At 39.8% G+C, this 71,686-nt stretch overlaps 1 protein-coding gene across 3 annotated transcripts; it reads right to left on the reverse strand.

Moving 5' to 3' along the window:
• Window positions 1-22,391: 22,391 nt before the first annotated feature.
• On the reverse strand, window positions 22,392-58,724 carry bpgm (2,3-bisphosphoglycerate mutase). 3 transcript variants are annotated; one of them, XM_073066216.1, is made up of 3 exons: window positions 58,661-58,724; window positions 48,345-48,986; window positions 22,392-23,692 (listed from the first exon to the last, which is right to left on the reverse strand). In XM_073066216.1, the coding sequence occupies exons 2-3, from the start codon at window positions 48,940-48,942 to the stop codon at window positions 23,514-23,516; spliced, it is 777 nt and encodes a 258-aa protein (XP_072922317.1). In that variant the 5' UTR covers window positions 48,943-48,986; window positions 58,661-58,724; the 3' UTR covers window positions 22,392-23,513. The 3 variants fall into 3 exon arrangements, with proteins under 3 accessions (XP_072922317.1, XP_072922319.1, XP_072922318.1); XM_073066218.1 differs by having other exon boundaries at window positions 58,665-58,707; XM_073066217.1 differs by lacking the exon at window positions 58,661-58,724 and adding an exon at window positions 58,570-58,649.
• Between the last annotated feature and the right edge of the window lie 12,962 nt (window positions 58,725-71,686).

Genomic DNA, 71,686 nt, shown 5'->3' on the forward strand with positions numbered 1-71,686 from the left:
GAATATATTTTGACACCAGTTTGGATCAGATTTTCCTATAATTTCAACATTTGTTAGGAGAAATAACCACTCTAAATGAAATAGCATAGTCTGCTGGATATTTTCTTGGCTAATACAATCAGTAAGTGCCCCAGCTGCCAAGTCCTACTCAGTGCCTGAATGATTTCAATAAACCTCACAGAAATTCCTTTTTATGAATTGAAGCTGCAAATGTAATTTCCAAATAATTCTCATAATTTCACTTGTCCCAAAATGTTTTTAGCATGAGTTGCTTCCCAAGGCCACAACACATTAACCTGTCTATTTAAAGTGAAGCTTTTTCCCCCCCAGAATAACTGTTCTATTCTTTTTAGTCATTACATAAAAGGTGAAGAATAGCAAGTCCTTTCTTTTTCCATACGCGCGTTTTGTCTCAGCTTTATCCAAGACTGCTTGCAATACACTCAGGTTTTTTACCCTTCAATAGTTCAGTCATGAACTCTACAAGAAAAAGAGAATAGTTAAGTTTTGCCACAACCATCAGTCAGTTCATGAAGATGAGCAAAGCTTACAGCTAAAGTAAATTCCCTTCTCTGTATCTAGTTATTCCACAAGTTCACCTACTAATATCTCCTTAAAGTCATTCACTTATCTTCTAATTTCATTCTAAAAAACACTTCATGTGCTTTTCATTCTAAACAACCATTCAAAAGCCTGGTAATGAATTCAACTGCAAATCAATATATTCATCAGCTTTGACTTTGCATATCTTTATCTACTTTACCATTCCCAGTTCCATCATCCCCATTTTCAGATCTGTACTTCCTACTAAAAATACCTTCAGTCTTCTTCGTAAAATGTGATTGCTACCTTCCGGCAGTCTGCATTAGAAACGCTGATAATTTAGAAGTTTAGACCATAAGACATTGGAACAGAATTAGGCCATTTAGCCCACTGAGTCTGCTCTGCCATTTGATTATGTCTGATCCATTTCCCTTTCAACCCCATTCTCCTGCCTTTTCCCCGTAATCCTTCATGGCCTGTTTAATGATACCATAGTTTCTAAGTTCTCTGGGTTAAATTGCACAATAAAATTAATGTTACTAAATGTTTCAGCACCATGAAATACATAAAATACTTCAGAACAGGTTACAACATAGTTTTCTTGTAGAAAATGGCAAAAGAATGACTTTCAGTAGTCAATATTGGAAACAGTGATAATTTGTTAGTTTCATGATACAATTGGTTCTAACTTTTCAGGGTTAAACTGTATAGAAAAAAAACAATGTTAGCAAGCAATTCAACATCATAAAATACATAAAATGCTTTAAAATAAGTTACTATATAGTTTTCTTGTAGAAAGTGACAATGGAATTAACATTCGGTAGTCTATACTGGAAACAGTGATAGTTTGTTAGATTCGTGATACAATTGGCTCTAACTTCTCAAGGTTACAGTGTGCAGAAAAACTAATGTTAACAAGCAATTCAGTGCCTTGAAATGCATAAAATACTTTTAAACAAGCTACTACATTGCCTTGGAGAATGTGGCAATGGAATTACTTCATGCAGTCTTCATTGGAAACATGGATTAAGCCAATTTGGAAGTTACGCGACACCTTTGACTGTAAGGGTTAAGTTCTCAGGTTAAGTCAACCCAATCTCAGGATTAGGTTGAAAAATAAAATAAATGTCACCAAATGATTTATCGCAACAAAATACTTAAAATAAGGTAGATCAGATCATGTTACAACACACACACACAGTGGCCACTTAATTAGGTAGACCTCTACACCTGCTTGTTAATGTAAGTATCTAATCAGCCAATGGTGTAATAGCAATACATAAAAGAATGAAAACATACTCAAGGGGTTCAGCTGTTGTTCAGACCAAACATTAGAATGGGGAAGAAATGTGATCTAAGTGACTTTGCCCATGGAATGATTGTTGGTGCCAGATGGGGTGGTTTGTATATCTCAGAAACTGCTGATCTCCTGGGATTTTCACGCACAACGGTCTCCAGAGTTTACAGAGAATGGTATGAAAAACAAAACAAAAAAAATTTAGTGAGCAGCAGTTCTGAAGATAAACACTCTCCGTTAATGAGAGAGGTCAGAAGAGATCAGCCAGACCGGTTCAAGCTGACAGGAAGGTAACAGTAACTCAGATGGCCATGCATTACCACAGTGGTATGCAGCAGAGCATCTCTGAATGCACAAAACCTTGACCCCTGATGTGGATGGGCTACAGTAGCAGAAGACCATGAGCATAAACTCAGTGGCTGCCTTATTAAGTATAGGAGGTGTGTAAGGAACGTTAGGTACAGTAGGTGGCCACTGAATGTAGATTTATTATAGAAAATGGCAATGGAATGACTTTTGGCATTCTATATTGCAAACACTGACAATTTGGAACATCCATAATAAAATACACTCCAGCTTCTTTGGTTTATGTTGCACAATCAAACTCAACTCTCTGCAACTCTTCTAGATTATATATCCTCTCTGCTGCCATTCCAGCACCTTTGACCAATTATGGGCTTCCTTCTCCACTTCCTCAAACTCCTAATTTTTGTGAGCCATTTAGGCTCTGTCCACACTAGACCAGATAAATCCATAACCAAATCTCTTTCTCTTCGTTTTTACCCTCTGTCCACACTAAAACGGCGTTTTTGTCCCCCAAAAACGGAGATTTTCAGAAACGCTCTCCAGAGCGTGTAATTTTGAAAATACCACTTGAGCGGAGCAGTGTGGACAGGGTAACCGGAGAAATCTGAAAATGCTGTCATGACGTGCCGGAACAGATGGTGATGGCAGCGCGCCATTTCATTGTTTTATTGAACGCAACCTAACAATTTCAGAACAGACAGCAACGAGACTGACGCCAGAAGAGTTAGAAATGTACTCACCAAATACTTTGACGCATAACTTAATGAATAAATAAATATATTCACTTTGCCCTGTTTTCTGTCCTTGCTCGTATGAAGGTGGTTTACCTATTTATGCAAGTACTTCTCTGACAATAGATGTGTAACAGCCTAATGTAACATTATATGGAAATACAAGAGAACACTGATGCAGACATGTTTTATACATTTAACAAGGTGCTTTACTAATGCAACAGAGCTCGTCAGTTTTTCAAAGTTTGTCGTCAGCCGGGTCATACAGTCCATGAACTCCCCGTTGGTTGCCTCCATACGGTCCAGTATTTGTTTTTTTTTAAGTTTTAAGTCCTCCTGCTTGAGAGCCAAAAGTTTTTCTAGTCTGTAACTGGACAAACGCGCACCAAGTCTTTCACGGCAAGATTCAACAACAAACACGTCGCTTGTTTTCAGCAGATGTGCCCTGTGCACGCCCAATAGGAGGAGATTCGCTAAAATATCCGTTTTAATGTGGACAGAAGTATTTTCAAAAATGCTTAGTGTGGACGCCTATCGTTCTTACGTGAAACCGGCATTTTCAAAATTATCCGGTCTAGTGTGGACGCAGCCTTAGTGAGCTGCCTTCTGAAACCACCTCCTGAATATGGATGAGCCTAAACCATGCCTTTTACATTGAAAAGAATGCAAAATTTATTTATAGGCACTTCTGCTCATCACCTATAACTTCTTTCCTACTTCTGTTTGATAAACTAATCTCAATTAAAGCATCCATAACACAGACATGAGTCCGGAATTATTTCTGTTACAACAGGAAGGTTTTAACATGACTAATTCATAAATTGGTTATTATTATTGTCACATGTATCAAGGTGAAGTAAATAATTTGTCTTACCATATATACAGATCAGTTCACACAATAGTGCATTGAACTAGTATAAGGCAGAATAAAAACAGTGCAGGATAAAGTGTTACAGTTGCGGACTAAGTGCAGTGAAGGTAGACAATAAAGTGCAAGGTCATAATGAGGTAGATTGTGAGGTACATCATACTTGGACTACCAAATGTAGCTTGTATTTACATTATGACAAGAATATGCTGAGGAGATATGGAGAATTGAACAGTCAGGAAATGAAATTCTCAGTAATGCCATCAGGAAGGAGGTACGGAAACCTTTAATCCCACATGAACAGGTTAGGAAACTATTATTAGCCCTCAAAAAATGGGGCCCCTGAACCACTGCAGGTAACTTCACTCACCTCAACCAATTCTACAACCTACGTCCTCACTTGCTCACTTCCTCATGTTCTCATTGGTATTTATTTTCTGATCATTATTGTTATGTTTTTTGTTGTATTTGTAGTTTGTCTTCCCTTTCACATTGGCTGTTTATCTGTCTTTGTGTAGTTTTTCCACTGATTCTATTGTATTTCTTTGCTCTACTGCAAATGCCCACAAGAAAATGAATCTCGGAGTGGTGTGTGGTGACAATACATGAATTTACTTTGAGCTTTGAACTTCGAGTTATAATGTTGGGAGACCTTCTATGGACTTATTCAATGCAACTATTGAACTGAACTTACTAATCAGATACATCAGTCATGCTGAATAGCAAGAATGAAGATTGGACATAGCTGTTGCATAGTGTTAGCAGATAAAGTTCCTGAGATACCAGTACTCAGGAATTCACTATTATCAAGAAGCATATCTGAATGCTGGTATCAGGAGTGGAAGCAAACTGACCTTCGCCTTCAGTTTGCCTTTTTTCCAAGAAGTTAAAATGTTGAATCAGCTTTGATAATGCACACTTTGAAGAATGCAAAGGGAGCCGGGAGGAAGAGTGCTTGGCTGGTAATAACCAGATGTGAACTCATCAGACTACATTCCAGTCTCACTGACTTAAGGATAAGAATGCTTCCACAAAGGTGTTTTTGTTTTTAATTACACAACAGTTCTTTTCTAATCACTAAAATTTCTAAAAAAATAAACCATTCTTCACCTTGAAGGTTGTTTATTGAAACAACTCCATCACTTTTGTGTGACTGCAATTTAATGATAACTTACATGTGGCTTGTGATGTATATGACTTTTGGCATTGTCTTGCACCTTGGGTCTGTAATCATGTATGATTGAATGACACTTAAACTTGAATTTACTATAAGACTCTTGGATATGATTTTATTTCCTGTATACAGTAGATTCACTTCACTTCCTATAATTTTAGAGAGGCATTTTGCCATTGACATGCCTTCAACATCGAGTGAAAATATTTCAAACTGAATTTCCAGTGATCTTGGTGCTGGTCTGTTGTTAGAAAAGTTACCTTTGGGTGTTGAGCTTGTAGAGTCCAGTATACTAGTCAACATGGGGTCTCTGAGCACCATGAATGCAGACCTTTTTACTTAAGGTGACAACCGAGCCAGTAAGTATTGAAAAGTTGGCTTGATTCATGATGACGTGTGGTCCTGGAAGAGCAGATGCAAGTATGTCCATTGGGGAGCCAGGGTTTAACCAAACTTAAAATCAGTATCAGACTAAATGAAAAACAGCTGCCCAACAATCCACATCCAAAGTACTTAGGAGTCACACTATCAAACCCTCATACAAATCCACCTTCAAAATGTTGCAAAGAAACTAAAATCCAGAACGGCCATCATCAGGAAGATAGCAGGAAACAAATGGGGTGCTAACCAGTCAGCCCTACGAACTGTTTCTCAGTTGCTGAATATTGCACACCCACCTGGGAGAGAAGTGCTCACACAAATAACATCAGTACACAGCTCCATACTTCCATGAGAGTGATCTCAGCAGCCCTAAAATCCACACCTGTCCAATGAGCTGAATAGCACCTCTGGAGATCTAAGCAGATTCAGCAAAATTCTACAAGCTTATCCAAAATATGCCCAACAGTATTCCAGTCAGAAACTAATTGAAAATGCTCCGCCAACTTCCTGACTCAAATCCAGAACACTTTTTTATAAATTGAAAAAACCTCGACTCCCATAACGAACACTGTGAATGCCACCAAAACTGGCACGCCAACAAGCCCCCCAGCGGAGAACTGATCGACAACCCCAACTCACTCCTCCCAGGCTTTACTACAGCTCCCAGAGAAAAAAATGGATAGCCACAAATAGACTCAGAAGTCTACATGCAATGATGGGTGTACTCTGAAGCCAACTGTCCAAGGTCACATGTTGTGTCGGAGGGATAGGAAGGTAGGTAGAGGGGGTGGCATATCTCTGCTGGGAAAGAATGGCATCAAATCAATAGAAAGATGTGACATAGGATCGGAAGATGTTGAATCCTTGTGGGTTGAGTTAAGAAACTGCAAGGGTAAAAGGACCCAGATGGCCTTTATATACAGGCCTCCCAACAGTAGCTGGGATATGAACCACAGATTACAACAGGAAATAGAAAGACGCGTCAAAAGGACAATGTTAGGATAGTCATGGGAGATTTCAACATACAGCTCAATTAGGAAAATCAGATTGGTAATGGATCTCAAGAGAATTTGCTGAATGCCTGTGAGATGGCTTTTAGAGCAATTTGTTATTGAGCCTACTAGGGGATCAGCTATACTGGATTTGGTGTTATTCAATAAACCAGAGGCAATTAGGGAACTTAAGGTAAAAGAGCCCTTAGGAGCTAATGATCACAATATCTTTGAGTGAGTTCAACTTGAATTTGATAAAGAGAAAGTGAAGTCTGACATAGCAGAATTTCAGTGGAGTAAGGAAATTGTAGTGGCATGAGAGAGGAGTTGGCCAAAGCAAATTGGAAGGAGCTGCTAGCAGGGATGTCAGCAAAGCAGCAACGGCTTGAGTTTCTGTGAAAAATGAGGAAGGTGTAGGACAGATGTATTCCAAAAATGAAGAAACAGTACAACCTTGGCTGATAAGGGAAGTGAAAGCTAATGTAAAAACAAAAGAGGAAGCATACAACAAAAGCAAAAATTAGAAGGAAGACAGAGGATTGAGAAGCTTTTAAGAACTTACAGAGAGCAACTAGAAGTATCATTAGAAGGGAAGAGATGAAATATGAAAACAAGCCAGCAAACAATATCAAGGTGATAGCAAATGTAAAAAAAATGAGAGTGGATTTAGGACCACTAGAAAATGAGGCTGGAGAAATACTAATGGGGGGCAAGGAGATGGCAAATTAACTAAATGAGTATCTTGCATCAGTCTTCACTCAGGAAGACACAAGCACTGTGCCAGATGTTTTAGTTTGTGAATGAAGAAGAGAGTGCAGTTACTATTACAAAGGAGAATGTGCTCAAAAAACTGAAAGCCCTAACAGTACAAAAGTCACCCAGCGTAGATGAACTGCACCCTAGGGTTCTAAAAGAGGTAGCAGTAGAGATTGTGGAAGCATTAAACCAACTTTTAGTGTTTGTGCATGAATCCAAGAGGTTGGTTTGCAGGTGCAGCAGGCTATCAAGGCGGCAAATGGAATGTTAGCCTTCATTGCTAGAGAGATTGAATTTAAGTGCAGGGAGGTTATGCTGCAACTGTACAGGGAACTGGTGAGGCTGCACCCAGAGTATTGTGTGCAGTTCTGATCTCCTTACTTGAGGATGAATACATTGGCTTTAGAGGCAGTGCATAGGAATTCCACCAAGTTGATTCCAGAGATGAGAGGTTTAGACTATGAGGAGAGATTGAGTCGCCTAGGACTGTACTTGCTGGTATTCAGAAGAATGAGAAGAGATCTTATAGAAACATAAAATTATTAAAGGGATAGATAAGATCGAGGCAGGAAAGTTGGCGAGTCTAGAACTAGGGGACATAGCGTCAAAATTCAGGGGAGTAGATTTAGGACGGAGATGAGGAGGAACTGATTTTCCCTACCGTGTGGGTCAGTGTTGGGACCGCTCCTTTTAATGTTGTATATAAATGTAGATAATGAAATAGATTGCTTTGTTGCCAAGTTTGCAGATGATATGAAGATTGGTGGAGGAGCAGATAATTTTGAGGAAATTGGTAGGCAGCAAAAGGACAGACAGGTTAGGAGAATGGGCAAGAAAGTAGCAAATGAAATACAATGTTGGAAAATGCATAGTCGTGCACTTTGGTAGAAGAAATAACTATGCAGACTATTTTCTAAATGGAGAGAAAGTGCAAAAATCGGAAATGCAAAGTGACTCAGGAGTCTTTGTGCAGAATATCTAAAGGTTAATTTGCAGGTTGAGTTGATGGTGAGGAAGGCAAATATAACATTAGCATTCATTTCAAGAGGTCTAGAATACAAGAGCAGGGATGTGATGCTGAGGCTTTATAAGGCTCTGCTGAAGCCTCACCCGGAATATTGTGAACAGTTCCGGGATCCTCATCTGAAAGATGTGCTGGCATTGGAAAGGGTTCAGAGGAGGTTCACAAGGATGATTCCAGGAATGAAAAGGTTATCATACAAGGAACATTTGATACCTCTGGGTCTGTATTCACTGGAATTTAGAAGGACGAGGAGGGATCTCGTTGAAGCCTTTTGCGTGTTGAAAGGTCTAGACAGTAGATGTGAAAAGGATGTTTCCCATGGTGGGGAGTCTAGGATAAGAGGGTACAGCCTCAGGATAGAGGGGCATCCATTTAAGGCAGATGCAGAGAAATTTCTTTAGCCGGGGGTGGTGAATTGTGTAATTTATTACCACAGGCAGCTGTGGATGGCAGGTCGTTGGGTATATTTAAAGCAGAGCTTACTAGGTTCTTGATTGGACACAGCATCAAAGGTTACAAGGAAAAGGCCAAGGAGTGGGGCCTGAGGAGGGGGTTTTAAAAAAAAGGCTCAGCCATGACTGAATGGTGAATCAGACCAAATTGCCTAATTCTGCTCTCATGTCTTAGTCATATGCCAAAACAGCACAAACACCACCAATGGGGCACCTAACAAACCCCCAGATTCCCCCTGTGGTGCCCCAACCCACGACGTCCTCCAACTGGTCCAAACATGCCCTATCAGCAAGATCAAAGATGGCTTTGCCACGGTCCATCAATGCAGCTACAAGCTGGAGGGATGGCTTGACAAAAACAGAAGTGTAAAGAGAAAAACATCTGCCATATGAAACAACAACTTCTATAAGCACCTTTATTTACATTTGTTAGCAATATTTTTGTTGTGAATCTAATTTTCCCACTGGGTCTCATCAAAATTGGAGCGGGAAGCAATAATCCAGGAAGTTGCTCAGCCTATGCTTCCCACGTCTTCTTTGATAAAATTCTCTAATGTATCCACTCACCTGCTCATATGATACAGTCCTAGAAAGGCTGAGGTTTGTACCCAGTCCATTTCATAATTCAGAAATGCATGAATGAATCGGGGCTGTAGAGCTTGAATATAATCAGGTAAATTTACAGAATTAGATCTTTACACCAGTAGCACATCCCAACAAAGTGGAACCTCATTGAATATTCATTATTGGTATCTGTTACAAACACCTCAGAGTACAAACTCCAGACACCCAAAATTTACACAAAATAACATTAGCGTTGAGCGATGGCTTCATGAATACATGATTCAGAACTGAAGATTAAGTGGAAAAAAAACAGAACCATCCTGAACTGTGTCATAAATGACAGGGATACACTTTTAATAGGGTGGCAAGGTGGAGATACGTCTCTACCAAAGGAGGCGCAAGGCACTCCTTCACTCTGCTAGGCTACAGGTCACCCTTGGGTGGGGTGTAGCACCTGATCAGCACCCCCCTCCACCAATTAGCATCACATGAAGCCATGGGAGCAGGTGATGGATGGTGGCATGAGCAGCTGGTACATATCACAAGTCCTGGTTATATGATGACTGATGCCAGGCAGATAATTTCTGAAGAGTATTGATAATGCTGGGGTCTCCCATCTTGTAAAGATGCTGCCCAGAAGGCAGCAATGGCAAACCAGTTTTGTAGAAAAATTTGCCAAGAACAATCATATTCATGAGACCATGATCGCCCATGTATTACAACACAATGATGAAGATAATAACAACACCTGCAACAATGTGCTAATAGCAGGGACATTCATCTACTGTCTTCTCCTGTGAAGTTTCAATGGGACAGAATCAGAATGTCCCACACCCAATTATTGAACTCCTGTTACTCTGTGGCTAGTGAAACCAATTATGTACAGTGCAGACAAAATGCTGGTGGAACTCAGTAGGCCAGGCTGCATCTGTAGAAAAGAGTAAACAGTCAGGCTGAGACCTTTCATTAGGAAAGGAAGGGGAGAAGTCCTTTCCAGTCCTGATGAAGGGTCTTGGTCTGAAACATCCACTGTTTACTCTTTCTCATAGATGCTGCCTGGCCTGCTGAGTTCCTCCAGAAGTTTGTGTGTGTGTGAGTTGCTTTGGATTTTCAGCATCTGCAGATTTTCCCCTGCTTGTCAATTATGCACAAATTTTATTTCCTGAAGACTGGTTCTCATTTAAATTAATCCATAATTTCATTACCGCAGAATGATCCTTAAAGTCTTCCTGGAACAATGGAGGATAATTTGAGGATATAATGAAGTAGGGAAGTGAAAAAGCCCTTCACTTAGGACCCCCTTCCCAATTACTCGCTATTATGTTTGTACATCTATGCTATCATCCCTATCGTTCTCTTCTCAGATACATACTCTTAATGTTAAAAAATCTTTAAAATGCAGCTTTGTCGTTCATAGCACTTTGCTTATTGCCTCTTTCCCTGTTGGCCAACTGTTGTGTACATCACATCCAATCTTTGCCCATTCAACTTATGATAACAAACTATCAGACATAGCTGTCACAAAGAGGAGAAAATCTGCAGATGCTGGAAGTCCAAGCAACACACACAAAATCATGAAGGAACTCATCGAAAAGAATAAACAGTCGATGTTTTGGGCCAAGGTCCTTCACCAGGACTGGAAAAAAAAGATGAGGAGTCAGAGTAAGAAAGTGGAGGGAGGGGAAGAACCACCACAAGGTGATAGGTGAAACCTGGATGGGGGGGTGAGGGGGGGTGAAGTAGAGAGCTGGGAAGTTAATTGGTGAAAGATACAGGGCTGAAGAAGGGGGCATCTGATAGGAGAGGACAGAGCCCATGAGAAAAAAGAAAAGGGGGTGGGGGGTGGGAGGAGCACCGGAGGTTATGGGTATGTAAGGAGATGAGGTGTCAGAGGGAAATGGAAATGAGGAATAAAGAGGGGTCATTACCAGAAGTTCAAGAAATCTATGATCACACCATCAGGTTGGAGGCTACCAAAACGGAATACAACGTGTTGATTGAATATAAGGCATAGCTATCAGTGGTTATTCTATGGACAGGGGCGTTAGGCAAGGTAATGTCTTAGGTTCACAAGCAACAGTTTACATTCCATGCCATGACAGAAGACTCTCCGAATAATCTGACAAGCCTCTCAATCACTTAGACAAATCTACAGGAAGGTTTGAGGTGTCTTGTTTGAATGGCTACACAGACCTCACTTCAATTCAGGCAGGGGTGACTGCACTCAGATGCTTTGTGCAATTTCTTCTCTTTCCTGGCTCCCTCTGCCTCACTTTCAACATTGTAGAACTTGATGTCTCTACCATACCTTGGATCTCTTCCCACCTACTTTCCCCAATATCTTTCTACTCTGACCTATAGAACTGATCGTACACCTCCCAGAATCAGCCTTCATTAGTTACCTTTATACCTTAACACTTCATTCACAGCTTGCTGGCACACTCTGCTGTCTTCTGCATTCTCATTCCTATTCCTTTTCATTCACAGTTCTTCTCCAGTAGGGGCAGTCAGATATGAAGCGACAGATTGATGTTCATCACAAATTCTCTGTGGTGACATTGTTCCTGGATGGACTTGGTCGCTTGTTCTGACTATGAGTTGACGAGGTGAGTCGTACTATTTATCCTGGTTGCCTCACTGCTCTGTACATAGACAGAGGCTTCATTTGTCAGCAGATCTACCTTTGATCCTATCCACCCACAGCAAAGCCTGCCTTTTCAGGCAGCTCGCTTACCATGACTTGGTTGCTTGGCTGTGGGAGGACCATCTTCTCTCTCTCTCTGATCAATACATAGTTGCTGCTTTGCTCCATCCCACAATGTGTTAACTTTTGGTTACAGTGGTCTTTCACATCTCCATAGAATTTTACTAAATTGGCATTTGTTGATTCTTTCTTTATCCCTTACATACTGTTCATATTCTATACCTTCACAGTATAGTTCAGGTCAATTTTGACCCAGCCCAAGAATCCCCTCGTAAGAAGTGTCTATAGCAAATTTTGAACCACAGATCTATTTAGAATGTATAAATAGCTTATCTGACATTAATAAATGGGTGATTATGTTAATGCTTCAGAGATCTAAAATCCATTTCAATAGATACGGGTCAAATTTGACCCAGAACAGCCTCAATGTACAAGAATTTGTAGCACCTGTACAGAAGTATAAAATTTTAAAATATTTTAATTTTTGCACATTTTGGGTCACTTTAGGAATTAAATTTTGGCTTAAAAATGGCATTTAGGGTGTTTTTACTGCTGTCAAATGTCAAAATGGGTCAAATTGTATGTAAGGGTTATACTTTCAATTTCTGTTGTCTAATGTTTTTTTCTATTGCTCTTTGCCCTGTAATCTGCACCCTCATTCCTGTCCTGTTCCTTACTTACGCCGTTGTGGTATGTCTTCAATTGCTGCTGCCTCAGCAGGCAGCTGCACTACTTTAACACCTCTTGTCTGCATTAGCCCCTACCTTTGGGATCTCCGGATATGATTCAATACATTGTTCTGTCTCCTGTCCTTACTTGGGGCTACTGTCTGCTCTGTGGATCACACATGTTCATTGTCCTTATCTACTTATTTAGAGGTACAAAGCAGCAAGACCCTTCTAGCCCAATGAAACACACCACTCAACAACCCACCTAATTATCCCTAGCATAATCACAGTATAACTCACAATGACAATTTAATAACTAAGCAGTATGTCTTATGACTGTGGGAGGAAACCAGAGCACCAAGGAAACCCTGTACAGTCATAGAAAGAATGCCCAAACTGCAACGCTCCTAACTATAATCACATCACACTAACCACTACACTACCATGGCACCTAATAGAACTCGTGTGTACGTCCATGGGTGATGTGGTTGGAGGGTGGAGGCTGCTGCCAGATTACCCGACTTGGATGCTGTCCTCACCAGCTCGGTAATCTGGTCGGCAGTCAGAGTGGAAAGATGGGGGCACGGCTGTAATTTCTGCCTGTTTTGGAGGGCCACTCACACACTTCCCTTGCCTTCATAGGGCACTGCCTCCAACCAAAGTCCAAGAGGCCACAGCTATAATCTCACTTGCTTTATCTTTCTGTCTATTCCAGCACTCCCTTGCTAGGTGCCCTGGTTGCTGGCACACAGAACAAGCCCTCTGTGCCTTCACAGCAGCTAGATCTACTATAGACACCTTATGACCTCTCTTCCCCATCCTCTGATCTATCCCCCCCAGCCCGTGATATTATTGTCAGGTAGGTCAGTCCCACTGCTATCCCCAAGTCTAAAAAATCCTGGTGGCTGAGATCAGGCCTTTCTTCAGCATTTTCAAGAAGATTGGCTGGATTATCTAACACTGAGTATTCCTCATAGCTCGATATTTGCACTCTGCATAATCCATGGCAGACTCATCAGATCTCTGAACCACTGGCTTTATCCCCCCACCCCAGTTGCTGCCTCACTGCCCCCTCCCCAAAGCAGTGACAGCTCTCCTCGTTACTGGCATTCCCACAAGTAGCCCCTGTATCGCCCCACAGCCCCTGGTCCATACTGTCCTACATATTCCTGAGGCAAACGAGAAAATCGGCAGACACTGGCAATCCAAGCAACAAACACAAAATGTTGGAGGAACTCAGCAGACCAGGCAACATCTTTGGAGAAGAATATAGTTGATGCTTTGGGCCAAGACCCTTCAGCAGGACAGCAGTAAAAAAGATGGAGTAGAGTTAGGGGAGAGAGGAGGGAGAGAGAAACTGGGAGGGGAAGCTGTGAGTAAAGAGCTGGGAAGTTGATTGGTGAAAGAGATACAGGGCTGGAGAAGGGAGAGGCAGTCAGATCAGAGAGGACAGAAGGCTGTGGAAGAAAGAAAAGGGAGGAAGAGCACCAGAGGGAGGTGATAGGGAGGCAAGGAGATAAGGTGAGAGGGAGTAAAAGGTGCACTCCCAGGTGTTTCAAACACATGGGAGTGCACATCTTGTTCAACCTATCATGGTCTCAGAACATATTCTATAGTAGCAAGAATGCTGACCAACGCATTTACTTGACGTGGCTGGAGAGAGCTGGACTATGCACATTACTGCAGATGCACAGTAGAGAGATTCTAACATGCTGCATCACTGCATGGTATGGAAACTGTACAGCTGCGAATGGGAAGTCTCTGCAAGAGGTAGTCAAAACAGTTCAGTGCATTACTGGCACCACCCTATCCGCTATCTAGTACATATACAGAAGGGTGCCAGGAACATCAGGAAGGCTCCCACTCTGTGTGGGTGGCTGTCCAATCCCCATCAGGGAGGAGGCTATGTAGCATCCACCCCAGGACTACCAGACTCAGTCATCTTCCCCAAGAAGCAAGGCTAATCAACACCTCCACCCACCACCAATACTTTATCATTTCAAAGGTTCATTTTTGTCAAAGTATCATGTACGATACAACTCCAATCTTCATCTTCTGCAGATAGTCATGAAATACAAAAAAAACCACGTGAGTTGTTGAAAGAAAAATCAACTCCTCCTCCCCCCCCCCCAACAGGAAAAAATACCAATAAAACTCAGACCCAAAACCCTGCATTCCCAAAGTTCTTCCCTCGCACAAAAATCTAAGATTGCCCACATGGAACATCCCAAACCCCCAAACTCCAACCTCTTCCCTTCCCTCTCACAAACAGCAATGATATCAAAACCCCAACCCCCTCCCTTGCAGGGGAAAAAAAGCGACATTTCCTATCACAGGTACCTTACGTACAGATACTCCTATGCCTAGCATCACAAATGGCTCTGCACTCAATGTATACAAGCTATCTTATGTATTTATATTCATTGCAGATTTTTTAATTTACTGCTGTTTCCTCCCATAGTCCAAAGACATACCTGTTAATAGGTTAATCGGTCATGGCAAATTGACCATGATTACATAAGGGTTAATTGGCGGTTGCTAGGCAGTACAGCTCACAGGGCTGGAAGGGCCTATTCTGCGCTGTACCTCAATAAATAAACTTCAATTGCTTTAATCACATATTTTAACATTAGTTTATAGTCAGATTATATACAAAACTACATGTTTAACTTGGTGGCTCATACCAACTAGCAGAACTCCCTTGAATATTTTCTATTCGTGTCTGTTCCAAAAGCTTTTGAATACAAACTCCAGAAATACTGTATACCTGTTTTGTCAGTGACCAGGATTGGATCCATGACTATACAATTAGCCAGATTAAATGATAAAACAGATCCATCCTGAACTGACATAGATGCACCTCTAACAATGAGCTAATACCAAAAGAGCATCCACTGTCTTTCCCTTTGTCATTTCAATGAAATAGCTTCAGAATGTTCCACACCCAATAATTGGGTTCATTAGCGACAAAGTGTCAGCTGGAAGTCAGAAGTCCTGATGAACCGTCTCAGCCTGAAGTGTCAACTCTTAATTCAAAACAAATTATCAATATACATAGCGTATGCCACCATATACTAATCTGAGATTCATTTTCTTGCAATTGATACACTGAAACATCATATAGAATTGATATTAAAATACTCCACGGATGCTGCCTGAACCGAGTTTCTCCAACAATGGTGAGTTGTGAGTTAAATTATGTACAGGTTTTATTTCCTGAAGATTGGTTATATTAGTTAATCTATACTTATCTACCCATAACCTCATAACTCCATAGGGATTCCAACAGCTCTGACCCAATTGCATGAGAAACAAAGCAAAAATTCTTTCTTTAAATTTTTCAGCACCAAGGAGAACAACTCCAGCTATTTGTATACAGTATGTACAGCTACTATATATACACACCAGTGTATATATAGTGGCATATTCTATATAAGTAGATCTTACTTTTGCATTCCAAGGCCTTTACATATTTAGTTGAACTATTATTATGCATTAAAACTATACATTGTCTCAGCTGAGAATTAACCAGTGCTTTTATATTAAGGTTTTAGTACAAGATACCTTGCTTTGAATCCCAAGATAGATAAAAATTGTGGGAAGTGATCAGCATTTCATACACATCTCAAGAGGCAGATGATAACTAGAGAAAGAGTAGGTCCACTCAAGGATAAGCAAGGGAAGATGTGCTTGGAGTCCCAAGTTGCAGATGGGGTACTTTGCATCTGTAGGAGGCCATGAAGTAGTGAGGTCAGGGTGGAGTGTTCTAATATGTTAGGGCATCGAGATAAAGGAGGTAGTGTGGGGTCTCTTAAAGAACATTAAAGTAGATGAATCACCAGGGTCTGATGGGACATATCCCAGGTTACCGACAAGAGATTGCTGGGGAATTGACCAAGACACTTACATCTTCTGTAGCCAATGGTAAAGTCCTGAAGGACTGGTAAGTAGCTAATGTTGTTCTTTTATTGAAGCTAGGGGAAAATAGGGACAACCCTGGAAACTACAGACAGGCAAGTCTCATGTCTGTGGTAGGGAAGTTTACTGGAGAGGATTCTTAGGGATAAAAATTTATGAATATTTGGCAAACCATAGCCATGTTAGGGACAGTTGGCACAGCTTTGTGCAGAACAAGTCTCTTCTAACTAACTCAATTGAGAGCATATGACAAAGCAGATATTGACAACATAGACCTAACAAAGGCATTTGACAGGGTCCCTTGTGTAGGCTCAGCCAGAAAATTAAGTTTCATGGGATCTAATTAATTGGACTTTTGGATTCAGAATTGGTTTACCAAGGCGAAGGGTAGTGGTGGATGGGAATTATTCTGGCTGGGAGTCTGACTAGTGGTGTTTAACGGGCATCTATCCTGCACTTCTGCTGTTTATGATACATATAAATAGCCTGGATGGTAGTGTAGATGAGAGGGTTAGTGAGTTTGCAGACAGTACAAAGAGAGGGAGGTGTTGTGGATAGTGTAGAGCAGAGGCTCCCAACCTGGGATCCATGGACCCCTTTCTTAATAGTAATGGTCTATGGCATAAAAAAGTTGTGAACCCCTGGTGTAGAAGATTGCCAAAGAATCAGTTGTAGATGTGGGCAAAGCAATGTTAGATGGGAGTTTAATCGAGCCAAAATATGGAAAACTGCATTTTGGAAGATAAATAAAAGGGCCAGTATATAGTTAAAGGAATGAGCCATAAGTTTTAATGTACAGAAGGATCGTTGGGTCCAAGTCCAGAGCTCCCTGATGGTTGACAAGTTGATAAGGTGGTAAAGCAAGCTTATGGATTGAAAAAGGATCTAGTGCTTTCCTGGAATATATGATAAATAAACCCATCTCCATTACCGGCCAAGGACAAGTATTGATTTTAACCAATGTTTCAATGACAAACTGCCATCTTCATCAGGGATGATGTCTAGGCACATCTAGTCCTAGCTATCATCCCTGGCCAGACAGGGCACATGGTGGAAATCTGCATCAAGGAGCATAGGACGTGTATCCATTTGGGTTACCCAGAGAAATCAATGGCAACAGAAAATCGCATTTGAAATAGCCTTAGCATCGACTTCAACAGCACAAAGCTACTGTGCTGCACCAGTGGCTTTTGGGACTGCCTGGTGAAGGAAGCTATTGAAATAAAACTAGAGGAAAGAATCTTAACAAAGATGAAGGTCTCACCCTAAGAACTGGAATTCGTTTGTAAACAAGGTGGGACACCAGAAACCTGATTGGATGAGGACTAACCAATCTGGAGGGACGGCCAACTGGGGTATATATACACCACCGGACTAGACACACCTAGGCATCATCCCTGAAGCTGGTAGCCCAAGAAGAGTTTATTTGTTATTAAGCATATTGATTGATTACCTTTGTTATTTTAAGACATTGAGTTCAAGACAGAAGCTACATTGCAGCTTTATAAAATTCTAGTTAGGCACATCCGGTGTTTTGCATTCAATTCTGGTCCCCCTATTATAGGAAGGATGTATAGGCTCGAGAGACAGTAGAGAACTGCTTTACCAAAATGCTGCCTGGACTGGAGGGTATGCGCTGTAAAGAGAGCTTGGGCAAACCTGGAGTGGAGTGGATGATGGGAAGGCTGATAGACGATCTAAGATTATGGAAGGAACAGATAGAACCAACAGCCAGTATCTTTTCTCTCCCCACCCCCACCCCCCAGGGTCAAAATGTCTAATTTTAGAGGGCACTATGCAAGGTAAGAGGTGAAAAGTTCAAATACGCACAGGTAAAGCCTTTATATAAAAAGAATAGGTTCGTAGAATGTGCCAGAGGTGGTTTAAGAGACTTAGATAAGCAGATGATGGATCAGAGCACAGATCAACACCTGGAATTGTGATACTCTGGACATTGGTTGCAGGAGGGGCAGGGCTGGCAGCTCAATATTCTAGGGTTCAGTTGTTTTAGATGCAACAGAGTGGGAGGGATTAGAGGAGGGGTGGTGTTACTAGCCTGGGAAAATGGCAGTGAGGTATTATGGGTGAAACTGACAAATAAAAAGGTAGACTACATTAAAGAGGCTATGTTACAGACCACTTGACAGGCCAAGGGATTTAGAGGAACAAATTTGCAAGAAACAAGGTTGTTACAGTAGGTGATTTTAACTTTCCACAAATTGATTGGGAGTCCTATACTATAAAGAACTATATGGGATAGAGTTTTGTCAAATGTGTTCAGAAAAGTTTCCTTACTCAGTACATAAAGTCCCAGTGAGAGAGCGTGCAATATTTGATCTGCTATTAGAGATTAGAACAGGGTAGGTTACAGAAGTTTGTGTATGGGAACACTTTGCATTGGTTTTAGTAAATATGCTGAAAGATAGGTCTGGTCCACAGTTTGAAATTCTAAGTTGGAGTAAGGCCAACTTTAATGGTATCAGAAAGGGTCTGACAAGTGTAGATTGGGACAGACTGCTTTCTAGCAAAAGTGTATTTGGTAAGTGGGAGGCCTTCAAAAGTGAATTTTTAGAGTGTAAAGCTTGTATGTGCCTGCCAGAATAAAAGATAATGACAACAGGTCTAGGCAACCTTGGTTTGAGATACTGAGACCCTGATTAAGAAGAACTAGGGGCGTAGTACGTATAGGCAGATCAGAACAAATGAGGTGCTTATGGAGTATAAGGAATGCAAGAGAACACTTAAAGAAAACGAGAGCTAAAAGAAAGCATGAGGTTGCCATAGCAGACAAGGTGAAGGAGAATCCAAAAGACATTCTACAGATGTAAGTTAAGAGCAAAGGGCTATAAGAGACAAAGTTGGTCCTCTGGAAGGTCATAATGGTAATCCTTGTGTGGAGCCAGAAGAGATGGGGGAAGATTTTAAATAAATTTTTTTGCATCTGTGACTGGGGGCCTGTGACAAGTGGTGTGCTGCAGGGATCGGTACTGTGTCTGCTGTTCGTCATATCAATCTCAATGATAATGTGGTTAACTGCATCAGCAAATTTGCAGATGACACCAAGACTGGGTGTAGTGGACAGGAAGGAAAGCCATCATGGCTTGCAGTGGGATCTGGACCACCTGGAAAAATAGGCTGAAAAGTGGCAGATGGAATTTCATGCAGACAAGTGCGAGACGTTGCACTTCAGTAGGGCCAACCAGGGTGGGTCTTACACAGTGAACAGTAGGGCACTGAGGAGTCTGGTAGAACAAAGGGATCTGGGAATACAGATCCATAATTTGTTGAAAGTGGCAGCACAGGTACATAGGGTTGTAAAGAAGGTTCTTGGCACGTTGCCTTCATAAATGAAAATATTGAGTACAGGAGATGGGATGTTATGAAGTTATACAAGACATTGGAGGGGCCTAATTCAGAGTCTTGTGTGCAGTTTTTGTCACTTACCTACAGGAAATAAAGTTGAAATAGTAAAAGGGTGTTACCAGTCTGGATGACTGGAGTTATAAGGAAGGATTGAATAGGTTAAAACTTTATCAAATCTCCTCTCAATCTGCTATGTACAAAGAATAAAGGTATACAAAATGATAAGCAGTATAGATAGGGCATATGCAAGCAGGCTTTCTCCATGGAGGTAGGGTGGACAACATCCAGAAGTCATGGGTTAAGGATGAAAGGTGAAAAGTTGAAGGGAAACATGAGGGGAAACTTCACTCAAAAGGTTGAGAGAGTCTGGAATGACCTGCCAGCACTTGGTGCATGCAGGCTCAATTTCAACGTTTAAAAGAAGTTTGGATAAATACATGGAAGGTTGGGGTATGGAGGTCTATGGAGTCCAATACAAGTGGATGGGAGGAGGCAGTTTAAATAGTTCAGCATAGACTGGATGGGTCAAATAGCCTTTTTCTGTGCTGTACTTTTCTATGACTATGAACGTGAAGATAATGGAAGGATATGGACATTGTGTATGCAAGAGAGATTAGTTAGGCATTTAATTCTTAGGTTGATGTGGGACATCACAGGCCAAAGAGTCTGTTGCTGTGCTATACTGTTCTATGTTCTAAGATTTTCCAATGAAAACAGATAATTTATTCAAAAAGACAGCAGTCTTCCAATGCAAACTTTTAAAAAATTGAACCACATTCCTTCCCCCCCAGCTAATAATTGAAATTCATTTTTCATTATAAAACTGACAATTATAGTGTCTAAACCTAGTACATTTTACAGATTTTCCCCAGCATTCACTTCAGAGTTTAATTAGGTGGCTGCTGCTTCAATACTGCAAGAACCTTTCAAAGATGATATAGGGGGAATGTTCTCTCCTTCAATACAATGATAATTCACCTAATTTTTTTGGAAATTAATTAGACTGGTATTAATTTCTAATGAAGATTTGGTCTTAAACTATTCTTATTATACAGGTCTATGGCAGCTTTCTGATATGTTAAACTAACCTCAGATGAAACATTTAGGGGGACAGGAGTTCTCAAACCAGGGACTTTTAAATATCCCAGCATTCAACTTTAATTACTTCAATTATTGGTTCTAGGCAGTGTGTTCGTCACAAGATAATACACAAGCAGTAAGTGTAATCACTCATGATGTGGGTGGGCACTGGATGCTTAATGCAGTTTCACAACTGAATTATGTTCACTGCACTGAATATGCAGTAGATCACATGGCAGTCAATTCCCACAATTCATTACCAAAGATAAATTATGAAGACAATTCAAGCTAACCATTCCTTAGCAAGGGAGCAATTACTTACTAAGAACTAGAACTGTAAGATACAATTGGGGGAGAAAAATCTGGTACAACTGCATGCATGTCCAGGGAACAGCCTGCTGCCCAGAAATGAACCAGGCCAGGCTGGAAAAATACAGCTCAAATGTATCAACTTCCACACTCTCACCCTCCACAATATTTGAGACTTACCTCTTTATTGTGACTGAAGAAATACTTCAGTGTCTTGGCCCTAACTTCTGAGATTTCCCATCAAAACATTTAAGATAAAATGACAGCTTAAATGTTGCCAGTGAACAATATTATTTGATAAAATGTCAGATCACATTTTCTTGTACTATTTTACCCATATAATATTTACATGTGCAATACTTAATACATTCAAGCATTCCATACGATTAACATAAATACTGCTAACACTAATACTGAATAGTTATGGTATCACTGCACACATTTAGATGCTCTTCAACAAGTGAGACAGAATTGCCACTAATAACTCTTCATATTTTTATTAAAATGACAACTCTATTCAATCTCAGACTGTGGATAGGTGAAAGTCGACATTGGTCTCTCCACAGTCACCAAACAGTTATGACAAGTGTTCTATAATGTAGACGCCAGCTCTTTTTGCTGCATCAGTTTGATACAACCTATTAGACCTGTTCTGAAGAGGGGGACATATGGGCTAGTCCAAGAGACACACAAACAATACTAAGCAAAAGTCTTAGGCACTTGTAAAAAAAAAAATCTGTAAAGCAAAGATGCTTTCAGAAATAATGTAAAGTTTCTAAATATCAAAAAAAATACTATCAAGAACAATAAATAGTAAAAGACTAAATCAAATCAACATTTGGTGTGATCACACTTTGCCTTTAAAACTGCATCAATTCTCCAAGGTACATTGTTGTGCAGTTTCTTAAGGAATCAGCTGGTAGGTTGTTCCAAGCAACTTTGAGAACTTGCCACAGTTCTTCTGCAGACTTCAGTTGTCTCGTTTGCTTCTGTCTCTCCAGGTAATCCCAGACAGCCTTGATGATGAGATCAGGGCTCTGTGGCGACCATACCATTTGAAACATGAAATCTAGGGTGCCCAAGACCTTTGCACAGTACTGTATTTCTCTTAAAATATATTAAGAGAAGCATCTGCATTTTATTAATGATCTATGAACATTTCAATGGTCATTCCTGACATTAGAATACATTTTCTTAAATTCTAAATTCTCAAAAGGTCCAGGCAGCTTTGAACACTTATTCAATTCCAGATCACACAAGATAATTGCTCAGTGCTTCACTTTTATTCGTGGATCATTAGTTCAACAGAACAAGTTAAACAATGATGAGGGCAAAAATCAGGTTCATGACAATAATGAACCAACAGGACTCCAGCTATCCAAAACCACCAATTAATGAAGTACTCCAGAAAACAGCATGGTTGTTAACTTATTGTACTATCTTCATAATTTACCTCCGTGCACCGTGCACCCTTAAAGGAATTCTAATTCTGCATTTATCCCTAACAACTGAAAAGAATCAAGCATGGACTGCAGTACATATAGAAGTCATCCTTCAGTACTTCACCCTACCACTCTCTAACCTTGCATCAGTCTCAAATAAGTTTGCACAATCCTTACAGCGTGTTGATGATCCAAATATGATTTGGAGGGGTATCAGCTGAAAGGAAGGAACCCTGAACTAAAATTTCCTCTAGTCTGGACAGGTTTCTGCCAAGAGGGTACCCAGGTCAAATCAAACAACATATTAAACAAGATTGCCATTTGGTAACAAATTAGTGTAGCAAGTAATGCCAAATACACCTTTATTAATTCATTCTTCTCATTTACATTTAGAATGCACTGTTGAAATTACCCAAAGGATCTGGCAACTGTGCTACAGAGGACCAAAGAATAAATGCTCATATTGTTCCTTCCCCTCAACTGCAACCACCCGCCCCCACCCCTCAACTTCCCTACCAAAATCTATGACCATCAGCATGATTGCAGAGAGGGGGCCCCAGAAATCATCCAAAAGATGTTTTTTTAAAAAATTCTGATTTGGAAGACATTTGAAAAGGTACTTGATACTTCGATTTTGCCATGCAATTAGAAAGCTTTCAACACTGCAAATATACATGAAAACACTAATTTTACTTTCTCAAATAAATAACCTGACATTCCAGGTGCAAGGAAATAAATAAAGCCAATATAATCTATCCTCACTGTGCAGCTGAGAGCACCAAAAGAAAGTAGCTGTCACAAACAATGCAATCTCAATGTAACAAGGGAGCCAAGTGCAACATTTACAAGTGCTAATGTGAAACTAACATCTTCTCTTCGGGGACATAATACCCATGATTGCTGTGAATTTCAGTTTTTAAATTATATCTCTCCTCCAAAGGTTATTTTGTTGGAGCTTTTGCTTTGCCCTGATCCTCCACTTTTTTGATTGCTGCCTGAATAGCCTGCTGGTCACCCAGAAGTTCATGTTGTTTAATAGGATGAAGGGATTCATCAAGCTCCAAGAGGACTGGGATTCCAGTGGGCAAGGTCAAATTAATTATTTCATCATCCGGGATCCCTGGAATAAAAAGAAAAAAAAAACAGATTAGTGAGTGGAAGCTTGGAAACAGATGGATCATCCCATTTTAAACAAAAGGCAAGATTAGGAATTGTATAACAGTAAATCTTTGCAAAGGTTCTCTATGCGAAACAAGTACAGCACCATAAAAGGCTGTCAAGTGATATAACTGAGGCTATTTTTAGCTGCTTCTCAAACTTGGCATTGATATCCTCTTGGTCTTTGTGCAATACATATCTGCAATTAAGGCCAATTGCTCAAAAAAAAATCAGCTGCTTTCAAAAACCAAGCCCAAAATAAAAGGGAAAAAGCTTAAATGCACAAATGCTAATACTGAAATTCTGTAGTTTAATATTCACAATCAAAAACTAAACCCATTTAGTTACAGAAATATTTTATGTTGAAAGAAACAAAATGAAATGCAAAGATTTATATTTGCAACTAAGTTCATGCATGGCATCTTTAACATTCAAAATATACAGCAAGACATAACTAAAAACAAGTTAATTTTGTTCCCTCTACTGATAGTGCACATCCAGCAGTTTTTCTCCAGATTTCCAGAAACTGCAATTTTGATTTTCACCTTTTGATTTGACATACATCAAGCTATTAAAGTATAAATCAAAATCTGGATCAAAGAAAAAGCTTCTGATAAAGTGTATTCATTCTCAGGTGCCAGTTACTTTCCATATAAACTCCCTGAAACATTCTCAGAAGCATGCTTCTCACTTGCTCATCTGTTAATCTGTTATTCTGTACAGAAGCAGCCCAATTTAGATTATTTTTGTTTTGTGTTATATTGTCTTGATATCATGTCAAGATTTGCCAGACTAAAGGATTTGCAAAGTTTGCTGGATCTAATTGAGGGATTCTGGAGGTTTATATATTGAATAACAGATAGCCAGGAATGAGTTACAAGCTGGATTCCAATCAAGGGCTATACAGTTAGGAAACAAGTTTCAGAGAGAATTTAATCACAGAGTTTAGGAGGGTAAGAGACAGGGAAACATGGGAGTGACATAATGATTTATTCTCAACTTATTAGAAATAGGGACAGCAAGTTCAAGAACAAGTTTTAACCCAAACAACGGTCTTTGTTGTGAGTTATATCATTATACCATCTTATTTTGATTTGCATTTAAAAGCGTTTGACTCCATTCAGACTGAAGGCTGAAAGTTTTAAAGGATCTTCAGTTGGTTTGTCTCCAAAGGTAGTTGATGGCCACTCAAGCAATTGCCTTGTCAGTTTCCAAAACAAACATCTAATGTGACCCCCACCCCCAGCATCTATGAACCATTAGTGTTGATAGAGAAAAAACTATACTTTTGGGATGCATCTGCTTAACGTGGATTCGGTGAAAAACCCACAATACAAATGGTTTTCTAGGAATGTAATCCCTCTAATGTTGGAAGGTGGTGGCTCATCTTTAGAGGGCAGTGAATCACATTTCTCTTATTGTCATATGTACCTAGATATGGTGGAAAGCTTGCCTTGCATACTAATTATAGAGATCAAATCATTACACAGTGCATTGAGCTAGAAGGGAAAATTAGCAATGCAGAATAAAATGTAAAAGGTACCCAGAAACTACAGTGGAGGATAGTGATAAAGCGCAAGGTCATAGCAAGATAAATTGTGAGGCCAAGAGTACATCTTATTGTATAAAAGGTCTGTTCAAGAGTCTGCTAACACTGGGATAAAATCTGTCCTTGAGCCCAGTGGCAGGTGCTTTCAGGCATTTATTTTCTACTCAATGGAAGAGAGGAGGAGAGAGAATGGCTGGAGTGGGCAAGGTCTTTGTCTATACTTCTCACTGCCTCAGTAAAGCAGCCAACATAATCAGAGTCCATGGAAGGGAGACTGGTTTCTGGGAATGTTCACTATTTTGAAGTTTCTTGCATCATTTGCAGAGCAATTAGCATGCTAAAACAATATGCAGTAAAACTATGCTATTTTACCATATGAAAAGCTCACTAGGGTCAGAGGTTCTCACACATCTGCTCTGCTCAGCTGGTTCACTGAAAATTATTACACTGTAATACTGCATAGCATCTTAAAGTGAATTAGGATATTAATAGAAATAATATCCAAAAATCTGGGAAAGATGTTTCTGAAAAATAAAAACCCTAAGTATAGCAGATTATCAGATTTTAAACTGTATGCAGCGCCCTGATAAATGGATATACCCGAGAACACTCAAAAGAAATCATTAAACATAAAATAGCTGAACTATTCTATTAAGCCCCTATAGGTGCTCTATCATTAAGAATAACCTGAGTTTTTAACCTTAGTTTCACTTTCCTGCAGTAACCTCATTCTTACATCCCTTAATATCCAGAAATCTATAATATTGTGTAAAGATGACCAAATTTGTATAGCCCCATACAATGGGTGAGAAAATTCCTCATTTGTTATGAATAGCTAACTCCTGCCTCTGGACACTGGCTTAAGAAATCAATTCTGCCTCTACTAGCCAGAATAATACAGCTCCCATCAAAGTCTACATCAACCACTGAAGAACCCATTCATTTATTCTTATACCACACCAATTCATTTTATTCTTTGCACATTGAGAGTCCAGAATTCTTCCTAGATTTGACAATGACATTTCCTATTCCTCCAAACTCAAAGACTATAAACCCAATCTGCTGATCCTCTGTATACAGATCTGCCATCCCAAGGATTAATCTGTTGAACCTTCACTGTACTAGGCAAGTGTATCCCGTTTTTTGACAGGGAGAACAGATCTCTGCACAATATTCTATTTTGCAGTCTCACCAAGTCCCAATGAAATAGGAGCACAGTGTCTTTATTATTCAAATATTCTTGAAGGCCCATTTGCCTTCAAACTGCTTACTGACTAGCAACAAACCTTCCGCACACATTAACTTTCAATATCTCACCATACCAAAAATAAAAACTCCACCTTTGTATTTGTACTTCTGTTTTTACTGAACGCAGGATGTCCCATTTAAAGAAGTATAGATGCACCAGCCATTTGTGGAGCTGGAGGGGGTTATAGGGAAAGGATCAATGGCAACAATATTTTTAAGAATCAGGCATAAGAATCTTAAAATTCAAAGATTTCCAGGTTTAATGTGTGTCAGCAAGTCTATATGCAACTATGCCGCAGATGACAGTTTTAGCACAGGTCAGCTGAAACAGAAGCAGAGTTAAAGGAAAGTTACAGAAATGAAAAAGGGTAACCTGAATAATGGTACAGATTCTAATCCATCAGCAAAGATACAATGATTGGACACAACCTCGCTTCTGCCATGTGCTGACAGAAGAATGCACAGCAGCGGGTCCCTGACCAGTGCTCTAAAATTTGGAGAAGTATTGGAAATGTAGCTTACTTCTAACAATGATCCAGAACTAGAAATATTAGTTGACAACTGGTATGTTTAAACATTTGTTTCTAGCAGCTTGAAGCTGTAGAGTGTACACTGTGAAAGGAATAAAACTACACTGCAGATAGAGCTAGATTTGGGAGCTGATTTAGAATTTAACCAGGATTAAGGTTGTTTTGTTATTGAAACAAAGCTCCAAATGCACAATGTTCAAACAGTACAAGACAGTAAAGGAACTTCAATTACTTTCTTGAAGTTGAGTGCCAGAACAATTATAATATTTATATGTTGGACATTAATGTAATGTTGCAAATTACATATTAAATTGCTACACCATTATATACTACAAGAGCCTTTTCATAACTTCATGAGCACACAAGTTACAGAATATTGGAAGCTCCAGTCCAATATGTGCACTAAACTGTATCACATTCCAATTTGCAGCTTGTCATATCTATCCAAGACAAACAAGCTTGACTGAAATTCTCATTTCTTGTACTGAATATTTAAATTTTTAAATTAAAAAATGTTAGTCAACTTTCATGTTTTCCCCAATTTCACTTCCATATCCAAGCTGATAATTATAAATGCAAAAATGCTGCTTTCCAGTTAGACCATAGACCTCTTCAGGATGATTGGCCAATGTGATGAAGTGGTTTCATCACTTTTGTACCAGTAGCTACTTTATGGTGGCATGTGTATTGGCCCATTAAAGCTACTTAAGTGTCAAAATTAAAGCTTTCATTCAACTATGTGGACCAAATATGGCACAGTTAGCAGCAATATTCTGATTCCAACATTAATGTTTTACTCTAAGTGGGACACAAAAGATATCATGGGTCCTCAGATGGTAGAGCTGCTTGAGTACCAGAAACCAAGACATCATGTGATACCATAGCCATAGCATTTATCTGATTTAAATACAATCAAGTTAGACTTCTGGTTAATAATAAATCAGAGCATTGATGGCAAAGGACTCAAAGACAATGGGATTGAATGTCAGGATTATGCGGTTACAGACCGTTTTGAGATTGATGCTGGCTGGCATTTGAAATAGAAATATTACTTACCGATGTTAAAATATTGTTAACCTGTTTCCATGTTGAGATAGATAGTTATTTTGAGGATTTGCAAATGTAATTGAGCATTTCACAACCAGCAGCAACTGTCCCCTCTTCTGACGTAATGGTCATTAAAGGCAGGTCATTAAGCAGCTCATAAATCAGGTCTAAAATAATGCCCTGTGGAACACGAGCTGTGATTTCCCAGGGCAGAAAGAACTTTCCTCTTACAACAAGCACCTTTGTGTGAAGCACAGTTTCCTTGATGCTCTCAATTTCAGTTTTGCAAATTCTCATTGATATACTCAATTAAAGGCTACATTGGTGTCAAGGAGATCATCTCTTACTTCTGGAATTCAGCTCTTTGATCCATATTTGTGAACATGAATCTGAACAAAATTTCAATGAAACTCTTCTCTATCCCAATTGCTACAAAGACTTGTGAGAAAATCATCCCATTAAAATGGTATTAGCTTGGCAGGTTTTAGAATACAAAATAAACCTGCTTTTCTTCAAAAAATTAAAAGGTAATAGACTTTTGTTCTCACAAATCTGAAGAAACCACTGAAACGTAAGCAAGTGCTTTGGTCTTTAATAAAATTACATCATTGATTTCAACATTTTAAGGTTAGAAAATGATTTTTTTTTAAATCAATAAAGTATGTCTGTCTGTAACTGATGTGACATCACTTAGTTAGCCCTCATTTACACAAACCAGAAAAATTATATTGGGAGCAACACACACACACAAAACACTGGAAGAACTCAGGAGGACAGGCTGCATCTCTGTGAAAAAAAAGTAAACAGTCAATGCTTCAGGCTGAGACCCTTCATCAGAACCGGAGGATAAGGTACTGGACAGGCCTATTTGCAGGCAGGCGGAATCCCGGGGCTGTGGCAGCGACTGCGACAGGGACTCCATGGTGGAAAGTGTGGTGTGTAGAATGCAGAGGGAAAAGCAGTCAACTGAATGAGAGTACCTGGGGTCCTCAGTTGGTCCGAATACAGAAGCTTGAGAACAGATCTAGAAGCCACAATGAGTCCTAATGAAGGGTTTTGGCTGGAACACTGATGGTTTACTCTTTTCCATAGATGCTGCCTGGCCTGCTGAGTTCCTCCAGTATTCTGTGTGTTGCTTTGGATTTCCTGCATCTGCAGATTTTCTTGTGTTTGAGAAGCTATATTGGGAATTTCAGAGTGATGGATCTCTGCCAGCCAATTCTTATGCTGACATCACAAAAACTTAAAACTGCCCTTCATAGCAAACTTGGCAGAACAAGCCAACTGCTGCAAACTATACCAAGTTTAAGCAAAAACCACCAGGAACATAATCAAAACTAATTACTAATGCAACACTATTCACAAATTACATATCTAAACATTCTACCTTGATGCAGCTCACCATCACATTATGTAGTTTAGCAATTTTCTAATTTTAGAGGTTTTAATAAAGATGGGCTGGGGGGAGTTAGAGGTCAGACTGGAGTCTAGTCTTCTGCTCGGCACTGAAAGCCTATCAATCTGGGCATGCAACGAAGGACTTCCATGGACCAATGTTGAGCCAGCAAGCACTGTGGATGAAGACCAATAATGATGAAGGCCGTTGGACCCAGACATCAGCAAGTTCCACCCCAGCTCCTGGGATTAGAGGTTGTTTAGGTTGGAAGCATGAAAGCTGGTGACCACCAAGCCAGTGAGTTCAGAATTTAAAGCCTGGAGTTCGAGTTCCTGGCATCGACAACTCCAGAGTTTGAGGCCAGAGACACTTGTGGCCTGACCCAAACACATCCTTAGGTTGGTTGATGACAACACAAATGACACAATGTACTGTATGTTTTGATGTACATGCAATAAATGAATCTGAATGCCAGTTTAGCTGAATTGGCAATCTAAACTTCAACCAATAATTATGCTTAAAATAGTCTGCACCACTGTCTTTTCTTCCACACACTTATGTTAATTGATAGAAAAACTAAATGAAGACAATTCAGAGACATGTCAAGTTTAATATTCTGTCATTGTAGTCCATAAAGGCAAAAGTGGGTTGAAAGGCAAGAACGCTATAGGTGGCAGCAGAATACTAGTAGCTGTGCTTGTAGCAAAGAATTAATTCTACTCCATTGGAAACGGTCTCAATCTACAATGGAATTCAAAGAGGTTACACTGTAGATGAATAATGCAAGCCCACGTTTTGTTGGCAGTTACTTTAAACATTGGAAAACTCTTGACTCCTTCATGAATGTGGAATCCCCAAGTTTCAAATTAGATAAGACCTGTCACAGAACACACATACCAATTTATTTGAATAGAAGTTCTATGGGTATAGGTAAGGGGATTAATAAAAAGTGGGTTTCAATAAACAATTTGACATTCATGCATCCAGTAACTTCATACTTTTCATTTTCAATGTAAAAATTTAATTGCTTGAGACCTGCAGTGGTAGGGTTTGAGCTTGTTCCTGATCACAAAGCTACTGCACACTAATGACATTCATCAGGTGTAGCTATTCACCAGCTAATGGACACTCACATGGACTTAATTATATACAACCTTTTCCATCTTTAAACAAAAGCAATTTCCTACAAAGTTTAGCATCTGATTTTCCAGAGGCCTTTGACAATATTCTCCAAAGGCAGCGCATTGCTTCATCCCACTCAGTGACAGACTAATGGTGCGAACACAATTATACAAACAGTGAGGATCCAAACAGTCATTCCTCAGGCACAATCCACTGAAACTCATGGATATTGTTCAGTCAATTGGGGCGATATTAAGAGAAGCACACCCTTTCCCTCAACTCCAATGCCAAGTACTTACGTACATCTGGAGCAGAGCACCAGGGTGATTTTTTTCCACTTCTTTCATCTAAGGTGTGTTCAATTGAAATTTCCACTCTTTGACACTATCTGAAAGCAAGTAACACTTAAACTTGCATTCACAAGTTGTGAATTAGTTGCAGGAAGAATTATTTCAGCTTTGCTGCAATTGAACAGTAAATATACTTAAATACTTCCTGTGGAACACACTGTACAATACTTCTAGAGAACTCAATCTGTCCTAGCCATAAGACGAAGGACACATTATTTCCATAAAAGGCCACAATCACTTTACTGCCTGAAATCCAGTTGGCTGTCATACTGAAGAGTCATTATGAACCAAGGTTAACCCTTGGATTGAAAATGTGATCTGATATCTTAACACACTTGCATTGCAAGTCTCCCTACTACATTAAAAGGAAAAAAGTTGCTTGAAGTTTAAGATTTTTATCATAGTAAATCAAATCCCAAGACACATTTTTAAAAACTACCAGTTATTCCCATTATGGGCTAATTTTACCAAAACTGCTGGACAAAAACAAATGAACATTTTTTTAAAAAAAGACACAAGAGCAAGGGAATAAATCCTAACTTTTCTTTCAAATCCAAATGGCCATGTGATGCAAACACATGGATTATAATTTTACTGTTTTTGTATTATAAAGTCTTTGTTGCATTTATTCCCAGAATATGTTAATACTGAGACTCAATGCAGGCTCCTAGCAACTCATTCATTTATAGCAAAGAGAAAGATGACTATGCATTTGACCAGTAGAAATACTTGCATTCTAAGTGAATTGCTCCTTTGATGGAAAATACTGAAGTGTAGCAAGAAAGACTATTGTACCAGTCATGACTGTGGAATCAATCCAAAATTACTTCAAACATCTATCTTAAAGTAGAATGCTTATTTTCTTGTAAAGATATACATCAGAAATTGGCCCCAAAAATCAATAGGGAAACCCGAGAAATAAAAACTGTAAATTCAAAAGTTTGAATATGAACAGCAAGTGCTAGAAAGGTTCTCAGGCAGCACCTGAGATGAGCTCCGTAAACATTGTCACAATCGAAACAAAGAAAATCTATTCTAACTTGATCAAGAAACACTGGTATATTATAGAATACTCATGTTGTTCACATTATGTGGAACCAAACATCCAAGGTTTTACATTTCATCCAGAATTTTTAACATTCAGCATTCCATCAGTGGTGAGATCAGGGGTTTCTAACCTTTACGCCAGGGAGCCTTACTATTAACCAGTGTCTATGGACCCCAGGATTGGAACCCAGTAGTGTTCATAAATTTTTGCATCAAGACCAGACCCCAAAGCCTTCTTGCCCAAGAAGCAACTGAGCTACTACGATTTGTTGGAACCAAGGAGGCAAAAATCATCCAGGCAGCCAAGTAGCAGTCATCACCATAACTAGAAATATTCTTTTCAGTTGGGAAGGTGGTTGGACTGTCAGGGTTATTCATTCCTGTCCTCTAGTCAGGCAAGCAATTCAGGCTCCACCATGTCTGTACTACCAAGTTATTGGAGAGACTCTCAGAAAGTACAGGTGGGAGAATTAAAATAGATCAAAGTGCACTGAACCACAATTTAGACCAAGCATCATGATCTGTTGGTGAATGATAATCAAATTACTTCAGTCACAAAGCACTCATTAAGAACACTAGATGTTTCTATTATTGCGAATCTTAAAATGGAGAGGTCTGCAGTTTATTAAATCCTAACAGAGGCTACACTAGCATTGGAACATGCTCACTAGAACCCTACAGAATGCAGCTAGCTGACTCATTGTTACGACACCATTTAGTAAGAAACAAGTTTAGCCAAGCTCACTTTCCAGTCCATTTTCTTTGGCAACAGTGAGAGATCAGGATTTAGCACCATCACTCCAAACATCATCTGTTCTATGGTGGAGAGAATGGAATCCTATTAAACAGACTGATTTTAACAGTCTCCAATTTAAACTATATACTTGATCATCTAAGCAATGGTTTTCACTGTAACCTAAAGTGTCTATTTAATACTGAAGACCATCTCAGGGGTTGTGATTATCTCAGCTGCAATGGTAACTTTCACTCTGGGAGTATTTCAGCCTCTTGTTTCTCCAGAAGGGTAACCAAAGAACAAAGGGAGCAGTCACTTTCATGGACAATACTCTTCATTCACTCATTGAGTAAAGATTAAATTGTCTTTATCAATGAAGGCGTGGCATTCCTTTATTACAGAGCACCCCTCACTAATATACAATTTACTTTTTCAAAAAAATAAGTTTCTTGTAGTTTGGACAACAAAAACTGTGTGGAAATACTCTGTCACCCTCTGGTGGCAGACACTGGCTAGTTTTCATCCCACTCCCACAACATTGGCCGAGACACAAAAAGCCTCAAATTCACCCGACATTCACGTCCAGCTTCTCAACTGAGTTGTTGAGATTTTCATCCCTGGGACTTCTGCACATTTAAAATACTTTATAATAGAAAAAAATTAATACAGAAACAGGCAAATAAAAGACAAGTATAACGTTGCAATCTTTTCAAATAGTTGACACACCCAGATTTCCTTCCTTCAACTGTACCAAAGCAAGCTTAGGATATTTGCAATAGACTAAATATTTTCATGTTAGACCTTTTAAGTCATAAACCAAGTTGAAATGCTGCAAAATCCCTCATTCTGATGGCCAACTTGTTTATTCTGGATTAAGGGACAATGCCAACGCTAGGACCGGCAGCAAGTTATTTGTGCTCATAGTTTATGCATTAAAATATCTTTGCTCAAACACTACAAGATCAACAGCTATGGCAATTATACGTTAGCAAGGGATATGTCATATTTTAGTTAACCAAATGAAAACCACGCTACAAATGGTTTAGACTGGGGATAAATGAGACATACCATATCCTTAAACTGATGAATGTTGAATATTTTTAAATCAACCCTTAAGTACACCTGCTACATATTACACATCAACAATATTGAAACAAACTGTTGAACAGGTAGCAGGGATACACAGGATGGAGAATTAGATAGAATGGCAATGAAAGCAGTGTGAAGTAGTTCAGGGTGTGAGGAGGCACACAAACTGAATGGTTCCATTTTGAAGAGGCTATGGAAGCACAGGAATTTACAGAAAATCTTCAAAGATTAATAAAACTGCAATGCTTAGCTTATAACTAGTAAAATTGTACAATGCTAAGTTGACCACTTGTCGGGTTTAAGGAAGGATGCAAAGTTAATATAGAAGAATACCAGGAAATTTTTGCTAAGCAAAGATTTAGTGAGGTATTTAAGAACTCAGGCTGCGACAGTACATGAGCAACTGTTTTTATTGGCAGCAGGGTCAATAACTAATCTCAGCATATTTGGAATGCACTGCCTTAAAGGGTGGAAGCAGATTTGATATATTACTGTGAAAAGAAAAATCTAAAGACACCTGGAGAAGGAAATATTTGCAGTACTAAGAGCAGAGAAGCAAGATTAAGTGAAAATTTCTTTTGTTTTTCTTTCTTTTACAGGGATGATAGGTTTCCTACATCATGGAATAAAAGAACAGCTCACACTTATGCAACATTTTCAATTACCTAACATCCTACAGAGAAGGTAGTGAACACAAAGTTGCTGAAAACAGGAGGATAAAATAATTTGAGATTCATTTTACTTTGCTTGATCTACTGATTTATTAAAAATACACAAAACTGACTCTCATCCATACCCCAACATTTTATTGTTTGGAAAGTGTAGTGATAGCAAAATGGCGACACCTGGTACATTCCATTTTAAGAGAGAGAGAGAGAGAGTGCGAACAAGAGAAAAATGCATTATTTGAAATTACTTGGCAAAGATGCACATCTCACAGGATTCAAATCACACCTAGCCCATTGATTCAAACTGAGCTATGCCTACTGAATCATCATTATTATATAGTGTGTAATGAAGACACCAAACTGGTAATTGCTTGATCACACTACTCTTCATTTCCCACCCCACCCCCCACAATGGCTGGGACAGAATTTGCAATACAAACCTCCAATCTCACCCCTAAAAATGACAGCAAACATTGCATCTCATCTAACACTCTCAGCAGCCCTGATTCAAAGCCATTTAATGCTAGCTGAAATAAATGATGCATCAAGTACAGAGAAGCAAAAGCAGAGGGGAAATGAGGACCAAAAATTAACCTGACATATTGTGCACAGAACCTTTCAACATGCAGCAACCAATATTCCACAAACCACATACATGATTTGAAAACGGTAGTTTCAGACATGCAAAATCATATCACTGTTATCTATTATGATATATTAAACATTGTACAACATTTCCCCAGAACAGTCAATAGGATCTGCCCATTTAACAAATGTGCCATTCCCATATTAGGCTTAAAAAACACACACACACACACAATCTTCTACCCCTCTTCAGGCAAAATAGTTGACAACATTGGTTCTTTAAATATATATTGATTTATTTAACAGTATCCAAGCATTACTGACATTTCCAGAACTTAATGTCTAACTCTAAAGGACTGGGGAGTGGGGCAGGGGCTGGGAAAGAGGTGGGGTGAGCTGCTCTCTTGAAGCACTGCAATCCCAATCTTAAGAGCCAATTGTAAGGAAAGAGTTAAATGCAATTCCTCCTTGGTAAATGTCAAAATAAAATGTATCTTAGAAAGACAAAATAGTGTCAGTTTGGAACGTGATAATGGTTTTTTTCCCCTTTATTGACCATTGTTTTGTCTGCTTTGAATGCACATCATTAAGATTAGATACCAGTAAAGTATCTTTTCTCCCTTACATACCTGCTGTCTGTATACTTGAGTTGTCTGTCTAGGCTAAAGGTTGTGAGAGATAAAAAGGTCTTAAAGGGTATATTTCTTTGTATGGGGGGGGGGGGGGGCAGGGAAGAATCTTCTCAGGCTGAGGCATGACGAGTATTGTGAGAATATTGGAGAAAGAGTGAAGGACGTTGAAAGAGAGGGCTGCGGAGTGGTAGTCAGTTCTGCGGTTCCTCTCCGGCATTGTGCAGATTAGTTCATTAAGTGAATGATATGTCGTTTTCTGTACGACTATTTCAGTAATCATTTGTTTTTCTTTTCAACATTACATTTTTGCTAATTTTAATAAACTGATATCGTGTGGCCTTCAGTAAGTGCGCAGGGCATAACTTTGTGAATACATATGCAAATGCACTGAGCCAAATTTTTTAAATAAAGAACACATTTTAAATTAATTTTCATTACACCAGTACAGATTCTTATGGGATCTCTATGAAAGTTTGGCAAATTGAGTGGTGTTCACCTTGGAAATGGCCACTTAACATTCATACCAATTCAACCTTATTATAAATAGCAGATAGGCTATTTTCTTCTCTGAAGTGTATACATTTGTTCTTTCCCACCTCCCCTTCTTTCTTACACCAATATTTAAGCCATGAAACATTGCACAGCACCTCTGGCTTTTGATTCACTCTAATGAAGGTGAGGTCATACTCAAGTATATACAGGGGAAAGCCACTAAATACAGAAAAAAAATGTCTGAAGTTTCTGGAAATTCATAGTAAGCTCTTCAGGACCAAAAAGCAATGAATTGTGATTTTAAAAAATTTTTTAAAAGGAAAATCAAGTTGCTGATTTTGGATCACAAAAAAATTTGTAGAATGCCTACAAGATGGGTTGTTAGTACAGCTTGTGGTTGAGCCCACTAGGGGATAAGCTACTCTGCATTGGGTGTTGTGCAATGAACCGGATTTGATTAGGCAACTTAAGATAAAGGAACTCTTTGGAGGCAGTGATTATAATATGATAGAATTCACCCTGCAATTTGAGATGGGGAAGTCAGATGTATCAGTGTTACAGTGGAGTAAAAGGCACTACAGAGGCAGGAGACAGGAGCTGGCCAGAGTTGATTGGTAGGGGCACTAGTAGGGATGACAGAAGAACAGCAGTGGTTGAAGCTTTGGGAGCAATTTGAAAGGCACAGGGTAGATAAATCCCAAAGCAGTACTTGTATTCTAAAGTAAGGATGATGCCACTGTGGCTGACAAGGCAAGTCAAAACCAACACAAGAGCAAAAGAGGGCATATAACACAGCAAATTTGTGGAAAGTTATAGGATTTGAAACCTTTTAACAATCAACAGAAGGCAACTAAAAAGTCACACGGGAAAAGATGAAATATGAAGGTAAGCTAGCCAATAATATCAAAGAGGATGTCAAAAGTTTCTTCAGATATATGAAGAGTAAAGGGAAGCAACAGTAGATATCAGACCGGTGGAAATTGATGTAGAGGTAGTAATGGGAAACAAACAAATGGCAGACAAACTTAATAAATATGTTGCATCAGTCTTCACTGTGGAAGAAATTAACGGTATGCCGAAAGCTCAAGAGTGACAAGGGGGCAGAAGTGAGCATAGTTGCTATTACTAGGGAGAAGGTGCTTGGGAAGCTGAAAGGTCAGAAGGTAGACACCTGGACCAGATGTTGTACACCCCAGGGTTTTGAAAGAGGTGGCTGAAGATATTGTGAAGACATTAATAATCTTTCAAGAATCTGGACTGGAAAAGTGCAGATGTCACTATACTCTGCAAGAAGGGAGAGAGGCAGAAGAAAGGAAATTATAGGCCAGTTTTTCTGACCTCAATGTTTGGGAAGATGTTGGCGCCGATTAAAATGAGGTTTCAGATTACCTGGAGGTACATGATAAAACAGGCCAAAGTCAGCATGGTTTCCTTAAGGAAAAATCTTGCTTGACAAATTGTTGGAATTCTTTGAGGAAATAACAAGCAGGATAGACAAAGGAAAGTCAGTGGATATTTACTTGGATTTTCAGAAGTAGATTTGACAAGGTGCACACATGAATCTGCTTAACAAGACAAGAACCCATTGTATTATAGGAAAGAATCTAGCATGGATAGAGCATTGCCTGCTTGGCAGGAGGCAAAGACTGGGGATAAAAGGAACCTTTTCCACAGAGGTTGGAGTTGGGACCATTTCTTTTTACATAGTATGTCAAGGATTTGGATGATGAATTGATGGTTTGTGACCAAGTATACAGAAAATATGACGATAGGTGGATGGACAGATAGTGTTGAGGAAGCAGGAAGTCTGCAGAAGAACATGGACAGATTCGGAGGATGGGTTAAGAAGTGGCAGTGTCAGGAAGTACATGGTCAAGTACCTTGGTAGAAGGAATAAAAATGTAGACTATTTTCTAAATGGGGAGAAATTTTTTTAAAAAGGAGCAAAGGGCCTTGGGACCCTCCTGGAGGACTACATAAAGGTTAATATGCAGGTTTGAGTCAGCAGTGAGGAAGGTAAATGCAATGTTAGTATTTATTTCAAGAGGACTAGCATATAAACACAAGTATGCAATACTGAGTCTTTATAAGGCACTGGTGAGGCCTCACGTAGAGTACTGTGAGCAGTTTTTGGCCCCTTATCTAAAAATGGATGTGCTGACATTGGACAGGGTTCAAAGGAGGCTCATGAAAATGACTCCAGGAATGAAAAGCTTATCATGAGGAGTGTTTGATGGCTCTAGGCCTGTATTCGCTGGAATTAAAAATGATGGGGGGTAATCTCACTGAAACCTATGAATATTGAAATGCCTACATAGAATACATGTAGAGCAGATGTTTCCTATCGCAGGGGAATCTAGTACCGGCGGCACATCCTCAGAATAGAGGGACTGTCCATTTAGGGCAGATGAGGAGGAATTTCTCCTCATAATGAGGTGGTGAATCTGTGGAATTATTTGCCACAGGTGGCTATGGAGTCCAGGTCATTAGGTGTATTTAAGGTGGCAGATTCTTCATTAGTCAGGGTGTGACAGTTATGGGAAGACAGCAGAATGAGATGGAAGGAAATGAATCAGCCATGATGGGCCAAAGAGCCTAATTGTGCTCCTATGTCTTAAGGTCTTATGGCAATTATGTCCAAAACAGCCACTCCAAAGGAAGAATTTAAATTGTTCTAAAATAAATATAATCACATATCCTTAATTCTAAATTTCATGCAGTACTATGTTTAAGTACAAGGAGAATCTGAGGTGGAACTTCTTTATTCAGTGGATGGTGCAGCTGCAGGTAAGAGATGCCAGCAGGAGTGATAGATGCGGTTTCAATTACAACATTTAAGAGATGTTTGGAGAGGTTCTTGGATGAGTGTGATATGGAGGGCCATGATGTAGGTGCAGGTAGAAAAGTAAGTTGGCATGGACTAGATAGGTTGAAGGACCTAGTACTCTACGAATCCATGTCCTTTTAAACACTATGCAGATATGATGGACATTGACCCTGAAGCTTAAAATGCCCAAAAAAGGAATCATTAAAAAGCAGCTTTAAATAACCTTATCTTGTCAGACTGCAACAAAATCATTTTAGTCAAAGATTTTGTTTAAATGTTAATGTGTCATTTCTCGCAACAGCTTACAATAAAGTTTTGCTTTATTCAAAAAAAAGCAAACGCAGTTCTCAGCCTAATCTAATCTTAGATTTATTGGCCTTTCTCACAGCAGTTAACTGCACTCCTACACTGATCTATTAATAAAAGGTTAAGCAAGCATAGTTTTGGATGCACTGCCATCTCTAAATGTCAAAGGTCATTTCACTTTAATCAGCTGTATGGAATATCCAAACGTTAAAATAAACACTTTAGCAATCTGTTTTGCATTTTAGGTTAATACCATAGGGTTATAGGAAACTACTGACATGAACCAAAACAATGAAATTGTAAAATACAAACATACAGAATATTTTGTTCAATTATGGTGTACGTTGATTCAGCTAACCTCCATTATCAATGGAAATTGATTAAGTGCTGACCCAGCAGCGGATAAAAACATCCAACAATTCTGACTTTGGTTGAAAAGGGTGAATGTTAGCACACAGGTGTAAAAATTGAGAGTTTAATGCCTTCATATCTGCTAACTACAGAACACTCAACTATTCAAACTAATTCCACAGTCCCCTTATTTATAAAGCCATGATGATCAAGATAGATACCAGTGTCACGCAATAGCTTAAAATGACATTTGCAATATCTATTACTACCCTCCAGCCACCAGCACTACCAGAACTTTATATGACATCTTTAGTATGATCAAACATCAAGGCATCCAGTTTTACAATATTTAACAAATTGCAGTACAAGGTTATCAGGAAAGATGATCGAGTCAATGCGGCAAGTTTTAAGAACTATCACAAAAGGAGAAAAATCTCGAACACTAGAAAATCTGCAGATGCTATTTTGTGTGTGTTACAAAGGAGGCAGATTGCTTGAAGGAGTTTCAAGAGCTTTGATCAAAAACATCAAAGATCAATGGTATCAATGGCAAAGCAATTAAGTCAAGTCAACTTTTATTGTCATTTCGACCATAACTGCTGGTACAGTGCATAGTAAAAATGAGACAACATTTTTCAGGACCATGGTTTGCATGACACAGCACAAAAAACTAGACTGAACTACGTAATTTAAAAAAAAACACACAGAAAGCTATACTAGACTACAGACCTACACTGGACTGCATAAAGTGCACAAAAACAGTGCAGGTATTACAATAAATAATAAACACTTGGAAAAAGCAAAGAACAGAATTAGATGAACACAAATCTATCAGATGAAAGTTTGGACACAGTGCAGAGATCAACTTGGAAAGTTTGGGGTTGGAGAAGAGCCTTGACTATCAAATGTAATTACATGCATGCAAGTGCAAAGTGTGAAGGTAAACTGGCACAAGATACATGCAGCACAATTTTGAGCAAATGTTTACAGGGTGATAGATCTGAGGCTGATCAGCAATAGAACAGTCAACCCTAAAGGTAGATACAAATACTGTCTACCTTTCTGGTCAAAATAGCACCTGCATACAATGCTCCTTGAGTCAACATTTCCTGGATAGATCATGAAATCATATTTCACTCTTCTGTCTTATGTTTGTTTTTCGTCGTGGATGTGATTCGAGAGCTGTTGGAGCCTGTGAATTGCTGTTTGGAGATTGTTCCAGCACTCTGCAACCTTCAAGAATGTTTGGGAGGCAGAGGCAGCATGTGGGAATCTCATGGCAGGCAGGCTGTGAGCCAATGATCAACTCCATTTCACCAATTAAATCTTCCACTGCTTGCCAATTAATGCAACAAGGGAGACTGAAACATTGAGACGAATGCAGAAGTTTGGAGATTGTTTGGATGATACTGCAGTCTCCGGGGCAGACAGACAACGTGCAGGATCCAAGGAGAGAAGCCTGCGGGACGGGGTGTGAGCCACTGTTTGACTCCATTTCACTGATTAGAGTTTCCCTTGCTCGCCAATTAAAGCATCAAGGAGAGTGCAGAGGGTGAGCGTCTTTTGATGGCTCTGCTACAGAGGGAAAGGTCGGCCGCTGGGCCCAGAGAGTGTTCCTCAAGTTTTTTGTGCTTTTGATGTGGACTTGGACTTGAGAGTCTTTTTGTGCGGGGAGGGGGGTTTTTTGAGGTTGATTGTGCTGCCTTTTTCTTTTCTCTCTTGGTTTCATGGTAATCTGGAGTAGAAAAATCTCAAGTTGCATACTTTGATAATAAGTGAACCTTTGAAATAAGGGGGCTTATCAGTACAAGCAGAGAGGCCACAGTGGAACCAAGTGATGGAAATGTGGAGTTTTAGTGAAGGGACAAACATGGACAAAAAAGTATCATAAAAGATCTAACTTTCTGTTTATCTCGCTTGATATCAGATAATTTCCCAGAAAAAAATAAGTGGCCATGGAACAGTTTCTTGAACAGATTACATTTTCTCCATATATAGTTGAAGGAAATTTGTGCTCCCTGACATGGATTATCAGATAAGGATGGTGCGATTAATGCAGTGGAAGAGATTTAGAATAGCTATGTGACAATCATGAAGAAAATATTGTGATATCATTAACACTAGATTCTGCTGATGTTAGAGATTGAGTATAATACATAAACTGCTGAAAGAACTCAGCAGGCCAGGCATCATCTATAGAGAGGGATAAACAGGCAATGCTTCAGGCTAAGAACATTCATCAGAACTGGAAAGAAAGGGGAAGAAGCCAGAATAAGGGAGGGGATGGTGGCAGGTGATAGGTGAAACCAGGTGAGGTGGAAGGTGGGCAGATACAGGAGGGTGGGATGAAGTGAGAAGCTGAGAGGTAATAGCTGAAAAATGCAATAGGCTGAAGGAATCTGACAGGACAGAAGAGTGAACTGCAGGAGAACAGGGAGGAGGGTACTAGAGGGAAGTGATGAGGAAGACAGAAAGGGTAACAGTAGCCAGAATGGAGAATAGTAAAAGAGAAAAGGTGAGGGGAGGCCAGGTGTTAGGGAAATAATTGTTGATGATATAACTGAAAGTGTATCAAAAAGCAGAAGGTTGATAAAAGTGTCAAGAACTGATCCTTGGGGAACTCCTGGATTAACATGCACAGAGAAACCATTATGGGTGACTCTGTGACCAAGTCTAGATGAAAGTAGAACCAGGCAAAACCAAACCATCCAGATGAAGATGGAGAAGACTTGAGGAAATATTAGGCGACAAACTATGAAGGTTGCAGGTTGTTCAAGAGTTATAAGGATAATTTCTTCATAAGTGATGTTACTAAGAATATTATTTGGAATTTTTGTACTATAGCAGGGCCAAAAACCAGATTGGAGACTTTCAAACAGAATTAAGAAAAATTGGCATAGATTTAGCAGTATGTAGCACCACATTTCTGAAATTTTAAATAGGAAAAAGTTTGACGGCAAGCAGTAATTTAACTTCTCCAGGAGCAACTTGAACAGAACAGGATTAAGTACAGAGGTGAGCTGCATGCAAAGGTTAGATAGAGTAAAGAAAAATACCTTTTCAGGGACTGGGTAGAACGAAATACTTGGGGAGGCCCAAGAAACTACAGATGCCAGACTCTGAAGCAAAAAAGGCAACAAACTACCAGAGGAACTCAGCAAGTCAGGCAGCATCTCTGGAGTCAGAGGAATATTAGACATTTTAGTTTGAAACCCTGCATCAGGATTTCTTTTCCTATGGCCTCTCTTCCATCTTTTAACTCCAATATCCTTTAAGCTTTATCCTGGTGAGTAAAGAGAAGGAAATGGAAAATCCTGATATTAAAGCCAAGAAAAATCTAACAAACTCCTCCTACTAGTTGGAGACAAGGATAGTTTAAGATTACAGACTGCGATAAAAGTCAGGGATTATCATTCCATTAAAAACAGAAGATACTAGACTGTAAACAAGAGAAAATCTGCAGGTGGTGGAAAACACACACACACATGAAAAATGCTGGAGGAACTCAGCAAGCCAGGCAGCATCTAGGAAAAGAGTACAGGCAATATTTCAGCCCTAAACATCGACTGTCCTCTTTTCCTATGTGCTGCCTGGCCTGCTGAGATAGAAGATTGTATTCACTAGGTCAGACAATACCAACAGAGAGAAAAACACTTCAGGTCAATAACTTTCAGAACCTCCCACACTACATTTTTGATATTTAACAATAATTATTTTTGGTGATGGATACCAGAAGCAAATAAGTCCAGCCAAAACATGTAATACAAGCAATTTTCTGCCAAAGGCATTCTAGTCTAAAATCTGAGTTTAAAGGTTTAGATTTTAGGGGATCAGGATGAGAAAAGAGTTAAGAATCTCAGTGGATTAAGACTAATCAAAAGTGCCAGAAAGGGTGTCAATTACCAAATCAGTAGCTGCTGAGTTGTCATGGACAGTAGACTAAATACTAGAAAGCTGAAAATTTGAATGTGTAACAAGGATTCAGGTGAACTTTATTACTTAAATGGGAAATGAAAGCAAAGAACAAAGAAGAAAATGTGGATGAAGAGCAAGGCAAAAAAGAATTAAAAATCGCCCCATCTGTAATGATTACAATCAGAATGGAAAGGTCAAGTGAAATAGCAAGAGGCAAGGGCAGTGAGAGAACAAGGCGGACAAAAAAAACAGCAAATTTAGAAAACTTGAACTTGAAGTTTGAACCACTAATTTAGTGCAAAAGCTGAGAGAAAAATTAGAAGAAATTTTATTTTGAAAGTTGGGAATGATGTGGCTGTAGACAGGAAAAATAGATCAAGCATTGTGCAAACATTTTTGCAAGGGTCCCCGCACCATATCTATAGATGAAAACTTGAGAAGATGATGCTCAGGCATGTGTGGCTGCTAATCCACATCACTGTGCACATTCAGGGAACATGTCACATATGATTCAGAGATCCTGGAAGAAAATTTATCAACCTTATGCAATTCACAGCTCACCCAAAACTGCCATATTTTAGTTTCCATTGAAATCAAAAGAGCATCAAAAGCAACACGAAGCAGTTTCTAGGCAGAAAAGTTCATACCGGAAGGAAATGAAATAGAGAGGCTGTCTGAGGTGCAGAACAAGGCACCAAATTTACAATTTAGGGATATGGGTACATCATACCGGCTATTGATTAGGCAAGTAGTAGAAAATGAAAAAACATAACGAGGACCTTTATAAGGAGAGAAAATAAACCAGATAATAAGGTCAAGGTGGCAAAGTAATGTTCCATGCATGGATAGCAATATCTTTTTGAATGACAATTTTAGGTCTGCTGCACTCTTCCTTTTGGTTCCTTAAGGTTGCTATAGTTGGGTGGTGACAGTGAGGATAAGCTCCCACTACCTATTAAATGTTCAAAATGTCATGCATCTCATATAGCCTCCGACAACCAAGTCCAGTTCCTGATCTTCACGTTTCTACTGACAGGAGAAAAGGCAAGGGCCTTAAAACCAGTCACTTTGGGCAGATGGGGCACATCAGCCACAGCTGATAGCTCTTCTAGGAGAAGGAAAACTCTGCTTTCAAACATCCACTACCTTACAGCTATACCCACTCACGGAGAGGGCTTTGGGAGTTTGGGCCCAGAAGACAAATTCCGAGCTGGAATCCCCAAGTCCTACATTGAGTTCAACGGTAAATGGCAACTCCTGTGATAACACTGGTGGCAAACTGCATCAGTCTCTGCCATTGCTTTGGATTTATCATCTGCATGGACAGAGGAGCAGCTTGGTCTCCATATCATACTGTATTGGCTTACGTATCACATAAACAGCTGAGATGCAACGTCCATGGTCGACCCTGACCAAGGGAGGATGCACTCTTCCTTTTGATTAAACTATGTAGCTCGAAGTCTCCACCTAAGTCAGAAGCAGAATCAGGTTTAATATCATCAGCATAGGTCGCAAAACTTGTTGACTTGACAGCAGTGGTACAATGAAATACATGATAAGTATAGAGAAAAAACTGAGTTGTAGTAAGAATATATGTATTAACTAGTTGAGTTAAAATAAATAGTGCAAAAAAAGTGTGGTAGTGTTCATGGGTTCAATGAACATTTAGGAATCGGATGGCAGAGGGGAAGAAGCTGTCCCTGAATCACTAAGTATGTGCCTTCAGGCTTCTGTATCTCTTAAGTTGTCATTAGTTAAGATGAGCCACTCATGTTTCCTGACATTACCATATGCAGAAAACAGGGAAATAAAATCTGTGCCAGAATTCATTGTAACAGGAAGCACCCATACCAATTTCTCACATGACTGGTCTTCCACCAGGAAATGGATGCAAACACTGCAAAATGGACAATTTCAAATTTTGTTCCATGCATCTTCCAGAACAAATCCTGGTGGATTACCACTTCCTACATTTCACTGGTCTGAGTAACTATAGATCCCTAAACCTTACTGGGTACTGTATTTTTAAGCTTGTTTTCCATCTATTCCATCACTTACCCAAATTCCACATACTTTGATGCGTTTCAGAAGTTTGCTTTGATGTACTTATTTCAAGGCCAGCTGAAAATCCATGGTATCAACTTATTACATTATTGCCATGGATGCTAGGGAACGCAAAGAAATTAATAGTGGAGTCTTGAAGAGAGTCCATGTTACAGAAAAGGTGGTGCTGGAGGTTCCAAAGCTCAGATAATCTCCAGGGCCTGACCAAGTGCATCCTAGGACACTATGGGAAACCAAGGAAGAGCTTACAGGGCTCCTCACAGAACTATTTATATTATTGATAATGACAGATGAGATGCCAGAATATCAAAAGGTGACTAATGTTGTGCCTTAATGGAAGGATGCAAGGAAAAGCCTGGGAACTACAAATTGGTGGGTCTGGCTTCAGTGGTGGGCAAGTTATTGGAAAGGATTCTGAAAGACAGGATCCACCTGCAATGGAAAGGTGAGGCTGATTAGGGACAACTAGCATGGCTTTGTGCATAGGAAATAAAGCCTCATGCATTTGTTCGATTTTGTTTTTAAAGAGATGACCAGAATGCCCTGGATACCAAGCAAACTAAATTTCTGGACTAATCTACTTCAGCAAAGCACAATCTGGTAGACTATTCCAGAAATTTAGATTGCTTGGGATTCAGGGCAAATGAGCCAGGAGGGTATAAAATTGGCTTAACCGTAGAATATGGAGATCCATGGTGGGAGGTTGTTTCTCAGACTAGAGTCTTGTGACCAGAAATGTGCTGTAGAGATCGGTGCTGAGCTGGGCCTGCTGATGTTCATTATTTATATTAACAGCTTGGAAGAGAATATAGGTGACATGGTTAGCAAATTTGCAAATGACACTACAGTACCAATTTTAGAGGACAGCGAAGAATATTATTCAAAATTACAACAGGATCTTAATTACACTTGGTCAGTAGAGAAAGGAACAACAGATTGAGCTTAATTCAGAAAATAGGGTGTTCCAAGATAAACCAAGGCAGATAAATATCCTGGGGATTGTTGTATGAGTGTTACCAAGGAATGCAACTGCACAGCTCCTTAAAAATAGTGAGAGGTAGACATGGTGAAGGCAGTTTGACTTCAGTCACAATACAGTACAAGAATTGGGCATAATGCTACAACTGTACTAGATGTTAAGGCTACATTTGAGGCACAACTATAGGAAGGAGAATGTCATTAAACGACAGAATGCAATAAGTTCTGACGATGTTACAACTGAAAAGCTTTGATTACAAGGACAGGCTGGGCACCACGTAGCGTAGCAATTAACACAACACTATTACAGCTTGGGGTGTCCATAGTTCAATTCCAGCACTGTTCTGTAAGAAGTCCGTACGATCTCCCCTTGGAATGCATGCTCCATTTTCCTCCCACAGTACAAAGAGGCACTAGATAGGTTAATTTGTCATAGTATATTGTCCCATGATTAGGTTAGGGTTAATCAGTTTTGTCAGGAGGCGGAAGGGCCAACTCTGCACTATATAACTAAATAAATAAATTTCCCCTGGCTCATTCCAGGGTAAAAATACCCTGAGTTTTTCTTTAAAAACAGTATACCATGAGAGGCATTGGCAAGTTGAATGTGCAAAGTGTTTTCCCTGGCAAAGGGCAGCCTAAAACTAGGTTGCAAGAGAGGAGGAAGACTTAAGATGCTCAAGGGGCATCCTCTTCTCCCCCCCCCCCCCCACCACACAGAGGATCATGAGTTGTAGACATGAGTACAGTTATGACATTTAAAATTACATAGATAGGAAAAGTTAAAAATAATGTGGGCAAATAGAACTTGCTCAGTCAGACAACCTGGTCAGTGTAGACAAGTTGGGTGAGATGGTCAAAGGGCCAGTTTCCGTGCTGTAACTACGAATTTCTTCTCATCTATTTATTAAGGAATATGAAATATAGTTTTCCAGATGGTACATTTTAAATATTTCATTTGTAATACTACAAGCTAGTAAAAAATAAGGAAAATTAAAGTTTAGAACTCTTAGGAAATATACTTCAGTGCCACTTCATACAGCAGGATTTTTCCCCTTTGTTTGTCCTTTGCTTCAAATAGCAAGCTCATTCAATGAACAATTACCAAGGGATAGGCTGGCACTCAAGAGGAAAATAAGTAGATAAGTTCGAAAACAATCAATTTTGAACAAGTGCAAGCACTCAACCTAGAGATAAAGAGTAAAAAGGCAAGGAAATCAAATCATCCAAACTAATCTTTAGGATTTTAGCATTTTGTTTCTGTTTACTCACATTCTCCAGTTTCTTCATAATCGGAATTCTCTGTAGCATCAGAGAAGTTGGAAATACAGCTAAATTTTCAGCAATCTCTCTCGAAGATTTGCTCCACACTCCTGTACCCAATAATACAATTAATGCCAACACATTTCATCTCAGCAACTGTTCTGAAACTAAATTCTTGTACAGCTATTTTTGACTATCAAGGTTAAGATTCCCAGAACACATTACCTTGCTTGTTTCTCTTATCCATGTGGTCTACTTGATCACAGAGGCCAATGGAAAAGTTTTTCAGCCTATTCTTTTCAAAGCAGGATGCTCGCCAGTTATAAGAAAGCCTACTTCATTTCAATATTCCATGTCAAAGCACAACAGATAATGGGAATGTACAGATTTAAATATATTTTTAAAAATCGCAATTTTACCTTCCACATGTTTGAGCAGAGCCCTGGCACTGTTTCCATGAGCAGATATTAGAATGCATTTCCCCTTTTTTACTTCTGGAGCAATCACTTCATTCCAATATGGTAGTAATCTATCAAGAACCTCTTTCAAACTCTCAGTTTTCGGTAGCTTGTCTTTCGGAACATCACAAAAATTGTATCTTCGGTCATTGTAAATTTCATGGTAGGAAGGATGTGATTCATCAATAGGTGGAGGGGTGACATCATAACTTCTTCTCCAAAGCCTAACTTTTTCTTCTCCATGAATCGCGGCTAACTCTGCCCGGTTAAGACCTATTAATGCACCATAATGACGCTCATTGAGACGCCATGAACTTTCCATCTGTACCCATTCTTGCTCCATTTCATGCAACACAATCCATGCAGTTTGAATAGATCGGCTCAAAATTGATGTAAGCACAAGATCAAATTTAAATCCTGCTTCTTTCAGAACTTTTCCACATGTTTGGGCTTCTTTTATGCCATTTTCCGTCAATTTCTGATCAACCCAACTGCAAAACCGGTTTTCTTTATTCCAGGCACTTTCACCATGCCTTAACAATACAAGCTTGAATGTCATGTTGATCCAAAGGTCTTGAATTCAGTGCACAAATTCAAAGATCTCTGCAAACAGGAACAATAAAACTGTTAGAGATGCTGCAACACTTAAATATCTTGGATCTGGATCTTGCACTGAACTGTAATCGTTATAGGTTGGATAAACATCTTAATGTATTAAAAGCCCAGCAAGTTTAAGACACAGAGAGCCTTCCTTATGGGGAGAATATGAGATAGTTATTTTTGCATCAGCAAATACCTTAGTCACTATACTATATTTAAATAGTTTGCTATTTTAAATCTAGTTAAAAAAGATCAAAGTTCATTCTGGTATAGTGCCCTAGTAGCTTAGAGAATTAAAACAACTCATACACTCAACCCTCAAAGTAATATTGCACTTTCCCAATTTGGTCCCCCCACAACCTTTTTCACAAGTTATGTTACAAAGTAATTGCCAGGAAATTGAACCAGATTACCTAGAGAGAGAAAAAAATGCAAAGACACAAAGATAGCAAGTTCTGAAATCTGGAACAACAATCTGTTGGGGGAACTCAACAGATCAAGCAGCATCTGTAGAGGGTGAGGTAGGGAAATTAATTGTCTATGTTTCAGGTCATAACCTTGCATCAGATGCTGCTCAACCTATCAAATTCCTCCAGCAAATTGCTCATTACTGCAAAGTCAGCCAAAAAAGTATTGGAAATAGGATACTAAAAATGTGTCCTGCACCATTTCCTTCTTGACCCACCTGCTCTTGTTAACTGTACATCAATACAAGGATCTCAGCCTTTAAACACACACTCGCCTCATGGCAGCAAAATACACAGGACCACTGCAGAAGAGAGCAAGGGACACGAGTTCCCAGGTTCACTCAAAGGGACTTGGAAATCCTCAAGAGGTATATAGCACACACCAAGATGAAAGGTCTGTAGACCAATGTGTCTTTAAGACCTGGCGGTGTAATTATATTAAGAGCTGGACAATTAGGAGATACAGAACATCTGATGTCCTTGTAACTCAGTACTTCATCCAAATAATGTTCAACATTAAGGACCACCAATTCAATTTCCTTATTGGTATTTGACTAAATTACATGGATTAACAAAGTCCAGACAGTAAATTATTACGTCACCATATCTGGTGGGGCTGTCTTGCTGCTGAGGCCGGTGTCACCCAGACATTGCAAGGGAAAAGTGAGATATTGCTGAAAAATACAGTTCTGTGACACTGGCCATCATGCCATTGATTATGGTAACCTCCCCAAATTATGCTCATTCCCAAAACAATTTTAAAAAAAACAAAGTTTACAAAATTGACTGAATTTAAACTGATATTACTAGCTGAAGCATTAGCATTATTAGCATTCCCAGTCAGCTGTCTAATTTAAATAGGCCATTTGAAAATGCAAAAATGTTACATTTGAGGTTTTATCTTTCAAAACAAATCAGCATTCTCTACAACCATGACAAGATAACCCCCTCATTATTATAGAATAAAACTCAAACTGATAAAGTTAATGGCACTGAGCCAACAGAAAGAAAATGGTAAACTCTTCAACTTAGAAGTTGATTGATATAATTTATTTTTAAAAGAGTGGAGATAATAAAGTTATATGGAGTTAATACAGGAAAATAGCGGTGAGAAATGATCAGTCATGATCTTTACAAGCAATAATGGCAATTAACAATGAAATGCAAAGTTACTACTTCTAGGGGAGTTATTCATAACGGGACAAAAAAAAGAACTACTTGAGTAAATCTCATTATTACAAGGAAGATTAGTACCTTTGATTTTATTAACATTGTTCCTTCTGCCTATAAGTGTCAATAAAAAGTAGAAATGCACAAGTAATGCATTAGTTCACAGCTTGAGTTCTATAGAATTAAGCACTAAGAATATATAGACAAAAGTAAGCTGCTGGGGAGAAGGATGGGTGTGAATGTCAGACAAAGAGAAGGAGAGCAATAAACAAAACATGACAAAATTTATTATCAAAGTACACATATGTCACCATACACAACTCTAAGATTCATTTTCTTGTGGGCATACACAATAATCCATAATAGAATAATGGCCATAACAGAATCAATGAAACACCACACCAACTTGGGCATTCAACCAAAGTGCAAAAACAAAAAGAAATAATAATAAATAAGCAATAAATATAGATAACATGAAACAAAATCATTGAAACTGAGTCCATTGGTTGCAGGAACAGTGAGTGAGTGGACCAGTGAAGGAGTGGAGCTTTGAGGCTTTGGCTTGAGAGGTTTTGTCAGTTGGATTGTGCAATCAAGTCAATCAAGATTTGAATAGCTCAGACTCAGCAGAAAGCAGTTGATTGTGCAATCGGAAATTGAAAAGCTCAAACAAATAAAAAGACAGGTAGCTCAAGCAGAGCAGCCAGTGAAGCATTGGAGCTTTGAGGCTTTGGCTCAAGAGGCTTCAGCAAGAAGAGGCGGAAGACGGCCTTGCTCCCAATGAGGTAAGGCCGGGTAAGTTTCTTTAATTAATTTAGGAGTTGGTAATGGTGGCAGTAGATAAGGGCAGTCCAGTGATCCGATTGTAGGATGTGGGAAGTCAGGAACAGCACAATTGTCCCGAGTGACTACACCTGCAAAAAGTGCATCCAGCTGCGGCTCCAGTCAAACCGAGCTAGGGAACTGGAACTGGAGCTGGATGAACTTCGGATCATTCGGGAGGCAGAGGCAGTAGTAGATCAGTGTTTCAGGGAGACAGTCACCCCGAAAAGTCAGGAGACAGGTAACTGGGTGACTGTCAGGAGAGGGAAGGGGAATAGACAGAAAGAGCAGAGCACCCCTGTGGCCATTCCCATCAACAATATTTATACTGTTTTGGATACTGTTGGTGGGGACGACCTACCAGGGACAAGTTGTAGTGGTTGCCTCTCTGGCACCAAGACTGGACCCTCAGCTCAGAAAGGAAACAGGGAAAAGAGGAGAGCAGTAGTGATAGGGGATTCGATAGTTAGGGGGACAAATAAGAGGTTCTGAGAGAGAGAGAGAGAGAGAGATTGAGAATCCCAGATGGTCTGTTGCCTCCCTGGTGCCAGGGTCCACAGTATCTCGGATCGAGTTCTCAGTATTCTGGGGGACATAGGGTCAGGAGAAGTAGGGTCTGTGTGGATAGAATTGAGGAACGGTAAGGGCAAAAGGACCCAAATGGGTGTTGTCTATAGGCCACCAAACAGTAGCATGGATATTGGGTGCAAGTTGAATAGGGAGTTAACATTGGCATGTGGCAAAGGTAATGTCGCAGTAGTTATGGGGGATTTCAACATGCAGGTGAACTGGGAGAATCAGGTTGGTGCTGGACCACAGGATAGGGAGTTTGTAGAGTGCCTACGGGATGCATTCTTGGAACAGCTTGTACGAGAGCCGACCAGGGACAAGACTATTCTGGATTTAGTGTTATGTAATGAACAGGATTTGATAAGCGATCTTGCAGTAAAGGAGCCATTAGGAGGTAGTTATCATAAAATGATAAGTTTTTATCTGCAATTTGAGAAGGATAAGGGCAGCTCAGAGGTGTCAGTGTTGCAGTTGAACAGGGGAAACTATGGAGCCATGAGGGAGGAGCTGGCCAAAGTTGACTGGACGGATAGCCTAGCAGAAAAGACAGTGGAACAGCAATGGCAGGTATTCTTGGGAATAATGCACAAGGTGCAAAATCAGTTCATCCCCCAGAGAAGGAAGAATTCAAAGGGGGGAAAGGGGCCACAGTGGTTGACAAAGGAAGTCAGAGATTGCATAGCATTAAAAAAAGTATGACAGAGCTAAGGTGAGTGGGAGGACAGATGATTGGGAAGTTTTTAAGGAACAACAGAACTTAACTAAAAAGACAATACGGGGAGAAAAAATGGGGTATGAACGCAAGCTAGCCAGGAATATAAAGGAAGATAGCAAAAGCTTTTTTAGGTATGTGAAGAGAAAGAAGATAGTTAAGAACAATGTTGGGCCCTTGAAGAATGAATTGGGTGAAATTGTTATGGGAAACAGAGAAATGGCAGAAGAATTTAATGAGTACTTTAGATCTGTTTTCACTAAGGAACACACAAGCAATCTCCCAGATGTATGGATGGGCCAAGGACATAGGGTAACAGAGGAAATGAAACAGATTGACATTAGGAAGGAAACAGTGATGAGAAGACTGATGGGACTGAAGGCTGACAAATCCCCAGGTCCAGATGGTCTGCATCCTAGGGTACTAAAGGAGGTGGCCCTGGAAATTGCAGAGGCATTGGTAATCATTTTCCAATGTTCCTTAGATTCAGGATCAGTTCCTGAGGATTGGAGAACGGCTAATGTTATCCTACTTTTTAAGAAAGGAGGGAGGGAGAAAACAGAGAACTATCGACCTGTCAGCCTGACATCAGTGGTGGGGAAGATGCTAGAGTCCATTATTAAGGATGAAATAGTGGCATATCTAGATAGCAGTGATAGGATTGGGCCGAGCCAGCATGGATTTACCAAGGGTAAATGATGCTTGACTAATCTGTTGGAGTTTTTCGAGGATGTAACCAGGAAGTTAGACGGGGGAGATCCAGTGGATGTAGTGTACCTCGATTTTCAGAAGGCATTTGATAAGGTCCCACATAGGAGATTGGTGGGTAAAATCAAAGCTCAGGGCATCGGGGGTAAGACATTGACATGGATAGAAAACTGGTTGGCAGATAGAAAGCAAAGGGTAGCGGTGAATGGGTGTTTCTCGGAATGGCAGGTGGTGACTAGTGGGGTGCCACAGGGCTCGGTATTGGGACCACAGCTGTTTACAATTTACGTCAACGATTTGGATGAAGGCATTGAAAATAACATCAGCAAATTTGCTGATGATACTAAGCTGGGTGGCAGTGTGACATGTGATGAGGATGTTAGGAGAATTCAGGGTGACTTGGATAGGCTGGGTGAGTGGGCAGATACTTGGCAGATGACGTTTAATGTGAATAAGTGTGAGGAAAGGAAAAACTTCTTCTCCCAGAGAGTTGTGGGGGTCTGGAATGCACTGCCTCGGAAGGTAGTGGAGGCCAATTCTCTGGATGCTTTCAAGAAGGAGCTAGATAGGTATCTTATGGATAGGGGAATCAAGGGATATGGGGACAAGGCAGGAACTGGGTATTGATAGTAGTTGATCAGCCATGATCTCAAAATGGCGGTGCAGGCTCAAAGGGCCGAATGGTCTACTTCTGCACCTATTGTCTATTGTCTATTCTCAGGAGAGAGGGTGAGCAGCCAGATATCGTAGTCCACGTGGGGACCAATGACATAGATAGGAATAGGGATGAAGTCCTGAAGAAGGAATATAGGGAGATAGGAAAGTTAAAAAACAGGACCTCAAGGGTGGTATTCTCAGGATTGCTGCCTGTGCCACGAGACAGAGAGGGTAGGAACAGAAAGTTATGGCAGATGAATGCATGGCTGAAGAGTTGGTGCAGGGGGTAGGGGTTCAGATTTCTGGATCATTGGGATCTCTTCTGGGGAAGGTTTGACCTGTACAAAAAGGGCGGGCTGCACCAGAACTGGAAAGGGACCAATATCCTGGCAGGCAGGTTTGCTGGAGCTGTTGGGGAGGGTTTAAACTAATTTGGTAGTGGGATGGGAATCAGAATGTGAGTGCAGAGATCAGGGTAGAAGGACAAGGGCAGGATGCTATGTGTTCTGAGTTGGTGAGAAGGACAGGCAGGGGACAAAACATAAATGTGCCAGTTAGAGGGGTTGAAATGTGTCTATTTCAACACTAGGAGTATTAGGAATAAAGGGGATGAACTTAGAGCATGGATCAGTACGTGGAACTACACTGTTGTAGCCATTACTGAAGCTTGGCTAGAGGAAGGGCAAGATTGGGTGAGACAGGTACAGGGCTTTAGGTGTTTTAAAAGGAAAAGGATGGGAGGTAGAAGGAGGTTTAAGTAGCATTACTGGTCAGGGATAGTATCACGGCTATAGAAAGGGAGGACGCTGCAGAAGGAGTGTCCACAGTGTGGGTGGAAGTCAGAAATAGGAAGGGATCAGTCACTGTGCTGGGAGTAGTCGATAGGCACCCAAATAGCCCTCGGGACACTGAGGAGCAGATAAGCCGGCAGATTTTAGAATGGTGCAGGAAATACAGGGTTGTAGTTATGGGTGATTTCAACTTTCCTCATATTGACTGGCACCTCCTGACTGCAAAGGGAATGGATGGGGCTGAATTTGTCAGATGTTTCAAGAAGGATTCCTGACACAGTATGTGGACCAGCCGATGAGAGGAGAGGCTATACTGGATCTATTTCTGGGTAATGAACCTGGTCAGGTGGCAGACCTCTTGCATTTTAGTGACAGTGACAACTCCCTTAGCTTCAGCATAACTATGGAAAAGGATAAAAACAGACAAAACGGCAAAGTGCTTAACTGGGGAAGGGCTAACTATGAAGGGATGAGACAGGAACTAGCTAGAGTAAATTGGAAACAGATGTTCAAGGTTGAAAGCACAGAAGCAATGTGGAAGTAGTTTAGGGACCACTTGTGCTGGGTTCAGGATAGGTTTGTCCCACTGAGACAAAGAAAAAATGGTAGAAAAGGGAACCATCGCTGACGAAACATGTGAGGCAACTCGTCAAGAGGAAGAAGGAAGCGTATGTTAGATAGTAGAAGCAGGAAGCAGGAGGGGCTTGGGAGAAATATAGGGTAGCCAGGAAGGAGATTAAGAAAGGACTTAGGAGAGCTCGAAGGGGTCATGAGAAGGCCCTGGTATGTAGGATTAAAGAGCACCCCAAGGCGTTCTATGTGAAGAACAGAAGAATGACAAAAATGAAGGCGGGGCCGCTAAAGGATAAAGAAGGCAACATGTGCCTGGAGGCGGACAAGGTTGAAATAGAACAGGCCTGTGTGCTGGACAATGTGGAGATTAAGGAAGTGTTGGATCTTCTTAAAAATATCAAGATTGATAAGTCCCCAGGGCCAGACGTGATATACTCCAGGTTGCTGTGGGAAGTGAAAGAGATCGCTGGAGCAGTAGCAATGATCTTTGAATCCTCTTTGGCTGCAGGGGAGGTGCCATTGGATTGGAGAATGGCAAATGTATTTCCCTTGTTTAAAAAAGGTAATAGGGAGAATCCTGGGAACTATAGACTGGTGAGTCTTATGTCGGTGGTCTGCAAACTATTAGAAAGGATTCTTAAGGATAGGATCTACGAGCATTTGGAGAAGTACAGTCTACTCAAGGATGGCTTTGTGAAGGGAAGGGCGTGCCTCATGAGCCTAATTGAGTTTTTTGAAGAGGTAATAAAAGAAATGGATGAGGGTAGGGCGGTAGATGTGGTCTACATGTATTTTAGCAGTGCATTTGACAAGGTTCCCCACGAGACTCATCCATAAAGTCATGAGGCAAGGGATCAGTGGAACCTTGGCTGTTTGGATAATAATAATAGAAAAAAATCAGCTTACAGGAAGAAAGCAGAGGGCAGTAGTGGAAGGAAAGTATTCTACTTGGAGGTCGGTGACTAGTGGAGTGCCGCAAGGATCTGTCCTGGGACCCCTGCTCTTTGTGATATTTATAAATGACCTGGATGAAGAGGCGGAAGGATGGGTGAGTATGTTTGCAGATGACACAAAGATTGGAGGAGTTGTGGATGGAGCTGCAGGTTCTCAAAGGTTACAAGAGGATATAGACAGGTTGCAGAGTTGGGCAGAAAAATGGCAGATGGAGTTCAATCCTGATAAGTATGAGGTGATGCATTTTGGAAGGACAAACCAGAAGGCTGAGTACAGAGTTAATGGTCGGTTATTTAAGAGTGTGGATGAACAGAGGGACCTTGGGGTTCAAATCCACACATCCCTCAAGGTCGCTGCACAGGTTGATAGGATAGTTAAGGCGGCCTATGGGATGCCAGGCTTCATTAATAGGGGGATTGAGTTCAAGAGTAGAGAGGTCATGTTGCAACTCTACAAATCTCTGCTGAGAACAAACTTAGAATACTGTGTTCAGGTCACCTCATTATAGGAAGGATGTGGAAGCTATGGAAAGGGTGCAGAGGAAATTTACCAGGATCTTGCCTGGATTGGAAAACAAGTCCTACGAGGCAAGGTTAGCAGACCTGGGACTTTTCTCTTTGGAGCGTAGAAGGATGAGCAGGGATTTGATAGAGGTCTACAAGACTATGAGTGGCATAGATAGGGTGGATAGCCAGTACCTGTTTCCCAGGGCACAAATGGCAAACACCAGATGGCATATGTACAAAGTTAAGGGAGGGAAGTTTAGGGGAGACATCAGGGCACCCACCACCTTTTTTTTTTAAAAAAAAGAGGGTTGTAGGTGCCTGGAATGACTTGCCAGGGTTGGTGGTGGCTAAAACATTAGGGGTATTTAAGAGCCTCTTGGACAGGCACATGGATGAAAGAAAAATAGATGGTTATGGGGGTTGTGTGGGTTTAGTACTTTTTTTAAAAAAAAAAGGAATAAATGGGTCGGCACAACATCGAGGGCTGAAGGGCCTGTACAGTGTTCTAGTGAACATTTTAATGATGGGGAAAGTGAAGTTATTCTCTTTGGTTCAAGAGCCTAATGGTTGAGGGGTAGTAACTGTTCCAAAACCTAGTTGTGAAAGTCCTGAGGCTCCTATACCTGATGGCATGAGCAAGAAGAAAGCATGACCTGGGTGGCAGGGGATACCTGATGACAGATGCTGCTTTCTTGAAACAACACTCTGTATAGATGTGCTCAATGATGGGGAGGAGTTTACCCATGATGGACTGGGCCACGCCCACCAGTTTTTATAAGATTTCCATTCAAGGCCCCATTTATTGAAGTGTTTCTATACCAAGATGTGATGCAGCCAGTCAATATACTCTCCACCACACATACGGTATATAGAAGTTTATCTAAGTTTCAGAAGGCATACCAAATCTTCACAGACTCTTAAGGAAGTAGAGACACTGCTATGCTTTCTTCAACATTGCATTTACATGCTAGGCACAATATAGGCCCTCCAAAATGATAGCACCAAAGAATTTAAAGTTGCCAACCCTCTCTACCTCTGCTCCACCAATGAGGACTGGCTCACATATAAATTATAATTATTATGACAATATAGTAACAATGTCACTGAAACAGGGAGAATGCAGTGTTTTTAACTGTAAGTTATAAGGAGATCATGCAAATAGAAAGCAAACATTAATATATGAAATAATAAAAGCAATGCTAGAACTGCAAGATGGAGAAACTGTATCAACACGTGAGCTTACTAGACCCTATCCTATCACCAATATTTCCACTTGTTCTCTTCACCCTTCCCTCTCTCCACACTCACTTTCTAAATTTCCTCAGTTTGATGAAAGGATATAAAACTGAGACTGAGTAGTTTTTTTCGCTCCACATATTACTACCCGACTTAATGGGTATTTCAAGCATTTTTACTTTGTTTTATTTCAGAGTTCCAGCATCAGTAGTATTTTGCTTTTCAATTTAAAAAATACTTCAACATTAAAAATAATTGTCCTCTTCTCAAAACATAAACAGACATTGAGCAAATTGGAAACGTTTTTTTTGGAAATTGTGTAAGCTTATAATATGGAATGCATACATGGAACATATTTCCCATTTATCACTTCTACCCCACAAGCGCTACCCTCACCCCATCCCACCCTTATTGCCATACCTCCTTCCCGCCCTCATTTCCTGCTTTATTTTCTCTTCTTCCTCTCTTCCCATACCCCTTTCCTCCTCCCATCTATAAACCCCAGACTTACGTACGCGTCCCTCTCTACAAGAACCTGTCCACACTTTCTTGCTGCCCCCAAACGACACCGTATTACGCATGCGCTGTCGCTATTGCTCCTGTCACTTTTTCAGTTTCCGTATCCCCCAGCAACCAGCGCTGCCAATCAGAACTCTCGGCTCAACAGTCCCCAAGCCAACCAATCAGAATGCACGTCACGTCTCCTCGTTTGCCAACTAATGAAGTTGGCTTCATTTGAAATAAATAGCGGGAGGAATATACGAGGATAAAACGGCATATGCTGGAAACGTGAAATAAAAGTAGAAAGTACTGGACATTTTCAACAGTAAAGGCAGCACTGTAGAGAGAGCCTTCGTACGGTGGAGCTCTTGAACTTGAGTATTTTCAGCATTTTCTGTTTCTAAAATAAATGGCAAGAGCTTGTGAAGAAGTGCGAGTCTGCATGATTGATGAAATTAATAGATAATTATTATATACATAATATAAAATGTATGTAAAACAAATATAAGAATATAATGTAATTTAAAGCTTTTTACTTGCTTTGGTTCTGGGAATAAATGCATGAGGCAAATGTCGTAGTTACCAGAGATCTGGACCCTTCAAGCTGCATGCACCATCTACATCCCCCAGTAGTTCGCTTTATGTGGCACATTTTAAAACCTGGGCAAGTCCAAGGAGGTCACAGGAATGCTTCACAGTAATCTGAGCAGGACTGACAAAGCACCCATACACTTGAAGCAAGCTCCCTGCAAGTCCACATTCTCTTGCAGTAACTTTGCACTGGACACTTTACAGCCAACGTGTAAACGTAAAGCACGTTTCATTTGTTGCCAGTATGGAAGTGAAATTGGTTTATCATTGTCACAAACCCTCAGGTACAGTGAAAAGCTTCTTTTGCATTCTGTTCATAGAGATCAAATCTTTACACGGTGCATTGAAGTAGGACAAGGTAAAGCAACACAATACTGAATAAAGTGCAGTGGCTACAGGTAAAGTGCAGTGCAGGTAAGCAGTAAAGTGTAGGAACATAATAAGGTAGACTGGGGTCAAAAGTCCACCTCATGATATGGGAACCATTTTATACTTGTAACAGTGGGGCAGAAGTTGTTTTTGAGCCTGGTAGCACATGCTTTCAGGCTTTTGTATCATCTACCTGATGTACAAGAGGAGAAGAAATGTCTGGAGTGGGTGGAGACTTTGATCACGCTGGTTGCTTTTCTGTGCTGATGAGAAGTATAGACAGAGTACACAGAGGTGAGGCTGGTTTCTCTGATGTGCTGGGCTGTGCCCACAACTCTGAAGTTTCTTGCGGTCATGTGCGGGCTATCATGTATCCAGATAGAGTGCTTACAATAGTATATCAACTAATCAAGGGTAAGGGTTCATGGGGACATACAAAATTTCTTTAGCCTCCTGAGGAAGTAGGGTCATTGGTGAGCTTTCTAGGCCACTGCATCTTTTATTTTTACAATATTTTTATTCAGAAGAAAAAAAGATTTACAGAGTGCAACACATAGATACATCTCAACATAACTTGTGTACATTCATATATTGTAATAAAATTAATCAAAATGTTATAGCATAACACAAAGGTATACCACTCTGTAATCAAAAATTTAAAGATAGGTCATACAACATAAAAGAAATTTTTTTAATATATTAAAAAAGTCAACCCCCTACCAACTACCAAAGAAAAAATCGGTTGGAAGACAATGGATAATTAGAAAAAAAAAACATTCACTTAAGAAGAGAAGATAAAAATATACATAAAAGTCTGTGCACTGTTAAACTTTATAAATTGGAAAAGTAATTTAGGAAAGGTCCCCAAATATCATAAAAAAATTGTTTCGAATTTAAGACTGAGCAGCGGATCTTTTCTAAATTTAAATACGACATAATATCACGTAGCCATTGAAGATGTGTAGGAGGGGTAGGCTCCTTCCATTTAAGCAAGATTGCTCTTCTTGCTAAAAGAGAGGTAAAAACTAAAACCTGTAGGTTAGGAGTATTTAAAGTTATAACTTCATTTGCAATAATACCAAACAAGGCAGTAAGGGGATTTGGGTCAAATTGGACCCTAAAAAGTTGTGAGAAGGTATGAAATACTTCCCACCAAAACTTTTCAATTGTAGGGCAAAACCAAAACATATGAATTAAAGAGGCATCAGCAGAGTTGCATTTATTACAAAGTGGAGAAACATTTGGGTAAAAACTGGAGAGCTTCTGTTTAGAAACGTAAACTCTATGAACCACTTTAAATTGTAGAAGAGAATGACGAGCACAGAAAGATGATTTATTAACCCGTTTAAGAATTTTATTCCATCTATCATCAGAAATCTGACAATTTAGGTCATCCTCCCAAGCTTTTTTTATTTTATCTAAAAAGTCTTGTCTAGAATCAATCAACAAGTTATAGATACTGGTAATAGAACCATTAACAAAAGGTTTTAAATTTAAAAGGTCGTCCAGTAAATTTTTATCAGGACCTATAGGAAAAGTAGCTAATTGGAAACATAGAAAATCTCTAATTTGAAGGTATCTGTAAAAATGTGATTTTGGGAGTGCAAATTTATTTGACAATTGGTCAAATGAAGCAAGAGATCCTGAGATAAACAGGTCCCCAAAACACTTAATACCTAATTCATCCCAATCTTTAAAGACTTTATCAGTCATGGATGGGATAAAAAAAAATTAAAGAGAATGGGAGATGATAATGAAAAATTCGCTAAACCAAAAAATTTTCTAAATTGAGACCAGATCCTTAAAGTTTGCTTAACAATTACGGTATGTTATCTGTTGTTTTATTTGCTGTAAAAGAAGAGTATGATCCAAGAAGAGAGGCAATAGAGGAATTTTTTACAGAATTAACTTCTAAGGAAACCCATGATGGGCAATCTTTACGATAAATATAATAGGACCAGGAAGTAATATTCCTTATATTGGCAGCCCAATAGTAAAACCTAAAATTGGGTAGGGCTAGTCCACCCATCTCTTTATTTCTTTGTAAGTAAACTTTACTTAAACAAGCTTGTTTATTATTCCAAATATAAGAGGTTAAAATTGAATCTAAAGAATCAAAGTACGTCTTAGGAATAAAAATAGGTAAGGCCTGAAAAAGATATAAAAATTTAGGAAGAATCTTCATTTTAATCAAATTAATTCGGCCAATTAGGGATAAAGAAAGAGGGGACCATTTAGAAAGCGTCTTTTTCACATAATTCAATAAGGGGTTTAAGTTTTCTTTGAATAAATTCTTGAAGTTTTTAGTAATTGTTACACCTAAATATGTAAATTGACTTGAAACAACTTTGAATGGAAATTTGGCATTTGATGACATTAGGTCATTTAAAGGAAATAGCTCACTTTTATGTAGGTTCAGCTTATATCCTGAAAAAGAACTAAACTGGGAGATTAAAGAAAGAACCAAAAGTAAAGAAGTGTTAGAGATAAAAAGTAAAATATCATCAACGTATAATGAAATTTTATGAGACATACCTTCCCTTAGTATACCAGAAATGTCCTTAGCTTCTCGAAGTGCTATTGCTAAGGATTCTATAGCTAAAGCAAAAAGTAAAGGACTAAGAGGACATCCTTGTCTAGTTCCCCGCTGTAATTTAAAGGGCTTAGAAATTTGGGAGTTAGTAATAACCTGAGCGGTAGGAGACAAGTAGATTAATTTAACCCAACAAATAAAATTAGGCCCAAAATTAAACTTTTCTAAGGTCTTAAAAAGATAATTCCACTCAATCCTATCAAAGGCTTTTTCTGCATCTAAGGATAATATACATTCTGATATTTTTTTGGATGGTGAATATATCACATTCAATAACTGACGTATATTAAAATGTGAGTAATGATTTTTAATAAATCCTGTCTGGTCATGTGATATAATAGATGGTAGAATATTTTCAAGTCTTCGAGCTAAGATTTTGGCTAAAATTTTTGCATCAACATTTAATAAAGAAATCGGTCTGTATGAAGAACATTCAGCTGGATTTTTATTTTTTTTTAAGAATAAGAGAAATAAAAGCTTCATAAAAAGATTGAGGGAGTTTACCTGATTTAAAGGACTCTGATAAAACAGAGGATAAATAAGGTGTAAGTAACGTAGTGAAAGTTTTATAAAACTCCCCAGGAAAGCCATCAGGTTCTGGCGTCTTACCAGAATGTAAAGCACGTATAGCCTCAGCCACTTCTTCATTGGAAATAGGCTGATCTAACTGTGTTAGACTATCAACAGACAATGTAGGAATGTTGATATTACGGAAAAAAGCATTCATACAGGTATCATCTGAAGAAGAGTCAGACTGATACAACTTAAGGTAAAAGTCTTTAAATACGTTGTTAATTTCAGAATGGTCAGATGTCTTAGTTCCATTATCTTTAAAAATTTCTGTGATTTGATGATTAACTGTAAAAGATTTTAAGCGATTGGCTAATAAACTACCAGTTCTATCCCCGTGAATGTAAAATTGAGTTTTACCTCTCAACAGCTGTCGTTCAATTGGGTAAGTCAGCAGAAGATTATACTTGGATTGGATTTCAATACGCTTATTATATGTGCTTGGATCTAGAGATAGGGCATACTTTCGATCAAGATCTTTTAATATCGCTGCTAGGTCAGACCTTTCTTTGTCAGCTTTTTTCTTTATATAGGTAGAGTAAGAGATAATTGCTCCATGAATATATGCTTTAAAAGTATCCCAGACTATATTACCAGCAGTATCTCCTTTAAAATTTTCTTTAAAGAAAAAAATAATATGGTTTTCCAAAAACTTTAGAAAATTTTTATCAGATAACAATGATAAGTTAAAAGGCCAACTTCTATTTGGTACAGAGTAAACAGGTAATCTTAAAGCCAGAAGCACAGGTGCATGATCAGACAAAGCAATCTCCTTATAATCACAGGATCGTACCAGTGGAAGCAAGTTTCTATCTATAAAAAAAATCAATCCGAGAGTACATATGATGAACCTGAGAGAAGTATGAATATTCCTTTTCTTGGGGGTGTAAAAAATGCCAACGTCAAGAATACCACATTGAGATAAAAAAGATTTAAAAAGTAAGACTGATTTATTAGTGACAGGGGTTTTACTTGAAGAGCGGTCTAATATAGGGTCAAGCCAAAAATTAAAAACTCCACCCATCACTAAGGAATACCGATTCAAATCAGGCAGAAAAGAGAACAGATGTTCAAAGAACAAGGAGTCATCTGTATTTGGAGCGTATACATTCGCAAATACGATTAGTTTATTCCCAAGACTACCCGAAACAATAACAAAGCGCCCATTTGTATCAGAAATTACATTATGTTGAATAAAGGGTAAATTCTGATCAAACAGGATAGAGACACCTCTCGATCTAGATTGAGAGGGTGAGTGAAAATGTATACCCTTCCATCCTTTGAAAGAACGTGAAATATCATCTTTCTTGGAGAAAGATTATATGAGTTTTAAGTTTCCGGATATAAGAGAAAATCTTATTTCGTTTAACAGGGTTATTTAGACCTTTCACATTAAAACTGAGTATATTAATAAAAGAATCCATCAAGTATCCTTTAGTAATGTATAAAAGGTAATCACAGACATGTAGATAGTGAATAAGTAAAACAGTAAAAACATCCAATCAGCTTTATAGAAGAACCCATTTCCCCCCCTCCCCCCAAAGAGAGAAATCAGCCAAGGGAGGCTGAAGACTAATTCTAACGTTCCCAACCCAAAACTCCGGTGGCTCCAGAAAATGTATATGTATAGCTGCGCTGAATAAACAATTGTAAATATATATATACAAAAAAAATCAAAGTAAATAAGTTTGCTAATTACGATTTTTTTTAAAACCATGGGAAAATATAAGTATTAGTCTCGGTAAAAAAGGAAAGACAGATAAGGAAAATCAAATATGGAAAATCAATAAGTAAAACAACATATACTCGCGGGTGCAAAAAAAGAGTAAAGAAACAAATAGAAGATAATTAAAAAGGGAAGCAGTTTAGGTAGCTTCCTACATAACACTGAGAGAATATAACGTATTGTTTAAAAAGAGCTGCGAAAAGCAGCAAGAGAAAATGGATGCAGTCCGCCTGCATATTTTGCATAGTTTGAAAGATAACAAGGTGCCAGTTACTTAGTCAAACAAATGATTAAGACTTCATAAAACCAAGAAACCTTGTTATCAACAAAACACCAATTACTTGATTGAACACCTGAAATTAAAACATTTAACATAAAACAACTCAAAGTTGAATTTAAGGATGGAGACTTTGTAAAAGTTTCTTAGCTTCTTCAGGCTTCGTAAACCAAGAAACCTTATTATCAGAAGTAGTAACCTTGAGTTTACACGGATCTCTGAGAGAAAGGCGACAGCCAAGCTTAAAAAGATCAGACATGACCTCTTTAAAAGCCTGTCTAGCTCTTAGAATTTCTGGTGGATAATCTTGAACGATCCGAAACTGTTGATCACGAAATTGGAATATACGTTTCTTCCTTGATTCACGAAGGATCTGTTCTTTAATCTGATAGTCATAAAAGCGAATGATAATAGAGCGAGGCTTGGCAGGATCCCAATTAGGCGGAGTAATTCGGTGAACGCGCTCAAATTTTGGTAGTTCCAATAATATATCAGGGAATAAATCTTTCAGCGTTTGAGCACAAAAATCGATAGGTTGATTACCCTCCAGTTTTTCCGGAAATCCAAGAATTCTGATATTGCACCTTCAGTTTCTGGTCTCCAAATCTGTAAGTTTCTTCAGTAACGCGTCGTATTTTTTAAGTTGTTCCTTAGAAATTCTCTTGAAACCTTCGATATCCTTCTGCAACACCGGCAGAGATTCTTCGTGTAGCTTAATACAAATTTCGTGGTCATTCACGGTCTGCTGTATACTTCCAATTTTCCGATTAAGCGTTTTCAGTTCAGATTTAACCAGGCCAAAGGAATTCTGTAACAAATCAAACTTGGATTCCAAGTCATCCAGTTTATCCAATTTTTCGAGTTTCTCTGACATTTGTTGAATCATTTCAGTCAAAGTCTCTAAAGTAGTCTCTTTTTTTGACAGCCTTCTACTCATGGTGCTCTCACCGAGATAGGTTTAAACAGCAAAGTAAGCAAATAATTTCGGAGCACGTAGCTAGTGCAACCTACTCCATTACAGCCACCGGAAGTCTCCCTAGCCACTGCATCTACATGTAATGGATAAGAATGGTCGGAGAACATCATTGACTTGATGGGCCAAATAGCAAGAGAAATATTAGAGTGGTGGCGGATAATAACCATCACTAAATGAGAATCTGATGTGTTGTCAGTGCTCCTGTCTATATCAATAGTGCTGAGGTAGAGGGGGTTGACAGTCATAGAAAAGTGCAACACAGAAACAGGCCCTTCAGCCCATCTAGTTCATGCCAAAACATTTAAACTGCCTCTTTCCATCAATCTGTGCCAAGACCATAGCCCACAAATACCCCTATCATTTATGTACCTATCCAAACTTTGATTAAATATTGAAATCAAGCTCACATGCAACATGTTCCACAGCCTCACGACCCTCTGAGTGAAGAAGTTTCCCCTCATGTTCCCATTAAACTTGCATCGCACCCTTAACCCATGACCTCTGGTTGTAGTCCCACCCATCCTCAGTGGTTGCATTTACCCTACATATACCCCTCATAATAAATTTGTATACCTCTATCAAATCTCCTCTCAATCTTCTATGTTCTAAGGAATAAAGTCCTGACCTGTTCAAACTTCCCTTATAACTCAGGTCCTCCAGACCCTTCAGCATGCTTGTAAATTTTCTTTGCACTCTTTCAACATTATTTACATCTTTTCTGGTAGATAACCAAAACTGCACACAATGCTCCAAGTTAGGCCTCACCAACGTCTTATACAACTTCAACATAACATCCTATCTCCTGTACTCAGTACTTCCATTTATGAAGGCCAATGTGCTTTCTTTACGACCCTATCTATCTGTGACACCACTTTCAATGAACTATGGACCTGTATTTCCAGATTCCTTTGGATTAGACATTAGCTTTGTGGGAGAAGCCAGATAATGGTAGTAGATGGTTGTCTCTCTGACTGGAGGACTGTGACAAGTGGAGGTCTGCAGGGATCAGTGAGGTGTCCATCGTTGTTTGTAAATTCGAACCATGATCCAGATGATAATGTGGTTAACTGCATCCAAAAAATTGCAGGTGACACCAAAATTAGTCCTACTGCAGATCGCTTCCAGTAGATCATTCCTGCCCTCCAACAGTATTCAAAATGGCATGCTTGTTATTGAGGGGAATGGCAACAGGGGTGATCTATACCAGCTGCCTATTTCCCTTTCCTCTCCTGACAGTCACCCATTCACCTGACTCCTGCAAGCTAGGGGTAACTACCTCCCTGTAGCTCCCATCTATCATTTCCTCAGTTTCCCTTATGAGCCAATGGTCATTAAGTTGCAGCTCCAGTTCTTTAACACATTCTCTGGGGAGATGCTGTTCTGAGCTCCTGGTGCATATGTGGTTATCTGAGGGGCTGATGGTCTCCCAGAATTCCTACATCTCACGCAAAGGACAAAACACATCCCCCGCAGCCAGTCTTACTGCCCTAACTATATACTAACAGATGAAGAATGAGCAAGGAAAAGCTTACCAGATACTTATGTCACCCACACCAGTTATCGCCCTAGCTTGTTGAGCCAAATCCGAAAGTTTCCCACTCTAACACTGTCCCACTCACACAATGGTTGCCCTGCCTCACACTTATTGGACCTTACTAATGAATCCCAAGCTCCGAAAGGCCACTGTTCAAGGTCTGAGAAAACGCCTGTGAAGCATTCATTTTTAAAGGCCTCTCCTTGACGTGGGTGAAGACACCATTACACTTTGCCTCCAAACTCCGACCGGTCGATGTTCAAGCTTCAAAAATTGGATACAAAATGCTGATATTTAACGCTCTCTTCTCAACCTGGGTGAAGACATTTTTCCTTTTCATGTCTGTGTTCTGATCGGCCACTGTTCAAGCTGGGTGTAACACTGAAGTACATAGGCATTGAGTGTCAGAAAATGTTGAAGTTCTAACTGTTCATGGCGCAGCAAAGGGTTCATTGCTATTCAGTGTCTCCTTCATTTGCCCACCCCTTTGTGTATTCTGCATTCACAAACAAAGTCCAGAATAGGATGCAGTTGTCTTATGTTTGTGTAACAGAGGACATTCTGATCTACAGCCTGTTCCCAGGGATGCAAATCAAGACAAACACAAAGTGCTGCTGGAAGACCATCACTGCCTCCATGATTTTGCTGATGATTGGGAGTAGACTGATCAGACAGTTAAGGGGTTGGATTTCAGAGGCTATTTCTGGAAAGTACAGAGCTGTGCAAATTTTCCAGTTTGTTATATAAAGGCAGAATTACAACTGTAGTGTAAAACCTGGATAGAAGCACATCTAATTTTGAGGCATACTGGGATGATTTCTGATTCCATAGCTTTTGCTGTCTCAAATATGCCCAGTTGCTTCTTGAATTCACATGAAGAGAGTTGAATTAGTTGTTTTTTTAAAATGATGGTTGCAACTAAAGGAGGAAGTAGGGGTGGGTATTCCGCTGTGGAGACAGCCTTTATGTGACGAAGCTCTGAACTTGAAATCCAACCCACTGAGTGCTTTCAAATGTTTTCTTTTTCTAAAATAGATGACAAGACCTTGTGAAGAAATCAGCGTAAGTCTGCATGATTGATTAAAGGTTGTAGATAATTATGACATACGTAGTATAATGCACATAAAATATATAAAATAAATATACATTATATAATGTAATATAAAGCTATTATACAGCTTCAAAACTGCAAGCCATGATAGACAGCCTTCTTCACTGTCCACAACACTCCCAGTCTTTTGTGTCATCCACAAATTTGTTGATCCGGTTAATGACATTATCATCCAAATCATTGATGTAGATGACAAACAATAACTGACTCAGCACCATTCCCTGTGGCACTCCACTAATCACAGACCTCCAGTCAGAGAGGCAACCATCTACTACCACTCTCTGGCTTCTCCCACTAAGCCAATGTTGAATTCAAAGGGATCTGGGAATACAGGTCCATAATTCATTGAAAGTGGCGTCACAGGTAGACAAGGTTATAAAGAAAGCTTTCAGCAAGTTGGCCTTGATAACAGAAAGTATTGAGTACAGGAGATGGGATGTTATGTTGAAGTTGTACAAGAAATTGGTGAGGCCTAATTTGGAGAATTATGTGCAATTTTGGTCACCTGCCAGCAGCAAAGTGGTAATAAGGTTGAATGAGTACAGAGAATCTTTACATGGATGTTGCCAGGTCTGGATGACCTGAGTTATCAAGAAAGATTAAATAGGTTAGGACTCCATTCCTTGGAACATAGAAGATTGAGAGAATATTTGATAGAGGTATATAAAATTATGAGGGGTGTAGATAGGGTAAGTGTAAGTGGCTTGTTCCACTGAGGGTGGGTGGGTTTATGACTAGAAGTTATGGGCTAAGGGTGAAAGGTGAAAAGTTTAAGAGGAACATGTGGAGAAACTTCTTCACTCAGAGGGTCCTGAGAGAGTGGAACATACCGCCAAAGCAAGTGATGCTTGCAAACGAAATGCTGGAGGAACTCAGCAGACCAGGCAGCATCTATAGAAAAAAGCACAGTCGATGTTTTGGGCCAAAACCCTTTGGCAGGAAACTTAGACTGTCCTTTTTTTCCATAGATGCTGCCTAGCCTGCTGAGTTCCTCCAGCATTTTGTGTGTGTTGCTCAGATTTCCAGCATCTGCAGATTTTCTCTTGTTTGTGATGCATGCAAACTCCATTTCAATGTTTAAGAGAAGTTGGGATGGGTACATGGATTGTAGGGGTATGAAGAGCTATGGCCTCGGTGCAGGTCAATGGGAGTATGCGGTTTAAATGGTTCGGCACAGACTAGATGGGCCGAAGGGCTTGTTTCTGTGCTGTATTTTTGATGACTCTATGACTCTAAAGAGTTAATTTCATTTTTTACCAGCAGATCCTCCCCTGCCTACCTGCCTGTCCTTTTGATAGATTGTATATCCTTGGATATTAAGCTCCCAACTACATTCACCTTTCAGCCATGTCTCCATGATACCCATAACGTCATACCTCCCAATCTCTAACTGTGCTACAGGATTATCTGCCTTATTTCACATACAGCATGCATTCAAATGCAGCACCTTCAGGTTGTATTTGCCACTGCAATTTTCCCTGCCATCTGCCTGTCCATTCCTGACAGTCTCACTATACACAACCTCTGCTTGTAAACCAACATCCCTGTTCTCAGCCCTATCACTCCAACACACAACCACCTACCAAATTAGTTAAAACCTTCCCCAACAGCTCTAGCAAACCAGCCCACAAGGATATTGGACCCTGAAGGTTTTAATTGTAGCCAGTCCTTTTGTACAGGTCATAACTTCCCCAGAAGATACCCATAAATCTGAAACCCTGCCCCCCACACCTGTTCCTCAGCCATGCATTCACCTTCCAAATTATCCTATTCTTGCCCTCACTGACAAGTGGTACAGGCAGTAATCCAGAGATTGTTATCCCGGAGCTCCTGCTTTTCAACTTTCCACCTAGCTCTCTAAATTCTTTCTTTAGGACCTCCTGTCTTTTCCCTCCTATGTCAATAGTACCAATATTTACCAAGAAGTCTGGCTGCTCACACCCAGCACCTGGGGGGCATCTGGGTCTTCTATCACATCCACAGACTCTCCTGTCTACTCCTCTACCTATGGAATCTCTTATCACCATTGCATTCCTCCTCTGGCCACTTTTCTTCTGAGCCACAGCACTAGACCTGAGAGCCAGAGTCCTACTCGTTGTGGCTCCCCCCAGTAGGTTGTTCACACCCCAGCCCCAACAGTGTCAAAATGGTATGCTTCTTATTGAGGGGAATGGCCACACAGGTGCTCTATACTGGCTGCCTATTTCCCTTTCCTCTCCTGAGAGTCACTCATTCACCTGCCTCCTCTGTTTCCCTCATGAGCCGTCAGTCATCAAGTTGCGGCTCCCATCGCTGAGCACATTCTCTGAGGAGCTGGAGCTCAGTGCACCCAGTGCAGTTGTGGTCATCTAGGCGTCTGAAGGCCTCCCAGAATCCCACACCTCACACAAAGAATAAAACACATGCCCTGCAGCCATTCTTGCTGCCCTAACTATATGCTAAGCGATGGAGAACGAGCGAAGAAAAGCCTAGCAAATGCTTACATCGCCAACACCTGCCATCACCCTAACCTGTTGAGCCAAAGCCAAAAGTCTCCCCACTCTATCACTGTCCCGCTCATATAATAGCCACTCTGTTTGCCCCCACCTCATTTTTATTGGAATGAATCTTGAACTCCAATTAGCCTGTGTTCAAGCTCCAAAAAAAAACAGATACGAAGCACTGATATTTAAAGCTCTTTCCTTGAACTGGATGAAGACACTTTTACTTTTTGCCTCCATACTCCAATTGGCCACTGTTCAAGCTGGGTGTAGAACTGAAGTACGTAGGCACTGAGTGTCACTACATGTTGATGTTCTACCTGTACATGGTGTAGCAAAGAGTAGGCCTGGTCTCACTGCTATTCAGTGCTTCATACAATTACCAATGGTTTGTGTTCTGTGCATTTGCAAGCAAAGTTCTGAAAAGGATGCAGGTGTCTTATGTCTGTGTAACAGTCTACAGCCTGTTCCCAGGGATGCAAACCAAAACAAATATACAATGCTCCTGGAAGACCATCAATGCCTCCATGATTTTGCTGATAATTGAGAATAGACTGAGCAGACAGTGAGTAGGTTGGATTTCAGTGGCTATTTCTGGAAAGAGCATAGCTGTCCAATTTTCCAGTTTGTTGTATAATGGCAGAATTACAATTGTAGTGTAAAACCTAAATAGAAACACATCTAATTTTGGAGTATACTGGGATGATGTCTGATTCCATAGTTTTTGCTGTCTCAAATATGCTCAGCTGCTTCTTGAATTCACATGAAGAGAGTTGAATTAGTTGTTTTTTTATGATGGTGGGAATTAA

This window comes from Hemitrygon akajei, chromosome 14 (assembly GCF_048418815.1).
Source record: "Hemitrygon akajei chromosome 14, sHemAka1.3, whole genome shotgun sequence".
Classification (NCBI taxonomy): domain Eukaryota; kingdom Metazoa; phylum Chordata; class Chondrichthyes; order Myliobatiformes; family Dasyatidae; genus Hemitrygon; species Hemitrygon akajei.

What these genes read in the sequence shown, in the direction of transcription:
- bpgm (XM_073066216.1), bottom strand. Translation starts at nt 48,942, where the DNA reads ATGACATTCAAGCTTGTATTGTTAAGGCATGGTGAAAGTGCCTGGAAT. An exon ending in TCTGCTCAAACATGTGGAAG is followed by an intron (nt 23,693 to 48,344) that starts GTAAAATTGCGA and finishes TTTTTATTCCAG; the next exon opens with GGATCCCGGATGATGAAATA.